This window comes from Notamacropus eugenii, chromosome 2 (genome assembly GCF_028372415.1).
Source record: "Notamacropus eugenii isolate mMacEug1 chromosome 2, mMacEug1.pri_v2, whole genome shotgun sequence".
NCBI classification, from domain to species: domain Eukaryota; kingdom Metazoa; phylum Chordata; class Mammalia; order Diprotodontia; family Macropodidae; genus Notamacropus; species Notamacropus eugenii.
Genome location: NC_092873.1, coordinates 66,302,005 through 66,374,093, shown reverse-complemented (window position 1 = coordinate 66,374,093; position 72,089 = coordinate 66,302,005). Strand labels below are relative to the sequence as shown.

General features: G+C 40.5%; 1 long non-coding RNA gene across 1 annotated transcript; it reads left to right on the top strand.

The window, feature by feature from the left end:
* The first annotated feature begins 29,616 nt into the window (after positions 1-29,616).
* LOC140525362 (uncharacterized) lies at positions 29,617-51,312 on the top strand. The gene is made up of 3 exons (XR_011974017.1): positions 29,617-29,782; positions 46,973-47,042; positions 51,046-51,312. It is a non-coding gene; the product is annotated as an uncharacterized lncRNA (long non-coding RNA).
* Positions 51,313-72,089: the final 20,777 nt, after the last annotated feature.

Here is a 72,089-nt window from a genome sequence, read left to right as displayed (position 1 = left end):
TAGGGTAGACTCCCTACATCTAGAAGGGACCTCAGAGTCTGTGCAGCACAATCTCTTCATTTTATGGATGAGGAAACCCAAGCCTAGAGAAATGAAATGAGTTGCCTAAAGTCACACAGGTAATAAATGACAGACATTGAATTTGAACCCAGGTCCTTTGACTACAAATCTGATCAAATTGCATATATGAGGCAGATTTTAGCCTCAATATTAGAGAAATATTGGCAACAATATGAGATTTCCAATGTGCAATTGACTGATTTAGTAGGCATTAGGGTTCCTCTCATAAGAAGCCCTTTCATGAGGACTTGATGATCCCATCCCAGGAAAGTTGTAGATGGAATTTCTATTCAAATAAAATTCTCATAGGCAAAAAAGATTAAATTTTGGGTCCCCAATGCCATATGCATGTGCTTTATAAGTGTGTGTGGAATGGAATTTAATTGAAGTGAGTTATTCATACTGCTCTGATGTTCCTTCTACCTTTGAGACTCTGAGATTCAGTTGCATTCAGATAAGACGTGGAAAGAATGACAAAGAAGAAATTACCAGTAATTTGAAGGAAGCATTAATGGGAAAGAAGGTTGAAAAGAATAACTGTGGCCTCTGATACCTACATTCAAGTGTTCTGAAAACGGTAAGAAGTCAAAGGGAATTCTAACACAAGATGAACTTGTTTTAACCTAAGGAGAAGAGTACAACCTTTTGGGTAAGATTTCATTGGAAGAGATTCATGACTGAAATGCGGTGATGGAAAGGTAGACTTTATTCAAAGGGACTTTTGATGGAATACCCAAATAACACAAAATGCCAAGGAAATACATGCGTGTGTATATCTATGATTCTGAGAGAAGCATGACAGGGAGCATTTAGATGGTGATAAAAGAAGAGTCATGGATTCTACATTCCAGCCAAAGGAGATAACTCTGCATCCCTTACTTTGGTCCTGAACTTTCTTGTCTCCAGGCCTTTACTCATGACCTTCCCATATCTGGAAGGGACTCATCAGCAACACATCTTATCACCACCTACTGAGGACACTTTCTTCTTTTAGGGCACTAATCAAGTGTCATTTCATTCTGCCATGAACTTCCAGACTAATGTGATCTCTTCTTAAACAAAATGCTAACAGCTCTTGGTCTCGATGCATCCCTTCCTCCTTGAATATACTCCATTTGTACATGTATCACAGTTACTTATACATTGATCTTTTCTCTTTTATTGTATTCTAAGGCCTTTGAAAGCAGAATATGTGTGATATCTATGTTTTTCCTGTACTTAAAACTGTGTCTTGCAAGCACTATACTTTCATGCAAATGAAAGAATTTAGAGAAACCAAAGGGATATCATTACGCAAAGCTATGATAGGCCAGCTGATCAGGTGGAGGAAATACATTGGAAGTTCCAAGCCATTTGATAGACACAGAAGCAAGATGAAATAGTGATGAGGGCTTCATGTACCCTGACATCTGAGGGAAGAGTCATTCTCCTAAAATTACAGCCAGTTCAGACCATGCCCTGCTTTGAAGTCCTTGTGGGCCTTATGTGTCACATGAGAAGCTGAATTGACTGGCCCTGACAAGCTGGAAGAAGAAAAAGAGACTGGCAGAGCAGAAGCCCCTGAGAGTCAGCACATGAAAGTGGGAGTAGGGCTGCAGTGATGAGGCCCCCAGTGCTGGGCCATGAAGGTGGCCTTGGCGAGAGTGGGGAGGGGAGCTGTAGGACAAAATAAAGGCTGGTGACTCCTGACTGCCATTTGCCCTTCCTCCTGCCTTTCCCTTATTTCAAGACATGTGTCTGTTCCTTGGAGAGTTCTCTTGCTTGAGAATTGGCCCAGCATTTTATTTCCTTTTTATCTTTTAAGAGTGATAACTGTGGTTGATCTTTATGTTACTAAGCCATGTGTTTTGTTGCTTAAATGAAGCAGAGGTAAATTTGAGGGGAACACCTCCAAGTGGGATGCGGGAGAGAAACAGATCTAATAACTATGGTATGTATGTCACCAGAGAAGTTCTCTGACTGGGACGTTAAAGTTGTAGAAAGAGGAAATTATTGATTTAAAAAAAATTACTTCCCAGAGCAGTGAGAGAAACTTGGGCTTGGACATTTCTAGGCAAATTGTTCGGGCATTTTAGAGGCAGTTAGTGTAGTGTGGTAGAGATAGTTCTGGTTCTGTAGTCAGTAAGACATGAGTTTGAATCCCAATCTAGACACTCACTGGCTCTCTGACCCTGGGCAAGTCACTTAACATCTATCTGTCTATTTCCTTAGTTTTGTAACAACAATAATAATATCTACCTCACAGAACTGTTGCGAGGATAAAATGACATAATATTTGTAAAGCACATAACACAGCACTTGTTCCCTCGCCCCTCCTTCCATTTTGTGATTATCTAGAATTGGAATCCCCTCCTGGATCACTGCCTTATCATAGCAGAAGGGCTGGTATAGTTCAATGAAACTATGAGTTAGGCTGTGCAGGTTATCCAAGATGAACAGGTCATAGTGGAGAGTTCTGACCAAAGGTGATCCACTAGAGAAGGAAATGGCCAACCACTGCAGTATCTTCACCAAAGAAACCCCATGGAGAGTATTAAAATACATGACATCGGAAGATGAGTCCCTTAGGTTGAGGGTCCGATGTGCTATGGTCCATGGAGTCACAAAGAGTCAGACAAAACCAAACAGCAGTAGCACCAGTAGAAGCAGAATGGGAAATGCAGATTTAGATTTTTTCTCTTCTTTTTGTTTTCCAATGGCCAAATGGAAAGAAAGCTCACGCTTGAGGAAAGGAGCCAAGGGAGTAGCTAGGAAGAAATTAACACCCACAGGGGTGGAGAAAAATGAGAAAGAGTAATAACCCCCTGGCAACCCTGCTCATTATCCCAGGATAACATCACACTGCCAGACTACTGCTAGTCAAGTATTTACTTCAATCAACAATTAGTAAGTACCTACTATGTGCCTGTACTAGGTGCTTTGGAAACAGAAATCTGAAATAAAACCATGGGGACACCACCTCTTAAAGGAAGCCTTCTCTGATTCCCCGGTTGTTGGGGCTCTCTCCTTGCCTTTGGTCTCATAGTTCTCAAGTGTCTGAGGTAAAATTCAAACATGGAATGTCCTAATTCCAAATATAAGACTCTTTCCAGAGAGGTGGTATAATAAATACTTATTGAATTGGATAGAAAAAGACACCATAAACTGACTACATTGGGAGGAAGTCTGCATTTTATTCTTTGTTTTTCTGAGATTTTCTTTCTTCTAGGAGAAGTGAATTGAGCCTAATCTTTCTTGACTAATTGAACCCATATTCCTAGGATTAATGCGTAGGACCCTATCATAGTCCCAGATGCCTCATTGGATCTCACAACCCTGGATGGTCCATTAAATTAGCCAATAGCAACACATACAATGTAGAGGATGATGGACATTCCACCAGGAGCCAGATATGCTCCAGGCAGTGAAGAAGGTGTTGGAATTTGCAGACTTTTAACTCTACATGAGCATGCTCACCTGCGATGGATGAGTCATCAATAACAGCTATGAACATGCACAAGAATTTTACCTTAAATAGAAAACAGATTAGCATACATTAGGTGTCAACAACTATTGAAACTGAGGCCAACGTGTCTGAATCACTTGTGAAGTTTATGCTGAATGACACACTCCTCCTTGCTCTGGGTATTTGTTAGGATTCCTGCCTCCCTTTTCTTACTTCATCATTCCTTTGGGTTATTCTCTTTCCAGGGAAAATGTTAGCTATTAAGCCTAAAAGCTCCCTTTATAGCTGCTCATGTGTGCTGTCTAAATGAAACAGGAGAGCAGAATGAATTGTGCAAGCATCCTCAGCCGATCAAAAGTTATGCGTAGTATGGTCAAACACATGGAAATCTCATTGTTTTTATGGCATTTGTTATATTCTCCTCAGAACTGAATGAATGACTAAATGAATGAATCAACTAATGAATGCTGTGGAGAACATATTGTAAGAGGTATTTTACTCTACAGTGAGCTCCAGCTACGTTTGATCTTCTGGGGCATCCATCCTAACTGACCAGAATAGGTATTTCTCCCACATCAGTCGATAGTCTGCTGTCCCTGTACTTCCTGATTCATGATCATTTGTTTACTGTACCACAAAATATAAATTTTCTGGCCCCTAGAATGTCTCCTAATCCATCCCCCCTCCCCTCAGACCCTGAACTTTACTTTCTTCTGGGCCTCCCTTCCCACTCTTTTTATTAGTTATGGCTCTAATGTTTATTTGTGGGGAATGAATTGATCTGCAGACTAATAAAGTGGTGAAATGTCTCGTTTTTATGGTATTCTTCTATTTTAACTTTGGTATTCCTGAATTATATTGGGTGCTTAATTAATGGTTGCTCTATTTGATTAGTTTGTGCTGATGTTATTTTGAAGTGGAATTAATGTAAAATCTACATGTCCTCCTCTTTTTAAGCTCCTCTAACTCAATTCTCCTTTCCTTACTTGTGTCTACAATAGTTCCCCTAGCTCTTTGTCTTTGCATCTATTCAATCCTCCACAGCTAAGGGTTATTGATCCCCACCTGCAGGCTCAGCTATGCCTCAGGTTCTGGGACTAAGTCAGCCCCTCAGTGGGAAAATTAGAATCCTTGAGTTTTGCTTCTGGTCCAGCTCTGGCCTCGTAATACAGTTCCAGTAACAACTCTTGTCATCAAGCCTTGGATTTGTACCTTTATTCCAGTGTAACAGGTGTGTGTGTGTGTGTGTGTGTGTGTGTGTGTGTATGTGTGCGTGTGTGTGTGCACATGTATGTGTGTGTGATGGGATCTCCCACTATATAGCACTTAATTCCTCTTACATGGACATATAGACACCTTCTCATTATCTGGGCTGGCTTATTCACTACAACCTGCTTTCACATCCATAGGTCTATTTTCCCAATGAAGGGACAACACCACAAATATACGCTTAAATTCTCTTAGTGTCCAAGGGGCCAATGTGTTGTGAAAGGATATACACACTTTAGTTCTTAAGTCTCCATGTATATAAACAACCGTTGGCAACGATGACACTTTTAGTTCTTAAATAAATCCATTTTTTACAAGTCAAAAGAAATAATATTGCAGATACTTATACATTAAAACTAGTGAATGATAAATATATTACAATCCACATGTAAACCTGAGCCACACTTTTATACCAACTGATTATTTTTTCCTTTGCAGAAAAGTGGGCACATACTTATAGAAAGCAGTCAAAACGAGTGACAAAAAGCCATGTCCTTAGTGTAACTCACACTTTTTCAACTTGAAACATTAGTGTTCTCTTTCTGCTCTTTGAAATATTAATAAAATGTCCTTAATAAATATAGCTTCTGTGTTATATAGATGCTTCTACTTCTAAACTAAATTGATAACTGCTGGGCTTCCCTAACATCTCACCGAACATGACATCCCAGTTAAACTAGCTGATCTCCTAAGTGACTTTTCTGCTTCCAATCTGTTCCTCTGCTGAACTGGACTTAGTTGTCAACAGAAACCACGGGCATATCTCATTTCCAGCTTCAAACTTAGCTGATTCTGTTTTAGAATCTGTCATTTCATTTCTACAGCTGCTCTCTTGGCTCTTTGGGTTCAAACTCTATATCTTCTCTGAACAATCTACTTTGGCTTATGATTATTTATCACATCTTAATCTTCTGTCTAAAATCACATAAATTATGTTCATGCCAAAATTGTACAGCAACTCTGGAGTTCAAATCTCTTGAAGTAGAGAGCAACTTTGCATGGTCAAAAGTCAACAGTAATAAGTGTTTGTCTCAGAACTTTCATTCAGACTCATCCCTCAATGACTACCTCTCTGAAAAGCAGTTCTTAGAACTCTCTTCATGCTTAACTCAGGAATATACCTCCATGTGGCAGAGGTAATCAATGAGCTTCACTGCCTTAGGTTGCAGGATAATGATTATCAAATAGACAGGTTTGTAGAAGTCATATCCTCCAAATTCCTTATTTGACAGAAAAGAAAACTAAGAAATAGAGCAAAGGAAGTAATCTGGTCAAGGTCATAAGGTAGTGAGTCAATATCAGAACCTTGAACTCAGGGCCCCTGACTCCAGATACAGCGTTTGTGACTTCCATGACATTACATGGTTTATTTCTGTTTCCCAGGGATTGAGTTTCTACTCTGTTCCTCTGTAACTGGAAGATCCTTAGTTTTGGAGGAGGGGAGGCTTCTGGTGGAATCCATCTCTTAGCCCCTAACCTTCCTGGATGTATGACAATAGGCCAGCCATTTAAGCTCTCTGAGCCTCAGTTGCCTTCATGAGTAAAGTGATGACAGTGATCCTGATAGTGATTGCCTTAAAGGATCATAGTGAGATTCTGACAAGATTTTCATATAAAAGGCTTTGCAAACCTGCAAGCCCTGTAAAAATGTCAGCTGTCTTCATTGCTGGAATTCTCCCAAGGGCTAGAGACCATGCCTTGAGTGTCAGTCCCTGTGAATGGATACCTGCTATCTGCTTGTCAGATCTCCCTCGTGTGAACTGCCTGCCTGGACCACTGCCTGTGCCAGAGTAATAACAATCAATCCAACAACTACAATGTGAAAAATAGATAAAAATGCTTAATTTAAAACAATGGACACGAAAGCTTTGTTTTTGAACATTAGTTTGCATGATCCACTAAAATGGTTTGCCAAAGAAGCACATTAATTCTAGTCTGTATATCAATAGAATCCCAGAATGTTAGGGCCAGATGGGATCTTGGAGGCATCAGTCTAGCCCACACCTGATCAAGCAGTCCTTCCTAAACACCTGTGACCAGTGATCATCCAGGCTTCACTTTAAACTTTCAGTGATGCAGAACCCACGACCTTTGGAGGCAAATACTTCTACTTTTATATACCTCTAGCTGCTAGACAACTTTTCTTTAAAAGAGATAGCTAATTCAAGCCTCCAAACACTTATCATGTATCTCCTATGTGTGCATGTCACTGATATTGGTGCTAGGGGCATAAAAAAAGAATATGATCCAATCTGCCCCTGGGGGCAAATATTTCTCTAGAGGAATTGGGGTCAATTATTAAATTATAGAAAGAAGTAACAGTACAAGATAGTCATAAGAATAGAGGAAAGATTCATGCAAAGTACTTAGAAAAACAGGAAGCAAGGATGAGCTCTTTCATTTGTCATGAGGAGATCAGGAAAGGCTTTATAGAGGAGAGAACCCCTCAACTGGTCCCCAAAGGAAAAGAAGTATTCTGAAAGGTCAGGATGAAGAGAAACGACATTCAGAACATGGGGGATTTCTTCTATGAATGCAAGGTCATGAGAGGTGATATGATGACTGTGGGGGACACTGAAACTCATCCAGACATTCCTTATAACAGGTTTGTGATTATATGACACTTCAGGTTTGTAAAGAAACTTACACTGATTTGATCGTCACAATAACCCTGCCATGGAGGGACTGTTATGATCACATTTACAAGTGAAAGAATACAAAAATTACCCCTGTTTTACAGAAGAGGAAACTGAAGTTTGAAAAGATTAAGTAATTAGCTGCTGGTCATACCAACATATAAAGGATCTTTAATTTCATCCATGGAGCATAAAGGAAGATACCTATCTATATATAACTTAACAAATATATATACGTGTGTGTGTGTGTGTGTGTGTAGTGGGTCAGAGAGGATATTTGACTTTTTGCAAGTACCTGAGGTAGGATTTGAACCCATGTACTCCCCAATAGGATATAAGTTCCTTAAGGATAGGGGCTATCCCGCTTTGTTCTTTCTCTCTCTGACACCTAGCACAGTGCTGAATTGATTGGTTGCTGACCCCAAGTCCATTCCTCTATCCATTAAGCTTCCTAGTGCACTTGTCTACGTGACTGATGCTTGGAGGAGGACAATGCCCTGGTCAAGGAGAGAATTGAGGGGCACTCTGCTGCTCTGATGTGGACTAACCTGAGACATCATTTCACTGGATGTGCCTCCTCAAAGATCCTAGGCTTCTCACTTTGTCCCACTGCTTCTAGGACAACCACACATTCTTTGTCCAGTATGGATTCATACTCCATTTCACCTTTGTTCTCAGGTGGTCCTTAGTGGTGTGATTGGTCTCTCTTTAGATGAGGTAGGACTCATGTTCCTGAGCAGAGTGCTTCTTGCCCATATTTGATGCTGCGCCCCATCCACCTGATGGAATATCTATCAACCTGTTGTCAATGCTTGAACTTCCCTGATGTCTACTGTCAGCTGATGCTTTGACCTTCCCCTATGCAGGTAACCTCATCTTCTATAAAAATCAAAAAACAAAAGACTCTTGGAGCTGGAAGGAGTGTCAGGCCAAGAATTCCCTCGCTAGAATCCTCCCTCCTTCTCCCCTGTCCCCCTCCCCCCATCAAATGTCCATCCAGCCTTGACTGGAAGACTCCCAATTAAGGGGAGACCAGCTATCTCTAGGGGGAGTCCAATCCACTTTGGGACAGCTCTCAGTAGAAGGGAGTTTCCCCCTATATTTGCCTCTCTGGAACTTCTCCCCCATTTGCTCCCAGTTCTACCATCTTGGTCTAAAAGACCAAGATCAAACCTCACCTATTTGCGTGTCAAATATTTGAAGCTATTTATTATCCCTTCCTTGTCTTCTCCTTCTGACCAAAATTCCCAGTTCTTCCAACCCATTCTTGGATGGCATGAACTGGAAGCCCTTCCCCATCACAAGAGTCAGTCTCTAGACCTCTTATCACTTTTCAAAACCTCTCTGCAGTAAACTTGTCCAATTTCAAGCTCTGATCTGGTTAAGCACAGCCTGGCTCTGCTGGAGTTCTTCAATTGGCCAAGAATGCAATAAGTCAATAGATTAGAAAGAATCAATTATTTATCGTATGTTATGACAGGCTCAGACGTAAAGATAAACATGAAGCAGTTCCTGCCCTCACAGAGCTTACATTTTCTAGGGAGAGACACTATGAACATGGAGATTAGTCCATATGGTTAGCAATGATGAGGGCTTTCCCTGTGAGACTTTAGCATAGCTGAGGATCATTCAGACTTTGAGAAAGCACCTTAGGCATGGGAATATGACTTTCTTTATTTGAGTACAACACCATTTTATTAGGCTTATTACCGCATGCCAGTCAGGGGATAGCACAGCTTGGGGATGAACCGCAGACCTGGAACTCAAAGCCTTAGTTTTCATCATTGGTGTGGTGGCAATCCCCTTTTCTTATCTGTGAAAACAAGTATTCTTTGCTTTACTCTCTGATTCCATAAGAATCTTGTAAGTAAAGCATACTGAAATGAGATCAGGAAACTAGCGTTTGTTGGCGAGGTATTTTTCTTTTTTTCAGCCTCAGCTTCCTCATCTGTAAAATGAGACAGTCCAACCTGGTGTTCTCTAAGGTACTTTTTGCTCTGACATTTTATAGTTTTAATGCCATATAGTCCAACAAAACATGAACAAAGCTCCATTTTGCCCTGTAAAATTTCATAGTCAATGCTACGTTTTGGTTTAGAAACATAGCATTGGCTGCTTGAATCCATGTTGATTGGATACTTGTGTGACTGACTGAGCTTTTCTCTTGTCAGCTGGTTACGATTGTAGCAAAGTTCAAACTAATATGTAATTTTAAACAAGGTAGAGAGGCTGGGGACCTTAGTTAACAGAGCAGCAGTATGGTAACGTGTCTGGCCTATAGGAAGTGCTATTTACTAGAGGTGCTTATTGATTAACCAGCTGATCTCTGAATCACTCATTCTATTTTTTTGAAATTGATTCTACCAATGGATATTGGCTGATTCCCTTCAGGGGGTGTTACTTCTTCCTCAAAGGCAGTTTTTTACCTTTCATCCTTTGAGAGGTAGTTCCAGGAACTGTGAAAATTAAAGTGTTAAATTCCCACCTTGCTGTTTAGCCTTTCTGAACACTGCCAGGTAGGTCTGATTAAGGCAGGATGTGGGTTGATGCATGTGGGTCTACCCTCAAAGCCATTCTGGGTTAGTAGGACTTGTCAGAGCTGCTTCTTCATCGACAGAGTCCTGGAGAGCCCAAAGTCCCCATCAGGAGACCCCAATCCATCAATAAGCAGTAAGTACCTACTCTATGCCTAGCAACGTGTATCCCTCCCAGAGATCTCTACAAAAGCTTTGTTTACTTCTCCCTGACTCCTGCCCCCTGCCCCCATTCTTATAAACAGTTGGCCCTCCCTTTGGCATTGACCTGGACCTGTTAAAGAGACCATTCATATTGAAAAGTCCCATGACTTGAGGAAATCCTGACAGAAAGCAATTTTGTGAGGAATGTTTAATTCACTGTGACCTGCCCCAGCACTAAGTCTGGAAGATTCCTTTGAGATTTGAAGCAATAAACATGACACTTTGTTGGGCAGACTTTTCCTGAGGCTAGAAAGTATATATATACTATTGGAATAACCAGTCCAAGGTGTAAGATTTATATTAGACTCACACTTGCAAACACACATACGCATGTACACACGCACACACATCCTAGATTAATTTAGACATGCTTGTGAAGAGCCTCATTGGCCATACCCTTTCTGTACAAGCAGCTATGGGCTTTCCAATCTGTTATTGCTACTGAGTCCCCATCGCCTTCTCTGGGCAGCCACCTCAAAGGGCCTCCCACTGTTCCTGCTTCTCAGTTTGCTCCTAAGCTGGTCCAGCTCTGAGGGCCTCTGACACGGGCCAGGAGGGCAACCAAGCCAAGCTGAGGGCCCAGCAGCAAGAGCAACTATTTCCTTTTCAAGAATGCTCCTGCAGGTGGGAGGAGGGGACTTGGCAAGTGGGCAGGGGGACACCATGGAGCTGCTATGAGTGAAGGCAGAGGGAATAAGGACAGAAGAAGAGAGGACAGCAGGCCAGACACAGGAAGGACTGTTAAGGCCACCAGACCCAGTTCCTTCATTTAACAAGAGGAAACTGAGCTTCCAAAAAGGGAGTGACCTCATGGAATCAGAAGATCGGAGATCTACAGTTGGAAGTAGGATGGAGGCCACCAAGTCCAAGCCTTTAAAAAAGAATCCTGTCTGCAACATGCCCAGTCTGAGTGGCCATGCAGCCTCTACTGGATGGCCACCTGTGCTGGGGAATTCTCTTAATTCCTCTTCAAGGACTCTTTGCAGCTGGGAATACCAATGACTGGAGGTGCTCAAGAAACATTGGTTGGGCTGAATCCATTTACACCAGACTAGGAGGCAGGAGAAAATGAGCTTTAGAATGGTTTTCCCCTAGTGAGAAATTCATTTACCAGCAATAATGTCGACACTTCACTCATCCTCAGCCTGCATGGCCAATATGTCACCAGATCCAGCTTTTTCTACCTTCTCAATCTCTCACCTCTGATCCTTTCTACTCACATAGTCCTTAGCCAGGCTCAGCCTCATCACCCTCACCTGGCTTATTGCAAGAACTTCTTAACTGGTCTCTTTGCCTCAAGTCTCTTCCTGCTGCAATTCATCCTCCAGCCATCTGGTCAAGTAATTTTCCTTAAACTTGTATCAGCTGCTGTTGCTCCTGTCCTCCTCAATCAGCCTCAGTGGCTCAGCATGGCACTTAGGATAAAATACAAGAATCTCTGTTTGGCTTGTAAAGCTTTCACAACCTGGCACCAATGGCTCTTTCCAGCCTTGGGAAATATGTCTACACTTTGCAAACCAACTTAAATGCTAGCCCCACCAAACTATAGAGAGGTTAAGGCACAGAATTAGAGAAATTCTTGGGAAAATTTCATATCAAAAGTAAATGAATAAGAAAGACTTTAGAAAATAGCTGAAGGGCATAAGAGTTCCTAGATACAAAAATATTTTCTAAGACAATAGTTAGAAAAGCTGTATGATGGTGGGAAAATGGAGAGAGATGAACGGAACAGAATGGAGAATGCCAGCAATTAAATGGTTGCACAGTGGCTTGCTGGATCTGGTGATGACCAGTGTGTGTGTGTGTGTGTGTGTGTGTGTGTGTGTGTGTGTGTGTGTGTGTGTGTGTGTGTGTGTGTGTGTGTGTGTGTGTGTGATAAATGGCCTGGGGGAGCAATGGATGGGGAGACAGATGCCATTTATAGTCTGACAACTATGCTGACTACTATGACTCTTAGCTGAGGAGAGAGGGAAACCTAAAGAGACTGAGAGGAAGAGGAATGATGAGAGAAGAATGAGAAAAAGAGAAAGACTATCAGCTAAGAGTTGCAAGACTTCACCTTTGCAGGAGGTATTAGAGGCAGGGCATGAGTGAGGACACAGGGAACTTGGCAGGTCTTGCTTCTGTCACCCAAGACAACATGAGCAGATCCCTCCAGTGCCACAGGCGCTGTTCACCTGACTTGTTTTCCCACTTACGATTCTGTACTTCTATGCATTGGCCCCTTAAAAGCAAGGGCTTTTTCATCTTTGTCTTTGTGCCGTAGCATCTAGCACCCAACACCCCAGTGCCTGGCATAGAGTGGGTACTTGATAAATACTTGATTGTTCAATAGGCTGATTGGATGATTGGAGACCATTTCCTGAAGATTGGCTGACAATTTGTTTGAGAGTGGTAAGGAGTCTTGATCAGATTGGGATTAGGTTTGTTGACCAAAAGCAAGGTGTTGCAGTGAAGAGTACCCTGGACTCAGAGTCAGGAAGGTCTGTATTCAAATCTTGCATTAGACACTTAGTGGTCTTATGACCCTGGGCAAGTCATAGAACTTCTCAGCTCAGTTTCTTTATCTGTAAGGTCAATAATGACAATGATAACAATTACCTCCCTGGATTGTTGTGAATGTCAGGTGAGGTGTTTGAAAAGTGCTTTGCAAACTTTAAAATTGCCATGTAAAGTTTATCTATCATCATTGTCATCATTGTGGTCATTACTGCTACTGCTGTTGCTACTATTTCTCCAACTTAAAAGGTGATTCTGCAGGAGAGAATAAATTTACTTTATATTCCTCCATCAGATACAGCAAGGAAGAAAAGTTAGACATTAAAGGGGGAAGTTTTATGTCCATTAAAGAAAGAACTTCCTAACCAGCAATATTTTTAAATGAAATGGAAAACTTTCGAAAGTATTGAGTTTCCTGTCTCTGGAAGGGTTCAACAAAAGTTGGATGACGACCTCTGGGGGGAAAGGAAATGGATATTATCGAATCATTTCATGAATTCTGTAAGGAATTGAATTAGATGACATCTGAGAGTTCGAACTCATGTCTGCTAAATCCCAAGTGTCTTTGGGATCATTTTAGGAAAGTCAGTGGAAGGGCAGGTAGGTGGTACCATGGAAAGAGCACTGGCCCTGGAGTCAGGAGAACCTGAGTTCAAATTCAGCCTCAGATACTTAGTAACTCTGTGACCCTGGATAAGTCATTTAACCCCAACTGCCTCTAAGAAAAGTCAATAGGAAGGTGGGAAAATTCAGAGAAGAGGAACTAGAATGGGAAAGACCTTGAATTCAGGCTGTGAGGGGATCAAGTAAAGGAACTAAGGGTGTTGAACCTGGAAAAGACAATTTTTAGTAAGGACATGAACATGAAGCCAGATGAAATGTAGATTTGCATTGTTCTGCTTGGCCTCAAGGGGCAGAACTGACAGCCATAAGGGGATCTAACAAAAAAGCAAATTTAGGTTTGAATGTTAAAGAAATACTAACAATGCATACGGACCAAAAGTGGAAGTGCTCACACAGGGGGGTTGGGTTGTCTTCACTACACTGCTCTCTCAAGCAAAACTGTGTGACCACAAGCTAAGTATATGGAGTAGTAATGTCAAACCCAAATAGAAATAGGGGCCACTTAACCCTATATAAGGATCTCTAGGGTATATGGGTGTTCAGAGAAGTTTAGCATTTCTAGTATGAGGGCTGCTCATCCACCTTTGGTGTCCATCTGCCACACCATTCTCATCTGTTCATTTACCTTGGCAGTCTACTTTCCAGGGTTGGCCACATCAATGATGAGGATGACACATGCATAGCCAGACTAGCTCAGTGTTTGGGAGGCTCTGAAGGAAAGTGTGAGAGAGAAGAGGTATTTGACTACCAAACTGAAAGTCTACAGAGCCCTTATGTTGATCTCATGGTTGTATGCCTGTGAAACCTGGACAGTCTACCAGCACCATGCCAGGAAACAGAATTGCTTCCATCTGAATTCTTAGGAAGATTCTGAAAATCACCTGGCAGGATAAGGTGCCAGACACTGAGATCCTTCCTCAAGCTTAATTGCCAAGCTTTCAAACTCTATTCAAAGAGTACAGCTCTGATGTGCTGGCCACATTGTTCTAATGCCAAAAGTATGTTTGCCTAAAAGACTATTTTACAGAGAACTCACACAAGGCAAGTGTTCACATGGAGGTCAGAAGAAGCAATACAAGGACACTCTCAAGAACTCTCTGATCAACTTCGGAATTTATAGTGAGACATGGGAGACAATGACATAGGACCGACCACCTCGCATGGTGTGCCCACAGCAGAGAAGCCTCTATGCTCTATGAGCAAAGCAGAATTGAAGTAGCTGAGAGAGAGAGAGAGAGAGAGAGAGAGAGAGAGAGAGAGAGAGAGAGAGACAGAGACAGAGAGACAGAGAGACAGACAGAGACAGAGACAGAGAGAGAAGAAAGACAGATAGAGACAGACATACAGAAACAGAGACAAAGACAGTGAAGGAAGAAAAAGAGACAGAAAGAGAAAGAGAGAGAGAGAGAGAGAGAGAGAGAGAGAGAGAGAGAGAGAGAGAGAGAGAGAGGCAAACATAGAGACATTTTCACTCTTAATCTTTATATGGACCATTTACATCTGACCTGGGGTAGAGACTTCCAAGCTTGCACTGATCTGATCAGCGATAGTCGGATGCACAGTACCTTGACCTTGCCATAGTGATGGCATTTTGGTCCTCTTTGAGCACAAAGGACAACAGCCAAATTTAACAATCCCTAACATTGGCTTAGAAAACTACATTATTATTATTTGTATCCTGCTATATTTTCATTTATTTTATCAGGCATGGATCAAGCATGGGCTAGGAGTCAGAAGGCCTGAATGCACATCTAGCCTCAGACACTAACTATCTGTGTGACCCTGGGCAAGTCACTCCATCTTTGTTTGCCTTAGTCTTATCATCTGTAAAGTAAGCATACTTATCATAACAATACTGGTTTGCTGGGAGGATCAGATGAGATAATAATTATAAAGTGCTTAGCAGGTGTCAATCATGTAATAAAAACTATAGAATTGTCCACCATTGTTGTTAAATATCTCCAGATTACGTTTGAATCTAGTTTGGTAGCGCTGGGTCAGTGGGAGGGAGGCATATTTGACACCTCTGGTGTAGAAAATTCTTGTTCATATATACAAGTTAGAGTAGCCGGGGTGGATGCTGACCTCTCTGGATTTAGAGTCAGCAGTCCTGGGTTTGAATCTGAATTTGTCTACTTACTGCCTTTGTGTCTTTGGATAATTACTTTCCCTCGCTGATTTTTGGTTTCTTAATTCATGAATGAGTTGGATAAGATAATTACTAAGAAGATCACACGCACAAAGACAGAGACAGATGGAGAGACAGAGACATACACAGAGAGACAGAGAGATAGAGAGACAACGACAGACATAGCCAGACAGACAGAGACATAGACTGAGATGGAGAGATGGGAAATCTGAAACACACAGAGGTGAAATGACGCACCCCAAGTCTGTTCTCGGGATTCCTAGCCCAGTGTTCTAACTTAATTCAATGCAACCATAATTGTTGAGTATATACAACACATATAAGGTACCATACAAGGTATCAAAGGCAAACCAAGTAAATGACTGTGCCCTCTTGAACCCTAAAGTCTAGCCAAGGTGAATAAGGTAAGCCCACAAGTAAATAGAATTCAAGCCAAAAGTACAAATGTATCTGAGAGGGACAAACACTCTGCCAGCCAAGTCTGGGTGATGCCGGGAAAGATGCTTTTCAGCCCCCTGCCCTGCTCAAAAGAATCCTCATGGAAATGGAGGCAAAGAGGCTCAGTCTAGAAGGACATCTAGATTCCAAATGGTCAAAAGCGGGAAGTGGGGAGTGGGGCAGGAATAGGGCATCACCAAGATAAAGAATTGCATGAGTCAATGTGCTGAAAAGCCCAGGACACATTCAGAGACAGGGGAATTAAACCACCAATCTTTATCATACTCATATGATGGAGAATGGCATGCAGTATTACATTAGTATCAGAGTTAGGAAGAACTGAGTTGGAGTTTTGTTTCTGATGCATCCTTCTTGTATGATCCTGATCAAGTCAGTTGATCTCTTGTCTCAGGTAGCTTGCTAGGACTCTAAGAATTGCAAAGCTCGTATTGGGAGGATTTAGTGCCTGGGAGCTCCCAGCATTGATGACATCACAGGTCAGATTAAATTGTGGCCAATGCATCTGCAGTTACAAGGAGCCATTCTCAGATACACCGTGTGTGACGCCAACCAATGCTAAAGATGGGAAATGGCTACTTTAAAAGTTTAGCAAATGTTGCGCAATTTCTAAGTTCTGCCTGACAAAAAGGGGACACACCAAAAGAATCCAGACAGAGCAAGGAAATGATTAAAGACTTATGCAAGACAGCCCAAGAAGAGTCAGTAAAAGGAGCTGAAAGTTCCAACAGATCTGGACGGTGAGGTTGATGTGTGTTGGAAGAGGGAAAGATCAATGCCGTCTGCCTTGGAGTCCCCAGGTCACTGAGGCCCCATCCATGCAGCATCTCTGACAAGATTGCTTTGTGACACAGCTAACACCCATGGGAACTCACTATTCTGACAATCACCTCACTTTCATTGTGCAGGGAAGAGATTTGAGATGCCCAAATGCCTTTGGGACAGTGAGTCACTAAATAATGAGTTCATGCCATATTCCTTCCAAGGCAAGTTCCAGACTTGGGATTATAGCAATGAGGGTCTTCAGAGGTTGTCTAGCCCTACCCTCTCCTTGGACAGTTGAGGAAATTGAGGTTCATATAGACTAAGGGGCCTGTCCAAGATCACATGCTTCTAATATCAAAGATGAGATTTTAATCGATTATATCTTTCTTTGTATGTACTTTGGTCGTTCATATTCAGATGAGTTTTTCTTCCGTTGAAAGGAGAAATAGAGGTGGTTAACTGGGGGAAACCTAGGCAGGTGTGATGCCTGAAAAGTTTACAAATGATGAAGACTCTTTGGATGTTCATATTTCTGGGGTCAATCATCAGTCTGGAATGAGTTTCAAATCACATCATTCTTGGAGGTGAGGAAGTTGAGGTTTTCAGTGAATCATTAAATATATATATATTATACACATATATATGCATGATGATATACACACATGGTAACTTCATTGTATATTTAAAAGGAGTAGCATGTTAGATATAGTAGATTTGCAATTTCATGTGCAATCTTTTTTATTACCCTATGACCTTGAGGAAGACTTTTTTTAATTCTCTCTGGGTTACATTTTCTTCATTTGCAAAATTAAGAAGTTGTTTGAGATGACCCCTGTGGTTCCTTTTATGTCCAAATCCATGAACCTAAGAGGGAAGTGCCAATAAAAGCATTCATTTAGTGGGCAAATGTTTCTTGAGTACCTGCAATGCCCAAGGCTTTATTCCAAGTACTGACAGTTGCCATGATACCTAAGGCATGGCTCTTGTCCTCCAAGGGTTTAAAACCTAGTAGGAGAGAGAAACTATCTCCACAAGAGCCAATCAAGTAAACTAGAAGGTGGTAAACATGCAAGAGGTGACAAACAAGGGACCTGGGAGAGAACTCTGCTAAGTGGTAGCAATTGTGGGATGAGCTTTGGTTTGGACTCATGATGTTATTGGTGCAAAGGGCTCCCCAGTGAGAAAGTTCCTTTCATCGATGCTGACTGGCACCACAAGTTCAGGCATGAACGATCTACCTGGGATGCTAAAAGGCTGAGTAATCTGCCTAAGACCATCCTGGCCAATGGGACAAGGGTAACTCCAAAGTCTGTTCTTTATCCACTCCCCCAAGCTGCCATTCCTGGGTGATGATGATGATGACGACAACGATGTTTATGATGATTATGATGATAATAGGAACTAACCCTCATGGAAATACTAACAATTATTAGTGATATTATATGGCATTTTATGGTTTGTAAAGGATTTTTCACCTCTTACCTCCTTTGATGCTGAGATCTAAAGTGGGAAGGCACCTCAGAAGCCACTGATTCTTGCCTCCTCATTTTGAGGAAAGTAAACTGAGGCCCAGAGAGGTTAAAAGACTCTACAAGATCTGAGATCTAGAACTGGAAAGGACCTCAGAGGCCAGCAAGTCCTATGTCCTCAACTGACAGATGAGGAAACAGTGAAATGGGCAGAACCAGAAGAACAATTCATACTATAATATCAATATTGTAAAAATGAACAATTTGGAGGACTTTTATAGAGTGATAATGAAATGAGCAGAACAATTTATGCAGTTACAACACTGTCAAAAAGAACCAACTGTGAAAGACATAAGAACTTTGGTCAACCCAACAATCATTCATAAATCCAGAGGATCAATGAGGAAAAACTCTTCCCAGGACAGATGGGTGATGGATTTGGGTGTGGAAAGTTACATGGAGGTTTTGGTATCAAACTAATAAAGAAATTTGTTTTGCTTGACTATGAACGTTTGTTACAAAGAATTCGTTTTTTAGTCTTCTTCTTTTCTAATGGGATAGGGGGTGGGAAGGAGAGAAAATAGATTTCTGTAGATTTAAAAAAATGGAAACATGTGGGATGATACATGTGGCTATTTATTCCATGCACTTTCAGATGAGGTCATTGAATTATTATTTTCCTTGTTTTACTGTTACAAGGAGACTCTCACGAAGTGGAAGTAATCTGTAAATGTTTGTAATATAAAAACAAAACATGTCAATAAAACTTAAAAAATAGTCACTGAGGCCCGAAGGGTTCAATGACTTGCTAAAGGTTACACAGCTTATAAATGGCAGAGTCCAGATGAAAACTAGGTCATGTGACTTTACCCTGAGTACTCTTCTTACCATACTGGCTGTGGTGATTTCGTGATGGTGGTGATGATTTCACAACTGCTGTGTTGGAGGAAATGCAAACTTATTCATATCACCACAAGGAGAACACAAGTAGTGAGAAACATCTACTTCTCCTTCCCCCAAGATGTATAAAGAATCCCACATCCCTAAGATGATGCCTTGTGAGTAATTCACTGTCTCGTGGAAAGTGAAGACCTGCTTCTTTTTTTTATAGTAAGTCAGACTCACATTAATGTCAAAGTTTTGAAGTTGTCAGAAGTGTGTGCTAAATAAGACAATCTATGCTTTGGTTTAGACTCACATAAAATGGATTCAAATTGTGGAAATGAGAGTCCTGGTGATCAGTAGATTTGTCTCATTCTGGCTCAGCCTCTAAGTAGCTATGTATTCCTAACTATGATACTTTTCCTCAAGATGCAAAATGAAGAAGTTGGATTAATCTTTCTAGTAGTCTAGGTGAATCAGCCTAGCAGTCTGAGTATATGAGCACACCCAATGCCACAGCAGGATGCCATCTTTTTTTTCTTCTACCCTCACACCCCCCTTTTTTTCTATTTCCTAGCCACCATTTCCCCTGCATCTGGCAGCCATAGCTTACTCTCCCACTTTGAAGGGGCCCCATCTAGCATTTCCACCCTGAAGGAATTAACCGCTTTCCCCATGGGCTCACGCACAACCTTCCTTCAGTAGCGTCACTCCTGCTGAGAGATGCTTTCCACCACATTCTTGGCCAGCACAGCCTGTCTCCATCTTGCATCATTGGGAGGTACTGTATAAATATGTGCTCCATTGGTGGGGGTCCATTTTGGGGAGGTGTAATTCATTTGGAATGATGGCAGGAGCTTGGATTAACTAGTTCAATATGGAAATATTAAAGTACCCCCTTCCCATCCTCTCCCCTGCTCAGTGATGAAAAGGACCAGAGAAGGATAAAAGTTGTGTGGAGAAGGAAGAGAGAGGAGAAATGCTGAGTATCATGAGCAGAAACAAAACATCCCAGACAGAAATACATTATTATTTCTTATACTAAGACCTCCCAAAGTGAATGGAAAGGGGAACTCCAGGTTGCAGTCTTTTGATCTGTTTGAACCCATGTCAGGGGGATCTAAGACAACATTGGTTGACTACCTTCTGGACCCAATGTGGAAGCAACTCTTAGTCAGGAACCAGTGGCCTCTGAAGTCCCTTTTACCTCTGAGAATCTGTGGTTCAATGATGCAAGCCTGGGAGAGAGATGCTCAAGATACAAGGCAATGGGACTGTACATAGAAGTGGGTTCCATAACTACATATGATTTTCAGCCAATGTTGCTGCATTTTCTGTGGGTTTTGTCGTCACTTAAACGATGGAAGTTTGTGATCCTATGAAGACTGATTATTTTCTCCCGGGAATTATGCCACTTCCCTAGTCTATATATGTATTTGGATTCCTAGCAATTGGGGCATGGGTCAACCTGGATAGCTAAGAATGGGAGGATGAAAAGTGCATAATCCTATTACTATTACAATGTAGTTCAACAGAGTCTTGGACTATCCATCTGAAGACTTAGGGTTACTCAATATAATATATATGTGTGTGTATAAAATATTATTCAATATATCATCATACTCAATATAATATATATATGCATATATAATATCAAATTATATATGAGAAGTTATGCAAAATATATTTCTGTATTAGCTCTGTTTCAAAATAATAATAATAAAAAAGCAAGAAAACAAAGAAAGGGGGAAGCATGCTTCGGTTTTCACTTAGAGTTCATTATTTCTCTCTCTCTGTAGGTATAGAGCATTTTTCATCATGAATCTTTTGTCTTTCACAGTCTTTCACAGTTGAACATTTTTAAGTATTGCTATTGGTGCTTGCAATCTTGTGATGATTCTTCTCACCTCATTGGCATCAGTTCATGTAAACCTTCCCAGGTTTTTCTGAAATCTCCCTCATCATTTGTTATAGCACAATACTATTCCATCACAATCATATGCCACAATTTGTTCAGTTGATGCACATTCCCTCAATTTCCAATTCTTGTCTATCACAAAAAGAGCTGCCATAAATATTTTTGTACATATGGATCCTTTCCCCTTTGATCTCTTTGGGCTACAGTTTTAGCAGTGGTGTTGCTGAGTCAAAGAGTATGCTCAGTTCTATGTCTCTTTGGACATAGTTTCAAAGTGTTCTCCAGAATCCACCACCAGTGCATTAGTGTCCCTATTTCATGACATCCCCTCCAGCATTTATGTTTTTCCTTTTCTGTCATGTGAATCAATATGATAAGTGTGATGTGGTACCTTTGCATTTCTCTAATCAATAGTGATTTAGAGCATTTTTCATGTGACTATTGATACCTTTGATGTCTTGCTCTTAAAAACTAGTTGTTCATATCTTTTGACAATTTATCAATTGGGGAATGGCTTTTACTTTTATAAATGTGACTCAGGTATGTATTTGTTTCAGAAAGAAGTGTTTATCAGAGAAACTTGCTGTAAAAATTTTCCCCTTCATTTCCTGTTTTCCTTATAATTTCGACTGCATTGATTTTGTCTGTGCAAACCTTTTATAATTTCATATAATCAAACGTATCCATTTTACTTCCCCACATTCCTCTCTGTCTCTTGTTTGGTCATAAGCTTTTCCTTTATCCATAGATCTCACAGATAAGTTTTCCCATGCTTTCCTACTTTACTTATAATATCAACCTTTATGTCTAAATCACTTACCTATTTGTTAGGTCCCATTCCCCCTGGTCCCCATAGTCTGGATGCAATTCTGTCTGTCAAGATTTTCTGAAAATATGGTACAAAATACTTTGGGTTTTTTTTTTTTTTGTATCCTCCATGCTTGGCACAGGGCCTGGCACATAGCAGGTACTTAATCAATGTTTATTGCCTGATGACATAATATAACATTCCAGTGTGTGGACTGATCAAGGCAGAGTACTCAGGAGCCTCACGTCTCTCAAGGTCCTCTGGGTCTAGATTTGGGGGGAAACCTGACAGGGGGGAGGGCTTAGAGGTCACAATCTTGGCTCATTCTCCATTTGTGGTCCACTAAAATCCCCAAATCTTTTTTTCATTAAAAACTATTACTAAATCACACCCCCCTGAGTCATGAAGTTGATTCTTTTAAATCCAAGTGTAATACTTCACATTGATCTCAATTCAATCTCATTTTGTTATCTTTGTCCCATAGTTCTAGCTTCCTGAGATCTTTCTTTATCATTCATCTGCTTGGCACCTTGTTAGGTCTCCCTCCCAGATTGGAACCATCTGTAGATTTGATAAACAAACCCAGTCTGGCTTCACTGGCACCATGGATAAAAATTATGGGTTGTTTTTAAGTATTCAGTCCATTTCTATATCCCTCACAGTATCTACCACAATGCTGGGAGCATCATACACAGTCAGTGAATACTTAAAGAATCAAGAAAGATGTGGTAGTGGAGTAGAATGAGCAGGGGATTCAGTGAGAGGATCAGGGTTTGAATCCTGGACCTGCTACTCACTGTCTGTATGTCCTGAAGTAAGTCACCTCACCTAGTTGGGACTCAGTTTCCCTTCTCTACAAAATGAAGGGATCAGACTAGTTGACCCCTGAGTTCTCTTCCATCTCTGAATCTAGGACCTTAGGAACTCATTGGATGATCCCCTCTCCCTTTCCCCTTATAGACCCCCAATCCTAGTCGCAATTAGGATTCTAGATTGAGGACACATGGAAGGTCTGACTCTCAGTGTTTCTGGCAGTTAGGACTCTGCACTTTTCAATGAGCCCATAGGTCAAGATGTAGACAGGAAAGAAAAGCTGTGGTTATTAGAAGGTGTTTGCCAAGACTCAGGAAAAAAAAAGAAAGTAAAGAATTCCATGCCCTAATGCATCTTCCTTTGAGCTTTCACAAGGGACCCCTGCATCTTTTCCACAATTCCAACCCACCTGGACAATCCCTGACCTCTGTGCCCCACAGGCTTTCATGTCAAAACAATGAACTTTCCCTGATACCTTTCCAGCCTCTCTAAACTTAAGTAGAAACAGGTGGCCTGGTCTGCTTTTAGGTGATAGACATCCTCTAGAATTCTGCCCCTCCTACCACCCTCTATCCAGACCAGGGAGTCACATCAAATCTGCCAATCACTGAATCCAGCATGAGGGTGGAGAGGAAAGAGTTCAGCCCTTGGGCTTTGAGGTCCAACTCAACTCTAATACTATATTGCTTCGATTTCCTCATCTGTAAAATGAGGGGATTGGCTGATGTCAGTAGGACCTGGGTCGACATAGCAATACCAATACCAGTCATAAAACCCTGGACTAGGGATTTTCTAAAACTGAGCCTCAGTTTCCTCCTCTGTGCAATGGTGGGGAGCTGAACTCTATGTTCTTTAAGGTCTGATCTGTGGTGCTTAGGAGAACATTCTGCTCATTTTCGGGTTCTTCTGCTGACATCCTCAAGGACGGGAGGCAGCCCAGGCTGGGGCAGAAGTAGCAGGGCAGCTTAGAAGGGCCAGGAAGTCTTCCAGCCAGTGCCTTCTAGGTTAGGAGACCCCTCCTACCCCTGATATTGAAGGGCCCTGCTGGACAGGGTACTCAGCAACCTTCTGAATTAGTTGGGGGAGGGAATTCTATGGATGGATGGGATTCTCAGGGCTTCATTTCTTCAGTATTTCTAAAATATATTCTTAAATGTGGCAACTTTGTATGTATGTGGTGGGATAGGGTGGGAGGTAGGACCCAGGACCTAACGGACAGAAAATCTCTCAGAAGCAGACACAAAATATTCTCCAAGCACAGCAATCTGAGATATTGAGTGTGAAAATAAATAGCCCAGACTTGTAGCCCCTAGACTGCTTAGCCCCAAAAGGCGACCAGGACTCAGCTGAGTCACTGACTCCAGACACCACATCAGGATAAGGGAGGACCAGCTGGCCAGTCCTGGAAAAGCACCCGACCTTCCGTGGGTTGCAAGCTCTGTCTGAGCTGTCCTTCTGCTATGGCAAGCAGAAAAACTGTTTTCAGCCCATGGTGCATTGAGAGGGAGAGCAGTGTCCTGAGGAAGGCTCTAGGGTTTGGGGACAGACAGCAGCCTGGCTGGAGTGAACATAGGTATGTGGACAGCCAGGCAGAGGGCATGGGGAGAAAGCAGTGAGGGGCAAGAAGCACTTGGAAATCTGACCCAGGATATCTGGGAGAAGTCTACACAGTCATGCAGAGTGACGCATTTGGGTGTGGCCTTAAAAGAGAGACAGAAACAAGGTGATTTTAGGGACACAGCGCCCCCAGGGCCAAGGGGTACCTCCCTATACAGTCTTTGGTTCTGATATTCTAGATCTACTTTTGTTTCCCCTACTAGAAGCCCCATGTGAGTAGGGATCATTTCATTTATTGCCTTTATACTCTCTGTGCCTAGTACTGTGCCTGGTACAGAGTAAATGGTTTCTAAATGCTTGTGGATCAATTGTGATATGCGCCTGGGTGGGGGGGGGTAGTGATGCCCAGGAGCAAGATTCGTAGGCTGGCCAATAGTAGTAATAACACTAATTATTGTGTTATCACCATCATCATTGCGATTATTACACTTTAAGGTGTATAAGCATTTAACGTGCATGATCTAATTTTGTCTCCACAACTCTGTGAGTCAGGAACTGCAAGCATTATTTTTTACAATTGGTATTTGGAGCCATTGAATGTCAGAGAGGTTTAGGGACCTCCCCTTGGTCACACAACTAGCAAGAATAAGAGACCTTCTTACTCAAGTATTCCTGACTCCCAGTTCAGAACACTACCTGCTTTACCACCCTGCCCCTCTTGTACCTACCACACAGCATATACCAGGGTGGAAAGAACCCTGCAGAAAGCCATAACAACAATGTGTTGTGAAGTACAACTCCCTGAATCATGAGTCTCAAGGGTTTTCTGTTTATAAAGAAGAATGCTTGGGGATAATGGGCAAATGAACCCCCATACCTCTTTGTGGTGACCCATTTCACCTCTCCAGCAAAGTTGGGATCTCTTGTAATGTATTTGGGTTTCTTCAACTCTTGACTGAAGACTCAGTGTGGAAGGAGGCCACCAAGTGGGCCCCATTCCAGGAAAACCTCCATGAGCCCCAAGGCAGTTTGAGGACATTTTGGGAAAGGTGAGGGGGGCTCTGACCTGGCTTGGACTTGTCCGTATAAGGGCTAAGGGGGAAGCCAATGCCATCCCTGATGTCTGCCTAGACTACGTGGTATGGTATCCCCTATTCCAATGATCACAAGGCAATGTAGGTGCAAGTGAGCTGGCTCTGGTCTGAGAGAGGGGGGGGGTGCGGAGAGAAGGAGAGAGAGAGAGAGAGAGAGAGAGAGAGAGAGAGAGAGAGACAGAGACAGAGACAGAGACAGAGACAGAGACAGAGACAGAGACACAGAGAGAGACAGAGACAGAGAGAGACAGAGACAAAGACAGAGAGAGAGACAGAGACAGAGAGAGAGACAGAGACAGAAAGAGACAGAGAGAGACAGAGACAGAGAGAGACGGGCAGACAGACAGACAGACACAGACACAGAGACACAGAGAGACACTCACACACACGGAGGGCTCTAGGATAACCTGTGCTCCCAGCCTACCTACTTTCTTGTGTGGTTTTGTACAAGTTGCTCCCCCTCTCAGTGCCTCCATTTCGTCCTCTGCAAATGGAAAGGATAGTACCATATAGTCCTTAAGGTTGTTTACTGCTGCAGCTCTGACGATCCAGACTAGGATCTGTTAGACCAGGAGCTCCTGATGGCCAGGGATTGTCTTTTGCCTTTCTTTGCATTCTTAAGGCTTCACACAGTACTTGCCATACAGCAAGTGCTTAATAAATACTTTCTTGGCTAACCAAGTGTTATTGTCTCCTACTCCTAGTATTCAACCAGCTGCAGGTTCTGGGAAGGGATGGTTTTCATTTACAGTGAATTAAGTCTCCAGGCATGGGGAAGGGGCCACCATCTGGTCGGGGAGCATTAGTGGAAGACAATGTTGCATATTCTTCCTGGCATCATTGGTGCAGTGATGCCATTGGGACTTTGCAGTGTTCCTCTGGTCTTCTAGGGATGTAAGAAATCATGTCTTTAGGGATCTGATGGCTCAGTGGATGATACTCTCTGGAGATAAGACAGGAATAGCCTCCACAGCTCTGGTCCAGAATACTGCTCTGGGTTGGGCTGGGCTTCTGGCAGGCTGCCAACATGCACCATCTGCACACTAAGCTGGGAGAGAGTTCTTTGATCTGAAGGAGGTTGAGGTTTCTGGGTCACATCCTTTGCCTGAAGGGAAGCCAGATGGACCCCCATGTGAATGAAACAGTCCTGAGTTGGAAATTCTCGAGGTCTCACAGGCCCACATTTAGAATCAGAAGACCCTGGTGAATTCGGGCTCTGCTACTTAATGCCTGTGTGATGTTGGGTAAGTTAACCCCTGCCTCAGTCTCCTCATCTGTAAGATGAGGGGATTCGCTGATGTCAGTTGGACCTGGGCCTGACATAGCAAGCTTGGTTCAACTTCAGGTCAATGTCTTAATACAAATTCAACAATTAATCAAGCATCTAAGACCCTCTTACACAGCAGGCTCTGGGGACCCTAAGGCCAAACAATCCTTACCCACTAGAAGTTTTATTTCTACTGGGAGAAACAAAGTGAAGACAGAAGCCCAAATCTGTACAGAGGTCCTTTGGGAGGGAAGGGTTCAGAGGTAACAAGTTGGGGTGGTTAGGGGACGATTTGTGAACGGGTAATAGGAGTGGAAAACTCCTTGAATTTGCCTCTCCATTCAATGCCCCCTAGGCTTCCTTGGGAACATCTGTCTTTGCTCTTCAGCACCAAGTCCCAGGGCCAAGTGAATGTTTTACACAGATTTGGTAAAGGGTAGCTCTTACTAAACAGCTCAAAAGTACCGAACAGACTCATCTGGAATGATAAGAACAAGTAATAGTAATAACAAACATCTATATAATAATATTAGAATTGCAAAGTCCTTTTCAAACATTATCGGATCCTTACAACAACCCTAGGATGTGGGTGGTATGATTACCTCCATTTTACAGATGAGGAGACTAAAGCAGGGGGAGGTTAAGTGACTTGACCAGGGTCACACAGCTAGTAAGTCTCTTCAGGAAGACTTGAGGCTGCATCCTACACTCTAACCACTGCAGCATTCAGCCAATGCTCTGAGGCATCAAGCAGCCACATCCTATGGTAGAAGGGCTCCTGCTGCTGGAGGATTTCTTCTGGAGTTAGGGTTGGGCATGACTACTATAGAAGGGACGGTGCTTCTAGTCCAATATTATGATGGTTTAATTGGATCCTTCTTGCTTTGGCTTCAAACCCACCCCACTGGTGCCCTCTCCAGAGTCCTGAGGAGGACCTGCCTTTGCTTCTCTTTGTGCCCCCAGCCCTTAGCATAGGGCCTGGCCCACAGTAGGTACTTAATAAATGCTGACTGACCACTGGCCATGCAGGGCCCCCCAGGACTTGGCATCATCAAGCAATGTTTCACTTTGGCCTATCCTGGCATATGTCTGGCCCTTGGATGACCTTCCCAGTAGAGGGGCAGGATCTCACCATTGCTGTAGAGGTGGGGGGGGGGGAGCAATTTCTCCTCTCTTCCTGCTTCTTTCTCACCAGGTCCAGGCTGATTCCTTGTTTTCCCAAAAGCCCACGCCAGCTCAGTGAGATATCATTATGGGGACCATAATGGGGACCATTACTTCAGGTCACCAGGGCTAGTGAGATGACCAAATGGGACCCGGCCCCCAGGTATACCCTGTCAGAGCCTCTCTGGACAGTTCATCAAGTCAGCCCGAGTTGTCTCCAGGGTCTTGTTTCTCTTTATCCTTTTCTGCCTCCATTTCAAAATCAATTATCTGTTCTAGTGGACAGAGTGGCTGGGCTGACACTGTTTTCTTCTTTGGATCTGAGTCCATGGCTTTACTTGAGGCAGATGATCAACCAGATTCTCACTCTGTAAGGGATCAGCCTCCATCCCACCCAGGCTGAACCCCAGGACTTTTCTGGAAGCAGTGATACTAAGGCCCCTGATCCACCTCATGGGCCAGTGCTTGGCCAGACCACTATGGTGACATGGGAAGAGTGCTGAATTTGTCATCAGGAGACTGGAGTTTGAATTCTATTTCTTCACCATTCTGGACCTTAGTCTCCTTATCTGTAAAATGAAGCAGCTTCACCAGCCAGTCTAGGAGGTCAGTAGAATGTAACCTGTCAGGTAGGAACCCACCTCCTTTTGTGTTTGCATCTCCATTGCCCTCTTCTCTAGACAGCTGCAATACATACACAGGACAGCTAAGTGTAAAATATGATCCAAGCAAAGATGAAGAGCCTCCGGGTGGAAGACAGGCCAGAGCGGATATTGGGGGTGGAGGAGGACTGAAGAGAAACCTCTTTCAGGATGTACTACCCGAACTAGGCTGTGATCCAGAGAAAGGCTGGAAGAGACAGAGATGGGGAAAAGAGTCTAGGTGTGAGAGATAGCCTAGACAAGTATGAGCCGGAATGTTTGCGTGGGGAGCAGCAAAGTGACCCTTTGGGCTGAAAAAGAAAGAAGGTGAAGAAAAGCAATGAACATCAGACAAGGTTGGGATCAGACCATGAAGGTATTCTGTGCCAAATTGAGGACGTTGTCATTAACTAGAAGTGACTGGGAGCCCCTAGACCTTCTTGAACAGGTAGTGACATGATAGTCCTGAGAGTCAGAAATATTGTCTAATAAGTTGTGTGAAAGTAAGGTCGGAGCTGGAGAGGTTTGAGGCAAGGAGGCTTTTGCAACATTTAGGAGGTGATGAGGCCCTCAAGCAGGTTGGTGACTGTGTAATGGGAAAGAAGGACACAGATAGGAGACATTTAAGAGATATACTTTTTAAAAAGTCCCATGCTGATCAGGTCATCAGATGGTTCATTTGACACAGACTGAGAGAAAAGTACAACAAATAATAGATTAATGAAAAATAGAACCTTAATTCTGCTTTAATTGTCTTACTTCTGCTTTCCTTTGCGCTTTGCTTGAGTGAGAGGTGGATACTCAATTTTCATTGGAATTGCTTGACCCCAATCAGGCAGGTCTGCCAGGCTCAAACTGAGTGGCAAAGGGGAGGAAAGGAAACATGAAAGAATGTTCTTTATGGGGACTTTAAAGATGTGGAAGGAGAAAGGAATCAGTTTCAATTCCAGTAAGTGATTTTCCCTTTTAAAAAAGGAATCAAATAGAAGAAATCTTACAACAGGAGAAAAATGCGCCCTTACCCCCCAGGCAACAAGCCTAGGAAAGGGGAAGAGAACAGGAGGTGGAGGAGGGAGCACAATTTATGGCCCCTAATGCAGCGCCCATGTGAGAAGGCACTGGGGTGTTTGGCAAACTCTCCTTTCTGATGTGAGCGCCGAGAAACAACTTCCTGTCGATAAATGCGAACAAAAGTTTGGACCCGTCTTCAAAGTGATGAGTTATGTTGGAAATATGTTTCAGAGCACTTTGAATGTTCCTGCAAACTGGAGGGAATGGATTGTTCATGGTGCTTTGGCATTCAGGGTGAGTTTATAAATAACCAGTGCGGGTCTGCTTGGATGACTAGGGCCACAAGAGAAACTAGAGTACTCCAAAACATTAGCAAACTCCAGAGGGAAAGCTGGTCAGCAGCAGCCATCTGTGATGGAGCCCAAGGTTCAGATGGACCTGCAGGCACTTGGAGAGCTGACTTCCCTGCTTGGACTCTCTTGCTCTGGAGAGACTCGACTCATACACAGCCTGGCAGGTAGGACAGGTGGGGAGGAGCATTTGCACAGGGAATCAGGATGCTGAGGCTGGGCTCTGCCCCTAGCCTTTGAGAGAGGAAAGGCAAAGCGTCCAGCCATTCATCCATAAGGTTTCCATCAACTCAGAGAAATAGAAACATATGCCGGAGTTGGACCAGACATGCTCCTTATTTTAATGAGAAATTCCGTAATTAGTGACAAGAATAAAAAAGAAGCAACTCAACATTCCATGTGGAAATGCTCTCATTCTCTTGGTCCTCTGGTTATCATCTATAGTATGGGTCACACATCAATTCCAACCCAAGTAGAGCTTTTGGGCATCCTCAGTTATTTCTATGGCTCTTTACCTGTTCAGTCAAAAGCAAAAGTGGGGGATGAAGGCTAGTGGACCCAGAAAGAGGACAGACTTTTTCACTTGAACAAATCCTTCTCTTAATATAGAAAGTGACCCACCTGCAGTTCATTTGTCAGCAGTTAAACATCATTACAACATTAACAGCCAATCTCAGCACAGAAGAGACAGGCTTTGCATGCCTATAAATCATAGTACATCAAACCCTGGTTTATGGAGTCCTGGCCAATCAGAAGTCAAGCTTCCATAACCTTTTTACAATTTTCTGCATTCTTCCAATTACATTTAAAGATTTATTTGCGTACTGTATGATATATAAAAAGCATTTTTTTTATTAAGCCCATTTGAATCTGATTCTTTATAGAAATCAGAAGAATTACTGCCCACAGGAGGAAGTCCGACAATGTGGATTTTATTCCAGGGATCTCACTGAGTGCAGCCTGGGATCCTATTTGCTAGGGGATTATAATCAGGAATAAACAGTTTAGCACATCGCCAGGCTATTCATTTATGGCTCTGTTTACCTTGGTCATGCTCAGCACATGTACATGTTTGGCCCAGTGCTAATGAGGGCCAGGTCCAGGGTTCCTTCTTCAGGGACCAGTTAACTTTGCTCAGCACTTCATGGTAACAGGGTGCAGCCCTGACCCCAGTCAACCACCTTGAAAATGTGTGCCCTTGATCACCAGAGCCCCAAGGTGAGAAAGCACTGGGGGACCAGGGCGACCCCATTATGGTGATTGTGGTGAAAGTGGCTCACAGCCCTTCCTCTATTCCTTCCCCAGGGTTTAGGGGGTGGGTCAAAGGCATTCCTGGTTCTATTAAAATAACAACTTATTTAAATTGTAACATAAATGGGAAAGTTCCGCCAAGTAAGGACTCGCCCTGAGATGGAAGTTTGAGAGAACTTCCAGATAAATACATTTCTTCTACCAGTGTTGACCTGTAAGTTATCTGAGGCTCTTAGCCTGGGACCCTGAGGAGTTAAATGATTTACCTAGTGTTATACAGCCAGAATGTGCGTCGGGGTCATCCTAACTCCAAATCCAGTTCTCTCAACTCAACAAATCCTTATGAAATATGTAAAATCAAGAGGCATTCCCAAATAGCTAAGTGATCAAAGGAGATGAACAAACAACTCTGGAAAAGAGAATCACAAATTAGAAAAAAAAAAACATAAGAATGTTCCAAATTCCTAAAAATATGAGAAATGCCTTATATTGTCCAGAACCAAGCCTCCAGTCACTTCCAAACAATGTCCCAATTCTAGCTCACATTTATATATCATTTTCCCCTCAGAATATAAGCTCCTTGAAGATGGGACTCAACTTGCTTTCTTGTGCTTGTGTCCTCTTGGCTTCTTCCAGTGCCTGGCACTTAGTAAGTGCTTAATAAATGATTAAGCACCATCCATTCAAATGGAAATCAAACCAACCCTTCACTTTCATCTCCTATCTAGAAAACTGGTAATATTGCTAAAGATGGAAATACTTAATGTTGGTTGTTTTGTCCTTGATCCTAAAAGAGAACCAAGATGACAACACTATGCTAGAGTCAAGTCACAGTGTGTTTGATTGTGTCTGATCAGACCAATACAAGCTTGGAATGTTCTACCACAGGATGAGCACAAATCATCCATGGGAATTCAGGCAATGGGAATCTAGGCACATTAATACATTGTTGGTACAGTTTGTGGATGGTGTAGCAATTCAGAAAGCAATTTGGAACTATGCTAAAAATCTAACTAAAGTACTCATACTTTGACCCAGAAATCCTACATGGCAGTGCATACTCCCTAAAAGGGTGAAGACAGAATGAAAGTTCTCATAGATATCAAAATATTCATAGCAAGATCTTTCATTATAGTGAAGAGTGGGAAATGAAGTGGGTGTCCGTCAACTGCGAAATAGCAAACAAATTGTAGCCCATTAATGTAATGGGATATTTTTATACTGTAAGAAATGAAAAATGTGAATCATTCAGAAAATCATGAGAAAACTTACAACACTAATATAATAAAGAGTGAAATATGAAGAACTAACTCGCCCTCCCCCAAAATACAACTATGACTGTAACAGTGTACACAGAACAACGCAATGAAACCAAAGCCAGAATTTAGCACAGTGCCTGAGTTACAGTAAGTGTTTAATAAATGTGAGTGAACCAAGTGTCATATAATTACAATGGTTCAGTTGGATTCTATTGAAGAGGAGAAAATTCACTCCCCTCTTTTTATTGGCATTATTGTGGAATACTGTCTATGTTGTTAGACACATTTTGCTGAACTTTTTTTCCCCTTCAATCTATGTTACAAGAGAAGATTCTCTGACTGGGGAGGAGTAAACTTGGAAATGAAGGTAATAAAAGCAAAAGGCATTAATCCAACTAAAACATGTAATGTATCTCTGGAGTTACACTCCCAACTTGCATATGTCTTAGGAGTTTAGGTTCTCAGAATACAGTTGGCTATATCTCCTCCTCAGAGTTGTAGGTCCTCCCTGAGGGGCTTCGATGCTATTCACTATGCTCTTGCCTCAAGCCTCCATTCTGATATGGATCCCTTAATAATGGTTATCTAGTTCCAGTTAATATCTCTTTTACGTTATCTAAGGGGTGGACCTCTTATCACGTGGTATAGAATTTGCCAGAGTTTTGGCTTTATTGGCAGAGATTTCAAGAACTCAGAATCACTTTCATGCCACTAGGAATCATCAGATCAAATTTTATTTTATTTTTATTTTTTGTCTGTTTCTAGATAATACTGATTTTTTTCTAAATTGCATATAAAAATAATTTTTAACATTCTTTTAAAAAAATTTTGAGTTCCAGTTTTCTCCCTCTTTCATGCCTCCATAAGATGGTAAGTAATTTGACATAGGTTATACACATACAATCATGCAAAGCATATTTTTATATTATTCATTTTGTGAAAAAAAGAGGCAAACCCCCACAAAAATAAAGAAAAATGAAAAATAGTATAGCTTGATCTGTACTTAGACTCTTTCAGTTCTTTCTCCGGAAATGGATAGAAGTTTTCGTCATGAGTCCTTGGGAATTGTCTTATATCGTTGTATTCCTGAGAATACTGAAGTCATTCACATTTGCTCACTATACAATATTGGTATTACTCTTTACGGTGTTCTCCTGGTTCTGCTTACTTCACTTTGTGTGAATATCTATACATACATACACACATAAAAACATACACACACATACACACACACGTGTGTGTGTGCATAAGCCTTTCCAGGTTTTTCTAAAAGAATCCTTCTCTTCATTTCTTTTTTAGTTTATTTTTAATTTAAGAAATAAAACAAGCATTTCCATAACATAGCACAATAAAAAAAGATGAAACTTACATGAAACTACAAATCTGCTATGGACAACTTGCTATCCCTTTCAAATATACAACAAAAATTATCATGTAAATTTCTTCTTTTCCTTCTCATCCACCATACAAGAGGTGGCTATCATTAGACACAAATAGGTATATACATAGATGTAAAATAATTCTATATATACTTTCACTTTTCAGTTCTTTCTCTGGATGCAGATAGTATCTTTCTTCATAGGTTCTTTATCATTAATTTGCATATTGATAATAGTCAAAATAATTTATTCACTCAAAGTCATTCTTAAAACAATATTTCTGTTACCATATAGAATATTCTCTTAGTTCTGCCCATTTTGCTATTCATTATTTCATGCAAGTCTTTCCATGTTTTTCTAAAATCATTGAGTTTATCATTTCTTATAACACAATAATATTCCATCACAATCATATACCACAACTTGTTCAGTCGTTCCCCAACTGATGGGCATACCTTCAATTTCTAATTCTTAGCTACCACAAAAATACTGCTATAAATATTTTTGTACAAATAGGTCCTTTCCCTTTGTTTTAATCTCTTTGGAATACAGACCTAGTAGTGGTATTGCTGGTCAACACTGCTTTGGGGGTAGTTTTAAATTGCTCTCCAGAATGGCTGGATTAGTTCACAACTCCACCAAAAATAGTACATGAATGTCCTAATTTGGCCACATCCCCTCCAACATATAACATTTTTCTTCTGTCATATTAGCCACTCTGATAGGTGTAAAGTGAGTATCATGGAATTATTTTAATTTGCCTTTGTCTAATCAATAGTGCTTTAGAGTATAAAGATTTTGTTCCAGCTCTTTACCTTTACTCTGTGTGGGTCTCTCTGCTTCACATGTATTTCTTGTAAACAACATATTGTAGGAGTCTGATTTTTAAAACATTGTGCTATCCATTTCCATTTTATGGGTGAATTCATCCAATTCACACTCACTGTGTACTTCCATATAATTTTTCCCCTGTTTCTTTCTTTCCCTCTCTTTCTCCTCTCTTCTCCTTCCTTCCTTCCTTCCTTCCTTCCTTCCTTCCTTCCTTCCTTCCTTCCTTCCTTCCTTCCTTCCTTCCTTCCTTCCTTCCTTCCTTCCTTCTCTCTCTCTGTCTCTCTGTCTCTCTCTCTCTGTCTGTCTCTCTTCCTCTCTTTCTCTCTCTCTCTCTCTTTGTGCCTTTCTGTCTCTCTCCTTTAACCCCATCCCTCCTCATCAGTTGTTTCCTTATGACTATCACCTCCCCCAATCTGTTCTCCCTTCTATTAGTTCCCCTCTTCTCTTATCCCTCCCCCTTGCTACTTGTCTATAGGACATGATAGATTTTTATACCCAACTGAGTATATATGTTATTACTTCTTTGGACCAGTTCTGATGAGAGTAAGATTCAAGTGTTGTCCACCATCTCTCCCCATTTTTCTCTCTTAATTTTGGTGTTTTTTTTTTTTAATATCATCCTGTCACAGTCAACTCACATCTGTTCCTTCTCTGTATGCTCTCTCTCTATGCCTTCTCTTTTAACTGTCCAAATAATGATAAAGTTCTTAAGAGTTACAAGTATCATCCTCCTGTGTAAGAATATAAACAATTTAACCTTATTGAATCTCTTAATGTTTTCCCTTTCCAGTTTACCTTTTTATACTTCTCTTAAGTCTTCTTTTTGAAAATCAAATTTTTTGGTTCAGCTGTGGTCTTTCATCAGTAAGTCTTGAAAGTCCTCTATTTCTTTAAATTTCCATTTCTTCTCAGAAGGATTATATTCAGTTTCATTAGTTAAGTGATTCTTAGTTGTAATTCTAGCTCCTTTGCCCTTCAAACTATCCTATTCCAAGCCCTCTGATCCTTCAGTGTAGAAGTTGTTAAATCTTGTATTATCCTGAGTGTGGCTCCATGATGTTGAATTATTTCTTTCTGGCTGCTTGGAACATTTTCTTCTTGGCTTGTGGGCTCTGGAATTTGGATATAAAATTCTTGGGAATTTTCATTTTGAGATGTCTTTCAGGAGGTGATCTGTGGATGCTTTCCATTTCAATTTTTGACTCTGGTTCTAGGATATCAGGGTAATTTCCCTTGATAATTTTTTGAAATCTGATGTCTAAGGCAAGGCTTTTTTTTTTTTTTTATCATTGCTTTAAGATAGTTCAATAATTGTTAAATTTTCTCTCCTCAATCTATTTTTAGATCAGTTGTTTTTGCAATGATATATTTCACATTTTCTTCTATTTTTTCATTCTTTTGATTTTGTTTCTTGATGTCTCAGAGATTCATTCAATTAAAGATTTTCCCCTCTTCATTTAAAAAAATATTGCTGCATCTCTTATCTTTATCAGTATCATTATAGGAAGTCTCTGACTTCCTTCAAAACATAGCTAACATAGGTTCTTCTGCAAGAGGTCTTTTTTACCCAAATGCTTCTCATTGTTAGTGACTTTCCTCAGGGATTGTCTTCCATCTACACTGTCTAAATCTTGTAAATACCTAGTTAAGTGCATGTTGTCTCCTTCTTTAGATTGTGAGTTCTTTGAGGTCTGTGTCCATGTTTTTTTGCCTTTTTTATATCTCTAGCACTTAGCATAATACCTTGTACATAGTAAGGGCTTAATACATGCTTGCTGGTTGACTAATTAGCACCCCACTTCTCAATGTGACCAATTAACATCTATTAATTTTTGTAATGCTATATTTACATATACACACATATATGTGTATGTATACATAAGTATGTAGTATGTGTGAGTGTGTGTGTGTGTATGTGTGTGTATCCCCAAAGTGTAAAAATATCTTTACCATCCTGGGATATACTCTTTTCTCTTATCCTTGGTCCCTGGGGAGAATGGGTGTGGGCTCAAACCTCTATTTGATCAATTACTGTACATCCAGTTCTAGCCTATTTGTTATTTAGTCATTTTCCATCATTTCTGCCTCTTTGTGACCCCACTTGGAGTTTGTTTGGCAAAGATACTGGAGTAGTTTGTCATTTACTTTTCCAGATAATTTTACAGGAAATTGAGGAAACTGAAGCAAGCAGAGTTAAGTGACTTGTACAGGGTCACACAACTAGTAAATATCTGAGACTAGATTTAAACTCAAGATGATGAGTCCTCCTGATTTCGGGCCTGATACTCTATCCACTGCACCATCTAGCTATAGTTCATTAGCCAATTAAAGTATTTTCTTCGACCATACAGTAAATAAATAGGGAATAGACATAGCCTATCTGAGTATACTCTGAAGTGGAGGGTTCTCCATTCCATATTCTTCAAAGCAGTCTACCCAAGGATCCAGGTTGATTAGCAGAAGGCAGAGCACAATACGCAAACTTGAAAGATTGGGTTCTTATCATCCAGTCTTCCATTACATAAAAGTAAACACTACACATACCTGATCAGGGGCTCTTTTCCCCAGGATAAGAACTCACCCAGACTGAATACTATTTGCACTGTAACAGAAGCAGGTCTCCTAATTGGGTGAGGTCCTGACCAAGATTGAAAAGCATGTTCATTAAGGACTAGAAGAATTTCCTCCATCAGTTGTGTGCTTCATGGATTGACTTTTTACAGGGACTGGGTGTTAAAAATGGAAATAAAGGAGAAAAGTCTGAATCCAAAATTAATAATTGGCTATTCATATATTAATGAATTAATTTCTTTCACAGTTAAGTGGTTCCTCGGTGGATAGACGGCTGGATCTGGAGAGGGAAAATCCTGAGTTCAAATCTGACCTCAGACACTTACAAGTTGTATGACCCTGAGTAGGTGACAAGCTCTGTCTGCCTCAGTTTACTGAGGCAGTTTCTATAACAGGGGGTAAGGATAGCATCTATCTCCCAGTTTATATTTATAAAGAATCTTGCAAACATCAAAGTGCTGCATAAAGTTAGCTATTTTTATTTCTTTCACATCATCCTCACATGCCTTGGATTGAATATCATTGACTTTCTTGGTTATCTTTCTTTGGATAGGTTAAAAACATCCTTCCAAAAACATGCCCCCAGCCCCCCAAAGTAGACAAGTGTCTGCTAGTCTTTGTACAGCAAAGGACAGATTTGAGTGGCACTATCTTTCCTCTCCTCTGTTGGCCTAGGTCATCTTAAGCAAATATTTAAACCTCTCAGAATCACTACAGAATTGGAGAGTTGGAACCCTAGCAATCACCTCATCTGACCCATTCACAAAAGGTATAACAACCTATTATAACATCCAAGTTGTACTTGAAAACTTCTGTGTGGCATTAGTTCACTCCTCTGGGCATGACTTTTTCATCTGTAGAAGTAGATAACGTGGCTCTTGAGATCCCTTCTGGCTCTAGAACTATTGTGCGAGCTCACAGGAAGCTTGATTTATAAAAGACTTTTGTGACCATGAAGTCCAACTTCCTCATTTTGCAGATGGGGAAACTAAGGCACAAGGAGGTTAAAGGACTTGTGTAGGATCACATGACTAGTTTGTGTGGAATGACTTGAACCCAGGTCTTCCTGACTCCCAGTCTTAGTGCACTGTCACCACCATCATATTTTAGGCTCCATGCCTGTTTGTGACTGAAGCTTAGGAAATTACCAGCATCTACCATATTTTTTTTTTTTTTGTGGAAGGAGGCAATAGTATCACACTAGCCATTTTCTCATTCCCTCCTGCTCCATTTTGATCTTCCTGTTTGAGAAGATGACTCTCATGTGTGCACTGTAATTCACTCTGGAGTGATTTACTTTCAAACTCATCAGCCACTTTACATTTTCTGTTAATAATCAAGATACCAAATCTGTAAGAAATCTCTCCTCCTTTCCAAAGCAGTCATTCAGAACATATTCTCCATGGGTCAGTTAGGAACTGAGACTTGAAGATGCAAGATGAAGGCCTTTTCAGCTTCTTTTCCTGCTTGGAAGGATCTGTGTGGACAGCTTATACTATCTCTCAGTGATTTGTAGAGGAAGCTATGCCCAGGAAAGGGATGGATTTCTTGTGCTGTTGCAGTGCTGAGAGCTCACAGCAACCAGCCAAGGGAAGGTCTCTCTGCAGATAGATCTTTCTGTTGCAAAATATGGGATCAAAAAGGCCAAAATCTGCTGGGAAGCAGCCAGCGAGGGGGCAACGGGCCATGCCAGGCCATTCCTGACCCTGCAGGACCACTTTTCTTCCTTCTTCCTGCTGGGATGACTGCATTTCCCTGAATGGCAACAATCCTTTGCATGTCTCCCAGAACATGTCTTGGAGGTGGGGAAGCCCCAAGCCCAGAATCAGTGGAGGACTCCAAGGCTGTGATGTTGATTATTCTGCTTATTTTGGAAGTGCCAGGCAGGTGTTCTATCACTGAGTAAACTAGCCAGTAAATGAGTCCGGCAGACCCTGAGGAGAATGGACCTCTCTCTGGTGGGCCAATGTAGTTTGGAGATGAGAGCCTGGTCTCAGGTCCTCAGGGAGTGCTATGTACTAACTTGGGGAATCAAGACCTTGGCTTTCTGGCAAGGGTCAGATTCTAGCTTCAGAATGAAATTCAGAAGTGATAAAATTGGCCACGCGGAAGAAGGGAGCCTCCAAACAATACAACACTCCATTCCCCAGTTTCTATTCTCATGCAGAGCCCTTCTCCCTGAACTCCTTGTCTCTGCTGTGCCTCAAACTGCCCTTCACTAAGCTCTCATCTCTGTTTGATGCTCACATCTTCTCACGATGCTCAGCTAAGTGAGTTTTAAGATGCTTGGACTTGAGCCTCATTGACGTATCCAAAAGAATACCAGACCTACAACCTTGCTTCAAAATCAGGGAAGTTAACTGTTCCTTAACGGGACAGTAAGGCTCCAATTTCTAGTTCCACATTCCAGATCAGATATTCTAGGTGGTTATGGTACATTAGCTGATGGGGTTATGGTGATGTGTGGAGTGTTCTCTTCTTTTTTCCACTTGCCATGACAGACCAAGTGCTGAAGCTTGGCTGCTACACTCCCTGAAGGCCTTAGGGTTAAGCCTAGGGTGTCTTTCCTATTGTAGAGCTTATGAGCACCTACTGATATACTTCTATGCACGGTTATCAGAGATATCACTTAGTCAGCAAGAATCAGTTAGATTTTAAAGGGGGTATTTACTACAGTAGAATAATTAGTACAAAATATTCCTCCTACTTGCAAGTGGACACATATTCTCTCACTAGGGCATAGAAAGTCCAGGATAAAATGAACTCAAGCTTAGACAATACATGTAGCAAAGGGGGTAATTCATAACTCCTGGAAGTCATTTTGCTGGAGTTCTCAAGATGTTCCCCTCAGGTAGAGTGTATTTTTTGTCCTGGACTTTTTATAGAATATTGAGTCTATGTCCTGTCTGACCTTGGTTCTTGATACAAACCCTAATCGGCTACTCCAAGGATACAGCTAGGACAGCAACACGGAGACTCCTGGAAGTCCAAAGCCCTCTGGACCCTTTGAAATTCATAAGGTTCTCTTCAAAACAATCAGAAGGGGATGAGTTGGAGATAGTCTCCTCCAGCTGAATTCCAAGTGGTTTCTTCTCAGCATCTAGGCTCGAGCATTGTCTCCTCAGTACTTTGTACCCTACTCTTAAATATGTTCTTGAATCACAGGAATAACTGGGACCTTTGAGGGAAAGTCTGAGTGAGTTGGGTAACTGCCAAATGTAATCCCTGCTGACTCTGAAGGGAAGAAGTAAGATTGATCTCAAAGAGCCCAGATTCTAAACATCAGCCTTTAAGATGACAGGCATTTCCCTGAAATAGATCCCCAAAGGAAAAACCAGAATCAAATACCATGTTGCCAATACAAAGTCTCATTCTGGCCATGGTAGCCCTTTCCAGTCTGACTCCAGTCAATGCATCCATGTGGATCACATATGTCTCCTCTCCATGCCTCCTCTTCATTCCAGTTCGACTAGCCTATTTGCTGTTCCCTGGACTCAACATTCCATCTCTGGCCACCATGTTTTTGTACACTTTGTCATCTGAGCTTGGAATTCTCTCTTCCTTCAATTCTGCCTCTTGGAAGCTCTGGCTCACTTTGAAGTTGAGCCCAAGTACCACCCTTCAAGTAAACTAGCTAGATTTCCCCTGAGTTATTGCCCACTGTATTTGAGATTGTGTAGCTCCTGAATTGATTTACTTGAACAGACATCATATCCCCACCACAAAATGTAAGCTCCCTAAGAAAAGAGACTGGTTTGTTTGGTTTTTATTTTCACTTTGCATCCCCTGTACCCAGCACTCTGCCTGCCCTTGGTATTCGGTACTTAAGGAAGGCTTATTGAATTAAATGGGATTTTAAGCTCGCAAGTGTCTCCCTTTGCTGCTCTTCAAAACATTTAGCTGGTTTCTGGCTTCAGATGTTCAGATGTTTGTTGCTTAGCAAAAAAAGACTATTGGTAAAAGAGATAAAAAACCTTTAGAACTTTAATCATCTAAAATGTATGGCTTACCAGCCAACAAGATCTGTTATCCAAGTACGTTCTTTGCTTAGACATTGATAATCATTTAATTTGGTATTTGTGCCAAGCAATCCAAGGAATTCATTTTCTTTTTTTTTAATTTTTTCTTTTCTTTTTATTATTATTATTTTTTAATGTTTAACAATCACTGCCATACAATTGAGATTTTATCCCCCCCCACCTACCCCCCACTACCCCCCTCCCTCCCCATGACTGCATACAATTCTGTATAGATTCTACATATACTTTCCTATTGAGTATATTTTCACTATAGTCATGCTATGTAGTCAGACTAAAATAAATGGAAGAAATCATATAACAAATGAAAACATGATACACAAACACATACACATACACAAACATGATCTGCTACATTTTGTGAATGACTTCCATATTTCTTTCTCTGCGTGTGGAAGGCATTTTGCCTTGAGAACCACCTTTGGGATTTTTTTTTTATAAGAAGTTTTTGCATTATTACAAAATTCCAAGTCTACCAGAAAAAACTCTCGCACACTGTGGTCGTTGCTGTGCATAAAGTTCTCCTGGTTCTGCTCCTTTCACTCAGCATCAGGTCGTATAAGTCCTTCCAGGCCTCTCTGAAGTCTTCTTGTTCATCATTTCTTATGGCACAATAGTACTCCATTACATTCATATACCATAATTTATTCAGCCATTCCCCAATTGATGGACATCCCCTTGACTTCCAGTTTTTGGCAACTACATAGAGTGCTGCTATAAATATTTTTGTACATGTGGGACCCTTTCCCATTTTTATGATCTCTTGGGGATATAGTCCTAGTAGCGATATTGCTGGGTCAAAGGGAGGAATTCATTTTCTAGGTGAGGAAACTAAAGTTTAATTTGGAGAGCTTAAGTAACTATAGAGACATTCAGTGCACATTGATGGGATTCATGCCAATATAATAAGAAGAAGGAAACTTTCTTAATAAATATTTTGCACTATTCTTATTAAATTATATTTTTATAGAACTAACCCATTCAAATTATTATTTGGATGAACAAAAAACCTAGAATCTAAAGAGGAATAATTAAAAAAGGTATTACACATCTTCTAATTATACAATAAAGCAATAACCATCATAAAGAATTACTTCTAGTTACAAATCAGAATAGTAAATGTGTAGAAGAAATTAGATGAGCAAGAACCAGATGCAATCAAGACCAGTCATACCGTAGTTTATAAACCCAAGAACAAAAATTACTTGGGGAAGGACTCCTGTTTGATCAGAGCTGCTGGGAAAAGTGGAAAGAAATTTGTCAGAAATTAGCTTTAGATTAATAATGTATTCTTTGTGCTATGTGCTGTGTACCATGGGCCAGGTGACTCCATAATGCATATGTCATCTGAGGATCAAAGGTCACATCTGAAACATCAGGGGCAAGTACAAACAGATAGCAGTAGCTCAGGAGAAAATTCATTGGATAAACAGCAGCAGAGGTAATGATACAAGGTAAAATAGACATGTTACATAAAATTTAAAAACTTATGTGAGAACCAGATAAATGCAGAGGAGACACCATCAAGTAGGGGGGAAATGTATCACATATTCTTGATAAAAATCCAATTTCATATTTAGGGATATATCAATACAGGTACATCTGCACATATAAATATATACATATATTGTATGCATGAATATGTATACACACACACACACACATACACACACACCTATATAAATGCAGGTGTCCTAAAAGTCTTAGAGTAGTTTTTAACTATTAAAGCCTAAAACTGCATTAAGAATTTTGGAACATGCTATATAGAAGACCAAGAGTCATTCCGCAATACGTAGGGTCAATGGGTCTTTCAAAAGAAGAATTTTAACACCCATAAAAAATATTCTCCTGGTTCTTCTTCTGGTGTGATTGAGGCTGAGTCCATAAAGAGTCTATATTGAATCCATGTCTGTTACTGTCACATGATCTAGGATTCCAGTCATGCTGCTAACTTCCCTCCTGGCTCAGCTGCTGGTCTCCTTCCCCTCCATAGAAGCTGCTTTGCCTGCCATGGATCCCTCCCCCCTACTCTCCTCCCCATCTTCTTTTTCATCCCCTCTTTATTCTTTGTCTTCCTCCAGGAGAAGAGAAGCTCTTTGAAAGTAAGGCCATCACTTTTTAAAATTATTTTTGTATCATCAATTTTAATACAATGATTAACACTATTGAATAATATTAAGAAAAAAATAATAAAACTTCTCTTTTATGTTTTTTGTTTCTTCTATTTTTCTCTTTATCTCCAAGTCACTAATGATAAGATAAGTGCAAATTAAAATGAATTTTAGGTTTCATCTCATCCCAGTATGGTGGCAATGATGATAGAAAATCACAGGAATCCATGTTTGGAAGAGCTTGAGAAGGACAAGTACAGCTCTGCATTGTCATAGCTCTGAATTAGTCTAAGCAAGCTGGGTAAAAGTTTGGGATGATGCCAGAAAGATGATTAAAGAATACACCTCATGGAGGCTAAAGACAGAAGCGAAATTCCAACACACACACTAAAGTAATGGTAGTAATATTTTTTCGTGTGTTTGTGTGTATGTAGAGGGTAGTGACTGGGAAACTACTAAACACACTGTGGTAGCAGAATATTGTGAAATATTTTGGTGCAGTAAGAAATAGTGAATGAGAAGAAGATCTGAATGAACCGAGGCAGCGAAAAGGTAGCAGAACCAGGACAACAGTTATTACAGTAACTCCAAGAATCAAGAGGAAAAATGAGGACTCCTGCTTCCCTGCTGTGCAGGACATCTGGGCAAGGCACCATGGGAGAAGCAAGTGCATTGCACGTGTCCTCAGATGCAGTCACTCTTTTGGGGGTTTGATGGTTTTCCTTTGTTACGAGGGAGAGTTTGGTTCTGGTGTGGGTGTTGGGTGTTGGGCAGGGAAGGAGGGAGAGGAACATCCAAAAATGACAGATGTAAAAACAAAAGACATCCATCTATATTTTCAAAAACATGAGCGAAACCTTCCTGCTCTTGAAAACCCCAAGTAACAAATTGAACTCATTTCCCCAGATGCTTGCTGCTTAAGAATAGACTTACAGAAATTCAAACTCCCCCCCTCCTTATTCAGTCAGTGAATTTTTTTATTAAGTACCCACCATGTGCCAAGTTCCTTTCTAGGCATTGGGCTACAGAAACAAAAATGAAACAGTCTGCCTTCATGTAAGTTTTAATAAAAGACAAACCCCAGAGGTAAAGTCACCTAATAAAAATCCATTTAACTTACAATGAAAAAGACTGATGTTTCACACTGGATTTGTATTATCGTAATCAAAACGTTTCACTTCAGCCTGGGTTCCATGGGCGATTTGAGGAGGGATGAAAAGACTTGGAGCAGCCTAACATGATTCTTAGTATGCACAAATAATAGGCACTCAATAAATGTTTGCTGAAGAAATGAATGGATGTCTTTATGAAAAGCAATATGGGAAATCAATCAGTCCATCTTGTGCCTTTCCTTCCCCCCATGTCATGTCCTGGTCAGGGGAATCTTGCCTGTCCCTGGTCTTATCTCTGTTAAGGACAGTGCAGAAGAAAGCAAGATGTTGGATGGGAGGATATATGGGATGAAAAGAGAGAAGAGGAGGAGGGAGAGAAGGAGGAAACATTAGAAAGTGCATTTTAGTCTGTAAATCATCATGTCAACATAAAGGATGCTGGTTAGTCAGCAACAGGGGTCCTGGAAGTGGTGCTTTCTAGCAACATAATTCACATTTCTCCAACATTTTAAGATCTATCTAGAACTTCATTCATCATCTTTCCTCTGAAGGTGAAGAAGGTGTTGTTGGTAGCATTGTGTCTAATTCATGCCCAGAGAGACAAAGAGACTTGTCCCTGACTTACGACTAAAAGTTACTTCACAGGGCATCAAGATCAACAGTCAAGGAAACTGAAGCCCACAGAGGTCACACAGGTATTAGGAGACACAAGCAGGTTTGGGACCTGGATTGCCTGACTCAATGTCCAGCATGCCTTCCATGGTGCCCCACTGTTTCTAATTTCAGGGAGGCCGTCTTCATGAGATATATTCATCAGATTATCTCCATTGAATTTATCTTTCCGTCCCTAGTCCCCCTATGGTCTTTGTTCCTTTCTGTATCCTCAGATCAGAAATTCAAGTATCAGAAGCAACCACTTCGAAACAGCTGGTCCTGATCCATGTATGTGTGTGTGGAAGATGGAGAGGCTCTCGAGAAATAAAGCTGGATGTAGACAAAAGCTGAGCTGAACTTCTAATTAGACCCTTTGGGAACTCTGTTAGCAAAGAAAAGGATCCAAGTGGGCAGTCCCTGGCTGGACATGTCTACTTTTGCAAATGTCTATTAGTGAAATGAATGGTGTCCTTTTGTGACCTGGGCTGAAATGTTAATGCCTCAGTAAGATTCTTCCTGGGACTACTTGAGCCCAGATATGAGAAGATGTTTCACTCATAGACATGTTCCTACAAGCCTGTATATAAAATGAACTGCAGAAATTCCCAGCATCTGCGTAGGATCCTATGAGTCTCTGTAGGCTGACAGGGTCTTTCCGATTTCAGGGACCTTTTTCTTTCTGGACTCCTCATAGGAAGACAGTGAATTTTTACTCCAAGCTTTTTTGCCTCTTAAAGATACAGAAACAGCAGCTCTGGTTTCTGTGGGAGTGGCTATTACAGTTGGTAACATATCTATGGGAATCATTATTAATTTTGCTGCTGTTATGGAAATAAGAGATCATAAATGTCGAACTTACAGGGACCTTGAAGGCTCTCTGATACAAACTCCTTATTTTACAGATGAGAAAACTGAGGCCCAGGAAGTTTCAGTGACTTGCCCAAGTCACACAGGCAATAAGCATCAGCATTGAGATTTGCTCAGATGTTCATCTGACTCCAAACTCAGTGCTCTTTATACCATACTGCTTTTAAGAGCTAAAGGGCACGTGCGGGCAAGAGGTTCAGAGGAGAGAATTTCATGAAATTCCTGAAATTAGGAAAAGTTTGAGGAAGCTGGTGACATGAATGAATAAATGAAGTGATGAATGCAAGGTATATTTGAAGCACTTCCTCGTCAAGCCCTTGTATAATGAAGGACTTGGACTGTCCCCAGTCAGAACCCTGTCTGTGGCTCTGGGTACAGGGCTGGGGATACAAATACAAAATCCAAGACAGTCCCTGCCATCAAAGACCTTACATTTTGGTTTGGGAGGCTGCCAACATAGGGCACTGCCAGCCAGGGAGGGGTTGGGTGTCATAGCCTATGCCATTGGTTCCTAGTGGAAGTGGTCCCCCTTCCCCTCCACAAGTGGTGCTGATACCAGGCCCACACTCTGAGCAAGTCTATGGTTCAATTGCATGTTTCTCAATCTCAAACAGATCTGTGACCGCTTGGATTTGGAAATTTACTCCAGTGATGCAGGTAGCAGCCCATCCGTGTCTGCTGATTCTTTGAGAATCTCATTCATGTCTTCCTACCTACTATTGATTTGGTTTTGGTTTTGTAGATAGTTAGGGCAAACCTTCTTCATTGTTTCTGTGTGTTTTCTCCAAGACCCTGAAATCTTCTGACGTTAGAACAGTGACATCCACAAATAAAAGCACTTGGGGAAACTTGCCTTAAATAAAGGATACTTTCCTGAGGTCTCTGCCCTGGGTCTCCCATAAGCCAGTGAGACACATCTGAAAGAAATGGATATTTCCCTGTTTTTTGCTTTACTTGATGGAGAGTCAAAGTCTTGTCCAAAAGGTGACCTCTGTTCTTATATCTTAAGGAATCATATATAATTCTGATGTTGGCATGGGAGGTACCACAAAGGAAAAGCTTTTTAAAAAGTGTTCTGTTGAACCAAATCAAATGCTTTTTAAATGATAAACACGTCACCAACTATGGACTATCACTTTGAAAGCCTAACTATTCCCTAAATACATAACATGTGGTTGTTATATGAATCCTAACTACAAAATATTTTTAAATATATCAATTTTTATCTTTTGATATTTTTTTTACATTCCCAGAATTTCCAATATTTCTCCTTCCTCTTTTCCAGAAAGCCATCCCATAAAGCCAGCAATGTTGTTAAATAAAGAAGGAAAAAAAAGGAAAATTCAGCAAAGCCAGTAAGTACATTGGAAAAGTATAAAATTATGTGTGATGTGCCACCCCCAAAGACTACCTACCTCTGCTAAAAGGGGAAGGGGGATGTCTTCTCCTGTGTCTCCTTTGGGCCCATGCCTTCTCTTTGCAGAGTTGACTTATGATTTGGGGGTAAGTGGCTATTCTTTCCATTTACATTGCTGTAGTCATGGTGTGCTTTGTTTCCTTGGCGCGTGCTATTTTGATTTGAATCAGTTTGTGTAGACCTGCCCATGATTCTCTGTATTTATTTCTTACAGCACAGTAATTTTCCACTGCATTTATGTGCCACAATTTACTTAGCCCTTCCCCAGTAGATAACTCTCTGCTTTGTTTCCAATTCTTTGCTACCAGAAAAATACTGCTATAAATATGTTATTGTATATAGAGATTCTATTTTAAACAATAGCCTCCTTAGAGTATAAACTTTGTAGTAGAATCTCAAGGTCCATCCTGGACATTTTAGTTACTTTATCTGAATAATTCCAAATCACTTTCCAAAATGGTTGTACTGATTCACATCTTCCCCAATAATGTTCTAGTTTTCCTATTTGCCAACAGCCCTTCCAGTATTGACTATTGCCTTCTTTTTTTAAAATCACCTTTGCCAGTTTGGAGGATATAAGATAAAACCTTGGGATTTCTTTACTTTTCATTTATCTTATTATTAATGATTTGGAGCATTCTTTCTTGGGGTTGTCAATAGTTTGCCTATGTTCTTTGGAGAACTGTTTGTTCATAACCTTTGACCACTTTTCTACGAAGGAAGGGTTTTCTCTTATGTATAGATGGGTGTATGGATGGATAGATAGAAAAAGAGAAAGATAAGTAGTTTGATAGGAAGAGTAAATAGAAAAAGAAAGAATGAAATAGAAAGAATGAAAGAGAAACTTTCTATTTAGAAAGTTAAAGAAATATAATATAATAACATCTTATGTGCAATAGAAATATAAATAATAATAGAAATATAAGATGGTAATATCATTGATTAGAAAGATAATTCATATACATAGATGAATAGGCAGATGAACAGGAAGTCAGACAGACAAACACATGAAAAATAGATGAGAGAGATGGAGATATAGTCATAGATATTTACATCTATACAGCTATATGACTCATACAAAAATCTGTGTGTGCGTTGATTATATAGTTTGAATATTAGAAATTAGACACAAAGATTATTTTCCATTCTTATCCCAGATAGCAATAATTTTGTTTTTTGAAAATCTTCTTTAGTTTCATATAATCAAAGTTATATTTTTGATTTTTTATAATTTCCTCTACCACCTTTTTGGGTAAGAAGAATGCTCCTCAAAAAGCTGGGAAAGGTACGTAATCTGCTTCTCTTTTAAATTTTTAATAATATGATTTTAATATTAAGGTATGGGTTTTGAATTTATTGTGCAATGTGGTGAAATATATTGGTCTAAAAATAATTTCTGTCTGTCTGCTTTCCAGTTTTCCCAGCAGTTTTTCCTGATAGGGCATTTGTCATATGTAGTTCATGTTTTCCAGGTTATCAAACATCAGAGTTGTCAAGGATCCATTGTTTCTGACTCCTTCTTATTTAGCCTGTTACACTGATCTACTTCTATGTTTTTTAAAACAAATACCAAATGGTTTTGATGACTGATATATAATATAGTTTGAGATCGGGAAGTACTTCACCTCCATTTATCTATCTAACATGCCTTCATATTCTAGATCATTTGTTTTTCCAAATGATTTTTTAACTTATTTTTATCAAGTCCAGTAAGTTATCCTTCTGAGAATTTAGATGGTATGGCATTAAAATGGTAAATTAACTTTTGTACTACTATCATTTTTGTTATATTGGCATGATCCACTCGTGAGCATTGACTATATCTCTAGTGGTATCAGTTCTTTATTTAAGGAATAATTTGTAACTTAATCCATAAAAATATTTGTGTGCTTTGATAGATTGATCCATAAATATTTTATGCATTCATAATTATTCAAAATGGTATTTCCCTTTCTATAACTGCTTCTTGAATTTTGTTTTTATTACATAGAAATGTAGTTGGTATTTGATGATTTACTTTGTATCTGTCACTTTGCTGAAACTCTCAATTGTCTCAATTAGCATCGTTGCTAATTAGGTAGGATTTTCTAACTATTGTGTTATTAGCAAATAGGGATAATTTCATCTCCTTTTTATCTATCTTTAGACCTTGCATTTCTTTTTTTGGTTTTATTTTGATTGCTAACATTTTTTTCCCTTTGGAAGTTTGAATTTCAATTTTTTTTTATTATTTTATTTGCTTTCAGTGTTCTACAATCACTTCCATATATTTAAGATTTTTTCCCTCCCTTCTCCCCTTCCCCACTACCTCCCCACTCCCTCCTTGAGATGGCATGCAGTTTCATGTAGGTTCTACATTTACATTCCTATTAAATATATTTTCACTTTAATCATGGTGCATAGAAGAATTAAAATGAATGGGAGAAATCATAAAACAAAGCAGAACATAATAGAAAAGAAAATGATCTGCTTCATTCTGTGATCAAATTCCACAGTTCTTTCCCTGGATGTGGAAGGTATTTTGCCTTAAGAGACCATTGGGAATTATTTAAGTCCTTGCATTGCAATGAAGTACTAAGTCTACCAGAGAAATTTTTTGCGCACTGTGGTTGTTGCTGTGTACAAAGTTCTCCTGGTACTAGTCCTTTCACTCAACATTAGTTCATATAAATCTTTCCAGGCCTTTCTGAATTTTTCTTGTTCATCATTTCTTATAGTACAATAGTATTTCTTTACATTCATATACCACAATTTATTCAGCCATTCCCCAATTGATGGGTATCCCTTTGATTTCCAGTTTTTGGCCACGAAAAAGAGAGCGATTGCTAACATTTCTAGGACCATATTAAGTAATAGTGGTGGCAGTGGATGTTCTTACCTTATTCCAGTATTTATTGGAATATATGCCTATTACACATGAGGTTTCCTTTTGATTTTATATAGATCTTTTATGATATTTAAATATGTCCCTCTATTCCTATGTTTTGTGCTGTTTAAATACTTCATACAAATTTTCTTTAAGCATAAATAGCTGCTGTATTTTATTAAAGGTTTTTGTTTTCTCCTTTATATGGAGAAAATCATGTGATTTGAATATTTTTATCTCTGACGTAATTAATTATGTAATTTTGTTGGCTATTTTCATAATGTTAAGCCATTCCTGCTTCCATAGTATATATCCAATTTGAACTCATGATGAAGGATTTCTTGGATGAATTGTTATTGTCTGTTTGACAGGATTTTTTTTTTTTAAATTGATGCTCATTAATGGCACTGATTTTGCCTTACCCTTCCCTGGTTTAGGTATTGGTGCTATGTTTGACTTAGAAAAGGATTCTGGTAGAGTACAATTTTATCAGTTCTTGAAAATAATTTGTGCAGTATTGGTCCTAATTTGTATTAAAGGTTTGATAGAATTGTCCTGCAAATCCATCAAGTGTAGGGGTTCCCTTTTTTTCTCTGGTGGTTCCCTTATACCTTGGGTTACTAATGATCTCTATTTGGTCTTCTGTTAGGAAATTTTATATTCCAAAGGTATCCTTGACCTCTTTTGTGTTGTCACTTTTGTCAGTATATAACTGTTCATAGTAGGTTCCGATCATTCTTTTTATTTTTTTCTGATTTTGTTGACATTTTCATTGATTGATATGTTGTTGATTTTCCTGCTTCCTCCTCCTGTTTCTTCCTCTTCTTCTTAAACAAGTTGGTTAAAGGCTCAAGGTTTGTGAAGGTGCTTATTCCATTTTTCAAAGAAGCTGCTTTGATTAGAATTAAGCATTTCCATACCTCCTGGGTTTTCACCCTACCTATTGCTTTTCTAATTTTCAATTTCCTTTTGTGTGTGCTTATTTTGGGTTGTTTTATTTGTTGGATTTATAATTTTAAAAATCCATATTCAGTTCCATAATCTTTTTTTCTGTTTTGTCCATGTCTATTTTTAGGGATTAAATTCTCCCCTGATTGCTGCTTTAGTTGCATCCCAGACATTTGGGTAAGTGGTGTCATCATTATTATTTTCTCTCATATAAAGATGAATTGTTTCTATGATTCATTCTCTGATCCCCTCATAATTTAGAATTTCATTGTTAAATCTTCTTTAGAGTCTGTGACTTTTGTTTGTGTTGCCTGAACTGAATTCTGATTTTGATGTGTCATAGTCTGCAAATGATGTAATTACTCTGCCTGTCTTTTTGCATTTAGCTTCAATATCTCTGTGCCCCAATACATGGTCATTTTTGTAAAGTTTTATGTAGTTTTGAGAATGCCTATTCTCATCTAATGATGTCCTTCTTGGTAACGATGTCCTTGATGTGGGTGTAGATTATGTTCATAGAAAGTTGATATAGATGGGAACTGGAACATTCTAAGAGCTTAATAAATGTTTTATGAACAAACAAATGAAAGTGGGCATAAGGTTTAGTAATTAATAATCTTTTCATGGTCACTTTTTCTTGGGAAAGTGATCTGAGATGCTTGCCATACTATTGGCATCTTTCTTTCTTTTGTTGTTATTCTTTCTTTATTTCTGACCAATGATGTCATGTCATGATGTCTTGACTTGTGCATAAATTGGATTGAAGTGAAGCTGAGCTGCACAAAGTCATCAGTCTCACTGTCTTTTCTAGAGTCACTGAAGTCCTGTGGCAGGACAGAAGTCAAAAAGACTAGCGATGATGACCTGGGATGCAGTGGACAACCTTAGTGAAGATTTGCAAATTTCCTCCTGTTTGTCTCACTTTTGTCCTTAAATGCTTTCAGAATTACTTTGAATAATTGGAATAGTTGGATCTCTCACTAAACTTCTTCTTTTGTTAAAAGTGCTCTACTTCACTATTTTTAGTTGTTTATGCTGAATTTATGCTCCTCTCTAGCATCATCCTTCCTTATGACATTTAGAAACAAGTTTCTATTTTGTTGCTCATAACTCTCCACTTGGAAAGAGGATCAAAGTCTCCTAACAGGGCTATCATGTCCTTTGGCTCCCTTCTGTATGGAAATTGATATAAATAGGTTATCCTTCTCCTCCTAATAGTAATAGCTAATATGTATATAGGGCTTATTGTGGACCAGGAATTGCACTAAATGCTTTGCAGTTGTCATCTCATTGGATCTTCACAACAGTCTTGTGAGATAGGTACTATTATTAGCCTCATTTTATACTTGAGGAAACTGAGAAACAGGTTAAGTGACTTGCCTAGGGTCACATAGCTAGTAAGTATCTGAGGCCACATTTGAACTCAGGTCTTCTTAACTCCAAGCTCAGTGCCGTTTTCTACTGCATCCCTACATGTCACCTCTGTACATTCTGCAAACAACATTGGTGCATAATCTACAGTTATTTCCATGGTGGTTTGTTTGTTTGTTTGTTTGTTTGTTTTTACAAATACTTGCCATGAGCACTATAATGCGAGATAATGGAGTGGCCTGTGAAATCATGCTTCTTGTCTTTGGATGCACAAGAAAATCAATTCTGCTGACTACTTTCTTTGCTCTTGTGAGGAGACTTGTGAGTCTCCAAGGAGGACTTGTGAGTCATCCTTCCATGTGACCATCACATCCTTCTATTTTCAGCTTTTCTTTATGGTGAGAATGTTAAGATGGATACAATTCAGTCTCTCCAGAAGGCTGTCCTCTCAACAGTCATCAAGAAAGACCTCACACTTAGGGGACCAGTGACTAAGCTAATGTTCATAGTTGACTGAAAAAAAATGATGAGATTTCTTAGCATCCTTTACCCTTCTTTCCTCCACTCAGTAAAGACCACTGTAGAAGCAGAAAGGGGACTGGACCACACAGAATTCAAAACCATGTGATGCTCTTCTGTGCTCCATGGGTTGTGACTGCCAAAAAATTCCCAAGTGGCCTCTTGGTTACTTATGAGGACTTTCTCCATACTTAGTTTATCTGATCATGAGATTACAGATACAATCTGTTTCTATGACCCATACAAAAAAGTTTTTTTCCAGTATGGTGAAAGCTAATGGCACAGCCATCTCGAACCCAGAGATGACTCCTTGAAAGGTGAAGTCTTAGAGTAAGGGCTTATGGAAGCATTTGAAGTAGAGAATTTGTTTTTAATAAAAATTAGAAATTTGAAAGAGGGTGATTTCAGGCATCTTCAGTGGCTCCAGGATATTTGTGAGTCTTTTCCCCCCCACATTTTATTATTTTTTAATTTATTTTTAGATTACAACATTCATTTCCAAAAAATTTTGAGTTCCAATTTTTCTCCTTATCTCTCCTCTTCCCCCACTCCATAACACCTTGCATTCTGATCACCCCTTCCCTCCATGTTCCCTCCCTTCTATCACACCCCACCCTTCCCTTATCCTCATCTTCTCACTTTTCCGTAGGGAAAGATGGATTTTTGTACCCCATTACCTGTATTTCTTATTTCCCAGTTACATGCAATAACAATTCTCAACATTCATTTCTAATACTTAGAATTTCAGCTTCTCTCCCTCCCTTCCTCCCTCCTCACTCATCTCCACTGAGAAAGCAAGCAATTCAATACAGGCTATATATGTGTTGTTTTGCAAAAGACTGTCATAATAGTCATGTTGTGTAAGACTAACTATATTTCCCTCCATCCTACCCTGTCCCCCCTTTATTCTATTCTCTCATTTGACCTTGTCCTTCTCCAAAAGTGTTTACTTCTAGTTACTCCCTTCCCCCATTTGCCCTCCCTTCTGTCATCCCCCTCATCCCACTTGTCCCCTTCTCCCCTACTTTCTTGTAGTGTAAGATAGATTTTCATACCAAATTTAGTGAGCATGTTATTCCCTCCTTAAGCCATATATGAAGAGAGTAAGCTGCACTTTTCCCCTCTCACCTCCTCTCTTTTCTCCTCCATTGAAAAAAAGATTTTTCGGAGCCAAGATGGCAGAGTAGAAAGACGCACATACACATAGCTCCGAACCCACAACCCATAGAACGGCTACATGGAAGTAACTCACGACGAATTCTGCACCCAGAGGCCACAGAATATTGGAGCGAGGGAGATTTCTGTTCCAGAGAGACCTGCAAACCTCTCGCAGGGGGTCCTTCACGCTGCGGACTGGGCGCCAGGACTGGGAGCTGCGTGTAGCCCTGCCGCGGCCACGGCACCAAGAGGAAAAGATCCGAGTGGGCTTCAGGGACAGGATCTCCAGTGGCCACGCGGGTCCCTCCACCCACAGAGGGACCTGCAAACCTCTCGCAAAAGGTCCGTTGCGCTGCAGACATGGAGCCCAGCCCAGACCTGCCACGACCATGGCACCGAGAGATACAGATCCGAGCAGGCTTCAGGGACGGAATCTCCAGCGGCCGCACAAGTCCCTCCACCCACAGGTGATGGGGGTTGGTGAGAGAGTCTCTTTGGTGGGTTGAGAGGGGAGTGGGGTGCCCCCATAACTCAGGCCCCCCCCCCCCAGGAAGTAGCAGCTGAGAGGCGGCTGCAGACAGAGGCTCCACAAGGGGGCAGGAGCCTGGATCCATTGTGGAAGGTCTGTGCATAAACCCCCTGAGGGAACTGAGCCTGAGAGGCGGCCCTGCCCCAACCTGACCACCTGAACTTCATCTCACACTGAATAGCAGCCCTGCCCCCGCCAAAAGCTCTAAGGTTGGAAGCAGCATTTGAATCTCAGACCCCAAACACTGGCTGGGAGGATCAGGAGGCGAGGTGGGTGTGAGGAGAATATTCAGAGGTCAAGTCACTGGCTGGGAAAATGCCCAGAAAAGGGAAAAGAAATAAGACTATAGAAGGCTACTTTCTTGGAGAACAGGCATTTCCTCCCTTCCTTTCTAATGAGGAAGAACAATGCTTACCATCAGGCAAAGACACAGAAATCAAGGCTTCTGTGTCCCAGCCCACCCAATGGGCTCAGGCCATGGAAGAGCTCAAAAAGAATTTTGAAAATCAAGTTAGAGAGGTAGAGGAAAATCTGGGAAGAGAAATGAGAAACATGAAGTCAAAGCATGAACAGCAGATCAGCTCCCTGCTAAAGGAGACCCAAAAAAATGTTGAAGAAATTAACACCTTGAAAACCAGCCTAACTCAATTGGCAAAAGAGGTTCAAAAAGCCAAGGAGGAGAAGAATGCTTTCAAAAGCAGAATTAGCCAAATGGAAAAGGAGATTCAAAAGCTCACTGAAGAAAATAGTTCTTTCAAAATTAAAATGGCACAGATGGAGGCTAATGACTTTATGCAAAACCAAGAAATCACAGAACAAAGAGAGAAGAATGGAAAAATGGAAGATAATGTGAAATATCTCATTGGAAAAACAACAGACCTGGAAAATAGATCCAGGAGAGACAATTTAAAAATTATGGGACTACCTGAAAGCCATGATCAAAAGAAGAGCCTAGACATCATCTTTCATGAAATTATCAAGGAAAACTGCCCTGAGATTCTAGAACCAGAGGGCAAAATAAATATTCAAGGAATCCACAGAACACCGCCTGAAAGAGATCCAAAAAGAGAAACTCCTAGGAGCATTGTGGCCAAATTCCAGAGTTCCCAGGTCAAGGAGAAAATATTGCAAGCAGCTAGAAAGAAACAATTCAAGTATTGTGGAAATACAACCAGGATAACACAAGATCTAGCAGCCTCTACATTAAGGGATCGAAGGGCATGGAATAGGATATTCCAGAAGTCAAAGGAACTAGGACTAAAACCAAGAATCACCTACCCAGCAAAACTGAGTATGATACTTCAGGGGAAAAATTGGTCTTTCAATGAAATAGAGGATTTTCAAGTATTCTTGATGAAAAGACCAGAGCTGAAAAGAAAATTTGACTTTCAAACACAAGAATGAAGAGAACCATGAAAAGGTGAACAGCAAAGAGAAGTCATAAGGGACTTACTAAAGCTGAACTGTTTACATTCCTACATGGAAAGACAATATTTGTAACTCTTGAAACATTTCAGTATCTGGGTACTGGGTGGGATTACACACACATACATGCACACACGCACACATACATAGAGACAGAGTGCACAGAGTGAATTGAAGAGGATGGGATCATATCTTAAAAAAAAATGAAATCAAGCAGTGAGAGAGAAATATATTGGGAGAATAAAGGGAGAAATTGAATGGGGCAAATTATCTCTCATAAAAGAGGCAAGCAAAAGACTCATTAGTGGAGGGATAAAGAGGAGAGGTGAGAGAAAAACATGAAGTCTACTCTCATCACATTCCACTAAAGGAAAGAATATAATGCACACTCATTTTGGTAGGAAAACCTATCTCACAATACAGGAAAGTGGAGGATAAGGGGACAAGCATGGTGGGGGGGATGATAGAAGGGAGGGCATGGGGAGTAGAGTGCAATTCAAGGTCGACACTCATGGGGAGGGATAGGATCAAAAGAGAATAGAAGTAATGGGGGACAGGATAGGATGGAGAGAAATATAGTTAGTCTTATACAACACACCTATTATGGCAGTCATTTGCAAAACTACACAGATTTGGCCTATATTGGATTGCTTGACTTCCAAAGGGAAGGGGTGGAGAGGGAGGGAGGTAAAGAAGTTGGAACTCAAAGTGTTAGGATCAACTGTTGAGTAATGTTCTTGCCACTAGGAAATAAGAAACACAGGTAAAGGGATATAGAAAGCTATCTGGCCCTACAGGACAAAAGAGAAGACGGAGACAAGGGCAGAGAGGGATGATAGAAGAGAGAGCAGATTGGTCATAGGGGCAATTAGAATGCTTGGTGTTTGGGGGGGAGGGGATAAAAGGGGAGAAAATTTGTAACTCAAAATTTTGTGAAAATGACTGTTAAAAGTTAAATAAATAAATTTAATAAAAAAAGAAAAAGAAAAAAAGATTTTTCTTATCTCTTTTATGAGGGATAATTTACCTCATTCCATTTCTCTCTTTCTCCTCCCAATATATTCCTCTTCCACCCCTTAATTTTTATTTTTTTTATAGATATTCCTTCTGAATCAATTCATCCTGCACTCTCTGTCTATGTGTGTGTGTGTGTGTGTGTGTGTGTGTGTGTGTGTGTGTGTGTGTGTGTGTGTAATCCCTCCACCTACTCAAATACTGAGAAAAGTCTCAAGAGCTACAAATATTATCTTTCCATGTAGGAATGTAAACAGTTCAGCTTTAGAAAGTCCTTTATGATTTCTCTTTCCTGTTTACCTTTTCATGCTTCTCTTGATTCTTGTGTTTCAAAGTCAAATTTTCTCTTCAGTTCTGGTCTTTTCATCAAGAATGCTTGAAAATGCTCTATATCATTGAATGACCATTATTTCCCTTGAAGCATTATACTTGGTTTTGCTGGGTAGGTGATTCTTGGTTTTCATCCCAGTTCCTTTGCCTTCTGGAATATTCTATTCCAAGCCCTTTGATCCCTTAATGTAGAAACTGCCAGATCATGTATTATCCTGATTATATTTCCACAATACTCGAATTGTTTCTTTCTCCTTGAAATATTTTCTCCTTGACCCGGGAACTCTGAAATTTGGCCACAATATTCCTAGTAGTTTCTCTTTTTGGATCTCTTTCAGCAGGTGGTCAATGGATTCTTTCAATATTTATTTTGCCCTCTGGTTCTAGAATAATAGGCAAGTTTTCCTTGTTAATTTCATGAAAGATGATGTCTATGCTCTTTTTTGATAATGACTTTCAGGTAGTCCCATAATTTTTTAATTGTCTCTGCTGGATCTATTTTCCAGGGCAGTTGTTTTTCCAATGAAATATTTCACATCATCTTCTATCTTTTCATTCTTTTGGCTTTGTTTTGTAATTTCTTGGTTTATCATATAGTCATTAGCTTCCCTCAGCTCCACTCTCATTTTTAAAGAACTATTTTCTTCAGTGAGCTTTTGAACCTCCTTTCTCATTTGGCCGATTCTGCTTTTTAAAGTCTCCTTCTCCTCATTGGCTTTTTGGACCTCTTTTTGAAATTGAGTTAGCCTATTTTTAAAGGTGTTATTTTCTTCAGCTTTTTTGGGGTTTCCTTTAGCAAGCTGTTCCGTGGCCTGAGTCCATTGCATATTCATTTTGGAGGTACCGGATGCAGAAGCCTTGACTTCTTCTGACAGTATACATTGTTCTTCCTTATCCAAAAGGATGGAAAGAAATACCTGTTCACCAAGAAGTAACTTTCTATGGTCTTATTTTTTTTTCCCTTTTTTGGGCATTTTCCCGGCCAGTTACTTGATTTCTGAATCCTTTGTCAAGAGAAAGGTCCTAGTGCTCCTCCTCACCCCAGGATCATGTTCAGGGCTGAGATTCAGATCAGCTGCTCAATTCCCCCAGGAGCTTTAGATGGGGGCAGGGTCACCACTCAGGACTGAGGTTCAGGTCAGCAGCTCAATTCCCCCAGGGACTTTAAGCTGAACCGCTCCCACAATGGAAGCTGCTGTCCCACTCCAGCATTGCCACTGCCAAGCGACACTGCCACTCTGCTGCTGCTGCTGCCACCACCACTGCCTGGGGACCCTGCTCCTCTCTCGCCTGACTGGGAGAGCCCTCTCACTGACCTTTGAAGCTTTCTTTGGCGCTTGTGGATTGAGGAATCTGAGATCTTCCCTGCTGGGGATTCTGCCCCAGAGGCCTGTTCCAGTCCTATTCCTCCTGGTGCCACATGGCCAGGACTGCACTCAGCTCTGCTCAGCGTCCTGTGGGATAGACCTTTTTTGGCTGGAAATCTCTTTTGCTCCATCGTTCTGTGGCTTCTGCTACTCTAGAATGTGTTGAGAGTCATTTTTTACAGGTATTTTATGGGCTGTGGGGGAAGCACTATAGTATATGCATCTTTCTACTCCACCATCTTGGCTCTGCTGATATTTGTGAATCTTTAGAAAATATCAGTTAAACAGATTCATGGAGAACAAGTCAGGCAAACCAAGGCAGTTTCCTTTTTGGGTCATTGATATTTATTTTATTTGTAGATACTATGTATATCATATTATATACTATACTATAATTATAATATCCTATATTATATACTATGTATATATTAGATATATAGGTGTGTAAGTATATGTGTGTGTACTCTGATTTGAGTAAAACACTCAACAAAGTTTTCTATCTCTCTGGATAGGTTGTTCAACATCTACTGCGTAATAATATAAGGAATTGATCAAGTAAGGCCCTGAGTAATTTGATGCCTTCTTCATAACTCCTCTAGAGTTAATCTTAAACCCTAACCTGAGACAATCACAGAGCAGGAGCTTTTGGAGGTGTAAGAGAAGCTATCCCCCCTTGATGATTTGAGGAGCACTTCTGACTCATTCATGGTGACTGGATCTGCTTTTAAAATTACTCACTTTTATTGGGACCCAAGAGGGATGAACTGTTGTAAGAGCTGCCCTGATCTTTTGCTCTGTCTGTCTCTGTCTTTGTGATTGTGGCAACCAGCAGGAATACTTCTAGTAAGGAGTCATAGGAAGCAGACTTTGGCTATCCCCTCTTAACATGATTTCTGAATTGTATTCAGAAATCTTCTTATTGTAAGATTCCATGATTTTATCACTTGCATAAAGACCTAGATATTTGTCAGATTTGGGGTTGGCAGAAATCTTGAGGGGTCTGGCCTCATTTTGGACAAAAGTGAATATTTTGGACAAAGCAAATCAGTTTTAGAAGAGGGTAACCAGAAGGAGGAGGGAATCTGTAAACTTGCTGTAGTTGGATAGCTGAGGAAAGTAAAGATGCTAAGATGCTAAGACCAGTAAAAGAAAGATTAGGACAGGAGTGTGTATGTGTGTGTGTGTGTGTGTGTGTGTGTGTGTATGAATTAATATTTGCTAACTTCACATATTTGGAGGGCTATTGGACAGAAAAAGAAGCCAACTTACTTGGCAAACTTAAGAGCAAAGAATTGGGATGAGTTGGTGGAAGTTTCAGGTAGGCAGATACCTACTATAAAGAAGAATGTATCTCTTAAGTCTGGATGGCCACCTGTCAGGCAGAATGGACAGGGTATTACAGGCTCAGGGATGGGCTAGAAGGGATGGCTTTTAAAGTTCTCCCTAGTGCTAAGATTCTAGGGTTACAATATTACCAATGGCAGAATCAAGATACAGAATTCCTTTGCAGGTTAGAACTATTGAGTTTGGAACTGGACTGGTAGTTTTTGCAAGAGACAGGAAGATCATGTGCTTCATTTCTACTTGGGTCTCCTTTCGTGCCCATGGAAAGTCACAAGCTCAAAGTGAGCCTTGGACCAAGTAATGAAGCATTCCAATTTTAAGGATTTCCTTCCTCTTTTCTTTCTCTTTCCTTATTCCCTTCTCAGGGACCCAAGGTTTTCCTGAGTATTTCTTTCATTATGTCTTTGATCCCAATTTGCCAGGCTATCATTTTCACTAAGAAACCTGCTTACTGATAAGCTATTGACACATATACTTCTGGATGTTAATTCAATTTCCAGAGTAAACATATTTGTATTTTACTTTGAATCTTGGGGTAGTACATATTGAATTCAATCTAATAACCATTTTTAAAGCAACTGTGGGAGATACAAAGCTTAGATCAGACCCGATTCCTGCCCGGCTGGGGCTTGTGGGCAGGCTAGTCAGAGGTGCACAGAAGAAACCCTAAACATGACTATTTCAGGCACCATAGCCTGGAGACTGGGCCAGGTGAATTTCTTGGTTGATAATTATTGAAAGGGTCAACTTTGTGGTGGCCCCCCAACTTTGTTGGAGCCCCCCTGACTTTCATTTCCATCTTTTCACTTTTGCCTATTTTCAACAAAGATGAGTAACGCTGATAAGACTATGGCACTAAAGTGTTCCACATTCTGGATATAAAGTTTTTAGTTTATTTTGTTTAATAGATTCCTGTTACTTCTCAAAATTTTATCTTGAATAGGGACTCAATTTCTCTCTTCCTTTTGCAGTGTGGCAACCCACTGATGTTCTCTCCTCATTTACCCTCATTTAAATTTAAAAAAAAAACAACAACAACTAAGTCTTGTACTTGTGAAAGGAGCTCCTAGGCTCCTTGCTAGAATACCTCCTTCCACACCTTTCTTCTTCTAGACCTTCCACCTTCCAAGGCCTCATAAATCTCTCATTGGATCTTTGAGCTCCTAAGCATCCCAGCCAGCTGTCTATTCATAGTTAAGACTCCATCCCCTTTCAGTTCACACCATTACCACTGAGGAATTCCAAGTCTATTGACCCAAACCATGATGCCCAAGTAAACATGGTCTTCAGTGAAGTCTTGCCCACATTTCTTTGGTGCCCCGACTGGCATTTCCTGAGCTGCCATTTCATCACAGTCCAAGCTCCTGTTGGGCTGACTTCCCAGTAAAGTCTGTTTCTACCTCTTGAAGACAGCATCCTCAGGGCTGGGGTTGGAGAGGAGAACACCCCTCTACGTCAATCCAATAGGTCTTGGAGGTGGTGATGCACTTAACCCAGAAGGTGGAGGGGGGGCACTCCCCTTGTACAGTTCCAGCACACATTTTTGGGCACAAGCCCACCATAATTAAGTGCTGTTCCTATGTATACAGTCATATTATTTCAACTGCCTTAAAATAAAGTTTTTAAAAACTCCCTGTTGTAACCTTTTGGACTGGCATCTTTCCTTCCCAGATTTGAGTTTCAATAATGCTGATACATTTCTCAGCCGAATTAATTAAAGTGCATTTAAAGACCAGGCTGTTTCCATCACTGGGGGCAGCCTTCCCTCAAGAGTGCATTTTGGCAGGTGAATCAGTCCCTAAAAGCCTTTTCATTAAGGCCATTTCTTCATCATTTTTTAAAAGAAAACTTTTTGCAGTTGCAGGCCTCCCCCTACTCCCACTGGCCTCCCTGCCTCTTTCTGTCTATTTGTGTGTGTTCAGGGCACCAGGGAATCTGCTGGGAGTCAGCACATCAGGGGCAGCATGACTAGAGCTGATGTCACATCGAAGGCCAATCCAGCTGCTCAATCCCACAGACACTTGGCTCTTGTTGGGTGGTTTTATTTTCTTAAATAACGTTTTTTCTTGTTTTCAATGAAAAGATTCTGGAAAGGGGAGTCTGTCCCATTTGCTGGATTTTGCACGTTGGCTCAGTTTCAGGAAGCAGCTGCTCACATGGCACAAAATGTCTCCAGGACTTTGACATGCATTGAAGGGGCACTAAGTCAGTAATTGCATTTTCTCCCTCTGGTTTTAGTTAAGTCCTTATGAAATATATTAATGGTGAGTTCATTTAAGAAGGAATTTCCTCCCCCCCCATCCTTTTTTTACTTAAAAAAGAAAGACTATTTGAGCAAGTTGTCATTTGGGGATCAGGTTCTCCTTATATCTTTATGGTTGTGCCTCAGAAGCCTAATCCGTTTTGAGGCGATGTACTGCATTGGATGGAGTTTGAGGTGAATGTCCCTCAGAGCATTAGAGTATCCTAGAATCTCAGAGCTGGAAGGGGATGAAAAGGTCACCTAATTGGAACGGTACCTGGAAAATAAAAATTAAAAATTCAACTATTCCTGAGTTGGAATCTCTTCTACAATAGTTCTAGCAAGCTTTAAGAACACCAGTGATGGGGAGCTCATCACCTCCTCGGGCAGTCTAATCTGTTTCTGCTGTGTTGATTGTTAGCAATCTTCCTTAAGCATGGCTTTTCTTTGTCTGTGAATCTCCAACACCTAGCCAGGTATCTGGAACATATGAATGATTGACAAATGATTGTCAAATGATCAATCAACTCATCGATGTTAAATTTCATTTGGACAATCCTTAAACCCTTCCAGAAACATAACAAATGCCTAATACATGTTCTATCTATCCATCCATATATCTATTATTTCTCTCCCCTCCCTGCCTCCCTGTCTCTGTCACTCTATCTCTCTGTGTCTCTCTATCTCTCTACCTCTGTCTCTCTCTCTCCCCATGCCGCTCTCTTTCTCCTCTGTCTAGGGAAATATGATTTCTATGTCTTCATCCTTGTCATTGAAACAAGCATTATACTACACAGTCAAGCACAGATATTTCCAGGTTTACATCCATCCATTCATCCTTCACTCTTCTGTAGAACCACTGATCCAACCAGTTGTGAGACCCCCTCACTGTCCTAGTCCATCACCCTCATCTTTGTATCTTCAATGGAAGATTGACATGAGATTTTTATTAGATGATTTACTGAAATTCAGGTGTACTTGTTCATTGGTACTTGTGTTATCTTTCACACTAGTACTTGAAAGTCAATTTGTGAGACCATTGACATAGGTAATCACGCCAAATATACAGGTAGCAACACATCTATACCTGCCAATTTTATATGACTTGCTCATATCCTCCCGAAAAATTGCCACTGAGGATCAGCTTGATAGTCTGGGGGCCGTGTGTGTGTGTGTGTGTGTGTCAACACAATGGAGCTACCAGTGAAAGAAGCAGGCTCTCTGTTATCCCTCATCCTTGCCCCTGCAGTCCATCATCTTTTAAATCATACATTCCTTTGATAACATTACTTTTTACTGCTTCTCATATGTCATTTCTTGCTTCTAATGCATTGCAGTCTGCTCAGGTCACCATGCTACTCTCCATTACCATCTTGAAGATTTTCATCTTTGGTTCTTTGGAGACTTTATTCCTCCATGTCTGACATACATATAACAGCACCAGAGTAATGATTTTGGTATTAAATTATATATACACACATACGTGTGTATAATATACATATATGTAATTTATTTTTCAGTTTTCAACATTCACTTTCACAAGAATTTGAATTCCAAATTTTCTCCCCATCTCTCCCCACCCCAGTACAGCATCCACCATCCACCCCTTCCTCTAGTTTGTCCTCCCTTCTATCACCTCCCTTCTTCCATCCCCCTTTTCTCTATTTTTCAGTAGGACAAAATAAATTTCTATATCCCATTACCTGTACATCTTATTTCTCAGTTGCATGCAAAAACAACTTTTAACATTCATTTTTAAAACTTTGAGTTCCATATTCTTTCCCTTCTTCCTTCTCCACCCACCCTTGAGAAAGCAAGCAATTCAATATAGGTCATACATGTGTAGCCACTCAAAACACTTCCATAATAGTTATGTTAAGAAAGACTAACCACATTGCTCTGTCTTGTCCAGTCCTCCATTTATTGTATTTTCTCCCTTGACCTGTCCTCCCACAAGAGTGTTTGCTTCTGATTATCTCTTTCCCCAATTTGCTGTCCCTTCTATTATCTTTCCTCTCTTCTCCCCTTCCCTCCCTTGCCTTTCTGCAGGGTAAAATAGATTTCCATACCCAATTGAGTGTGTATTATTCCCTTCTTAAGCCAAATCCCATGAGAGTAAAGCTCACTTATTCCTTTTCATTTTCCCCTTCTTCCCTTTCATTGTAAATGCTCTTTCTTGCCTCTTTTATGTGAGATGATTTGCTACATTTTACCTCTCCCTTTCTCTTACTTCTAGTACATTTCACTGAACAGTAAATTTTATTTTTTTAGGTATTCTCCTTTCATATTCAGCTCACCCTGTGCCCTCTGTCTGTGTATGGATGTGTGTATGTGTATATGTATATACATATATATGTGTGTATGTGTATGTATGCATATATATACACCCATATACATACCTACAAATATATATGCACATATATAATATACACATACATTCATATCCCTCCATATATATATATGCATACATACATACACACACATATATATATGTGTTTTCAATAAGGTATATATATATATATCTATATGTATACATATATATATACACACACACATATTCCTTCTAACTACCCTAATACTGAAAAAAGTCGCATGAGTTACAAATATCATCTTTCCATGTAGTAATGTAAACAGTTCAACTTTAATGAGTTCCTTATGGCTTTTCTTTCCCTTTTACCTTTTCATTTTTCTCCTCGTTCTTGTATTTAAAAGTCAAATTTTCTATTTACTCTTTCATTTTTCTCTAGATTCTTGTATTGAAAAGTCAAATTTTCCATTCATCTTTGGTCTTTTCAACAAGAATGCATGGAAGTCCTCTATTGCATTGCAATTAAATTTTTTTCCCTGAAGTATTATACTCAGTTTTGCTGGGTAGGTAATTCTTAGTTTTAATCCTACTTCCTTTGACCTCTAGAATATTGTATTCCAAGCCCTTCTACCCCTTAGTGTAGAAGCTGTTAAATACTGTGTTATCCTGATTGTATTTCCACAATACTTGAATAATTTCTTCCTGGCTGCTTATAATAGTTTCTCCTTGACTGGGAACTCTGGAATTTGGCCATAATATTCCTAGGAGTTTTCCTTTTGGAGTCTCTTTCAGGAGGGGATTGGTGAATTCGTTCCATTTCTCTTTTACCCTCTGGTTCTAGAGTATCAGGGCAGTTTTCCTTGACAATTTCTTGGAAATTATGTCTAGGTTATTTTTTTGATCATGGATTTTTGATAATCCAATAAATTTTAAAATTATCTCTCCTGGATCTCTTTTCCAGGTCAGTTGTGTTTCCAATGAGCTATTTCACATTGTCTCCTTTTTTTCATTCTTTTGGTTTTGTTTTATAATTTCCTGATTTCTCCTAAAGTCATTAGCTTTGATCTACTCAATTCCAATTTTTAAAGAACTATTTTCTTCAGTGAGTTTTTGGACCTCTTTTTCCATTTGATCAATTCTGCTTTTTTAAAGCATCTTTCTCCCCATCAGCTTTTTTTTTGCCATTTGGGTTAGTCTATTTTTTAAAGGTATTATTTTTAAAGGTATTATTTTCCTCAGCATTTTGTGGGTCTCCTTTAGCAAGCTGTTGACTCACTTTGCATGAATTTCTTGCATCGCTTTCATTTCTCTTCCCAATTTTTCCTCCACCTCTCTTACTTGATTTTCAAAATCCTTTTTGAGCTCTTCCATGGCCTGAGACCATTTCATATTGTTTTGAAGGCTTTGGATGTAAGAATCTTGACCTTGCTGTTATCCTTGTTGTATGCTTTGGTCTTTCTCTGATTGTATGCTTTGCTGTTCCTCATCTGAAAGGATCGAAGAAAATATCTATTCTCCAAGAAAGTAACTTTATTGTCTTATTTTTTCCCATTTTGAAGCATTTTCCCACCCAATTACTTGACTTTTAAGTCCTTTGTCAAGTGGAGAGAATACTACCCCAGGCATCAGAGGTTTTGTGCTGCTGTTCTCTAAGACATCTCTAGGGACCTGTAAGTTCTCCCTGAGGCTGGAGCTCTCAATCAGGTGAAGGAGCTTTCTCAACTGACTTTTGAAGCTGTCTTTGGTGTTTGTTGGTTGAGAAATTTGGAAACCACATCAGCTGTCCATAATTCAGTTCCCTGAAGCCTGCTCCAGTCCTGTCCATGCCATGCAGCCCACGTTGGGCTGCACTGTGCTCTGAGCCTGGTACATTAGACCCTGTCAGTCTTAAAGGCTATATAGGGCTGGAAATCTGTTTCACTCTGTCATTTTGTGACTTCTACTGCTCTAGAATTTATTTAGTCATTTTTTTACAGGTATTTTAAGGGCTTTGTAGGGAGAGTTTAAGCAGGTTCGTGCTTCTACTAGGGATCATTTTCTTAATGAGAATCTTAGGGTCCATCAAGAGGTCTGCACAGTTTGGCAATGTGTATCCAACCCTTTTCCTTTCCTCAGTTCTGGGCCCTACCCATTGGTTGACATGTTCCCCACATGTACGAGAGAGTGGAGAAATACAGCATCCCAGAGCCATAGAACTTGAGAGGCAGAAAGAACCTTTGGATTCATCAAAACCAAAGGTTCTTTACTGGGCAATCTAGGAACTTGGATGGGAAAATGACCATATCATTATTTCAACATGATTGGTTTCCTTTGTAATTCTCTGTATGTTGTTCAATTACAAACCACTCTGAGATGATCCCTAGGCTTCCTCAGATCACCTGGAAGCTCCATTGGACCACCTATAGGCTTTCTTGGACTTCCCAGAGGTTCTATTGGACCACCTGGAATCTTCCTGCCCTGAGGCTTCATCAGACCACCCAAAGGCTCCATGCCATCCAAAAGTATTAAGAATTCTTGTTATGTTCTAATCACTCATTTTTCAAATGAAGAAACTAATGACCAGAAAGAGCCAGTGCCAGTCAAGGGTTACCCAGCACATTGGAAGTAGAGCCCGATACTGAGTCCCCAGTGCCTCACTCTGAGTCTGTTTGTCTTCCTGCTGGCCCACAATCCCTATGCGAGCTCCCACCAACTCTTCATAACCCCTTTACCTCATTTTAATAACTCAAGAATGAGGTCAAATGCATTTATAGAACTATGCAAATGGTATTTAGAATCATAAGCCTTTCAATATTTCTTCACACATTCTCTGTGCTCCCAATATTCCATCTAGCTATGATGTCAGGTACCATTCCCCCACTTCCACTCCTACCATCATTCACTAACCTACTAAGTGCTGCAATGATTTGTTTTTTTAATGAGCAAGACCTTCTTATTCCAAGTATGAGTATAGTCCTAACTCAGGTCTCACCATCTCAGGTTCTTGCTACCTCATAAACCTTTATTGAAGTTGCAATCCTGGTGGCAAATGGGGAGCTGTAGGAATTAATAGGAAGGTGTAAAGGAGGGTAGGCAGGGAAACCCCAGGGATGCCATGTGCAGACTCATCCACCACACACAGAGAAAAGGGAGGAGGGAAGAGGGTAGTGAAGTGGGCCACCTCTAGTCCACATTCTCAAGGAAGTAAAAGAGAGGAGAGGGGCTCAGCTATCCCAAGGGAAGGAATAACGGTCCTGGGGAGAGTCACACTGTGTGAGCCACCCTCCCCCTTCTCCAATATTCATACAGATGAAATGTGCTAAAAAACTAAGCACAAGGAAGCCCTTCCCCACAGACTGACAAATGCTAGCCACAGCTGTATTGTTACACTAAAATTAGACTTTTTGCCTTATAAATGACAATAGTAATGACGTTTATGGATGATTTCATTGACTTGACTATTTTTTCCAGTAACCCAGCTCACAGCATCTTCTACAGCTTAGAAGTTGAGCTTGGTGAGTTTTTATAGCCAAAAAAGTCATCTGCTCATGGATAACTCAGACATGAGTTTCTCTTCTGTTTACTAATTTGGGCCATGAAAGGTAGACACAGAGTTTGGGCCCAGTCAAAAAGTCTGGATGGAGCCTGCCAAAGCATGAGGCTTCAGTCTTGGGCCTTGAGAGTCCCAGGTCACTGCCTGATATTGAACTGAACATTAACCAGTCACTGGAGGAGCACATCAGAAAAAAATGAAAGTCATGTAAGTTTTTTTTAAGCACATAGATCATGGTCAGTGTCTATTATTTATTTTTTCTTTCCTTTTCAAAGCAAAAGTTCTCTGGGCATATGATTAATAATCAATAAACAGCAAACATGTAAGTACCTACTATGTGCCAGGAACTCCAAGGGTACAAAAAGAAGCAAAAGGCAGTCCCTATCTTCAAGGAGCTCAAAGTCTAATGGGATTTATTACTGTTGAATATTATTATTATTGGGTCTGAGATAGTGGGTCATCTAGACCTAGGGCCCATATGTATTAATGAATCCTCTAAAACACTTCCTGTCTTTTTAACATCATTGATTCTTGTTGCAAATAGTTTCCTAGCCAAGTCCTTAATGATACTTTTGAGCATTTTCCCAGGAACTAAAGTCTAGTTCACTGAACCAAGAGCTTTTTGGCTATGTCCCTATTTGTTGTCACCATCAACTCCCTATTAGACATTTTTGTTTTTTCCTTTTAGCTTCAAAGATCCTTCTGACTGGTCAAGAAAATAAAAGAAAAAGAAGAATTAAAAATGGCTCCCATTTATGCTATGTTTTTCAATGTGTAGAGCACTTTATATGTTCTATCTCATAAAACCTTGTTAAATAGATGTTATTTACTCCATTTAAGAGATAAGGAAACTCAGGTTATAAAAAGGTTAAGTGACACAGCCAGAGTCACACAGCTAGTACAGGTCTGAGGCAAGATTCAAACTCAGGTCTCCCTGACTCCAAGTACAACATTCTAACCACTATACCACCCATTCTGCCCACTGACCAGCTCTACCAGTTACACAGTCAGTCAACAAGCATTTATTAAGTGCTTACTATGTGATAACTACTAGGGATATAAAGAAAGGCAAACAATATTCCTCCTTGGGGAGACACCACCTAAATAAGTAGATAAGAGCAAGATGCAAGATATTTGAGAAGCAGCTCCCAGCTAGAGTAGCCAGGAAACCCAAGGTGAAAATTGAGCTGAATCTTGAAGGAAGTCAGTGAGCTCTGAGGGCATTCCAGGACTGAGGGATGATCAATGAAAAAGAATAGTTTGAAAATAGAGTGTCATGTTCAAGAATCATCAAGTTTCCAATGGAAGAGGAAATAAAAATGCATAAACAAGCTACAGACTGAATAAAAAAGAAATAATTAAAAGAGAGGAGACAGTGGACATAAGAAGGCTTCAGAAAGGCTCCCTATAGAAGAACAAGATTTCAGCTGGGATTTAAAGGGAGCCAGGGAGGTCAGTAGACAGAAATGAGTGGGGAGACCATCCCAGGGCTGGGGAATGGAAAGAGAAAATGTCCAGAGCAGAGAAATGGTGAGTCTTGTCTATGGAACAGCCACGAGACTGGGGTCATTAGATTGAAGAGTATCTCATGTAAGTCAGGTGAAAAGCTGGAAACTTGGAAAGAGCTGAGTTCTGGAGGGCTTTGAATGCCAATCAGAGGATTTTATATTTAATCCTAGATGCTATAGATAACCACTGGAGTTTATTGAGGTATGTGTGTATTGGAGGGGCAGAACATGACATGATCGGACCTTTAAGTGCTTTAAAAAAATTATTTCAGGGGCTCAATGGAGGATAAACTGCAGTGGGGAGAGGCTTGAGGCAGGCAGACCCCCAGCAGCTAATGCCATGGTCTTGGGGTGAGGTGATAAAAACCTTCACCAAAGGAGTGGCAGTATCAGAGGAGAAAAGAGGTAATATTCAAGAAGGATTATAAAGGTGAAGTTGATAGCCTTTGGCAATATATTGGATATGGATGGGTGAAAGCTAATGAGGAGTTCAGAATGATTCCTGGTAAATCTAGTAATGGGAAAAGTAAGAAGAGGGAAGGATTTAGGGGAAAGACAAGTTCCACCTTGGACATATTGAGTTTAAGACATCTACTGGACATCTAGTTCAAGAGGTCTGAAAGACAGTTGGAGATATAAGATTGGAGGTCAGCAGAGGGCTTGCGGGAGGATAGTTCATCAGAATAGAAACTGTCACTAAATCAACAGGAGCTGTTGAAATCATTAAGTAATGTGGTATGGAAGGAAAAGAGAAGAGGGCACAGGAAAGAGTCTTGAGAGATGCTTACAGTTAGAGGGTGTGCTCTGGATGAACATCCAGGAACAGAGACCAAGAAATATAGGAGAACCAGGAGAGTGGGGTTTCCCCAAAACAGAGAAAGGAGTATCCAGGAGGAGTGGGTGATCAACAGCGTCCAAGGCTGCAGAGAGGCCAAGCAGAATGAGGACAGAGAAAAGCCAATGAACTGGGCAATGAAGAGTCACTTTGGAGAGGAGTCTTGATGGAATGATGAGGTTTGAAGCCAGATTGTAAGGGGTTAAGAAAGATACGGGAGAGAATGTAGAGACACCGAGAGGATGACTTTTTAAAGAGTTTAGCCACAAAGGGCAGAAGTGATATAGGATAATAGTGTCTTTCTCCCCTCCCCTGAAACAACAACATGCATCCAGCTTTATTAAAGATACGGTTAGGGAACAATCTTGGTATCAGACAGGACAGGAGTCATGATCAGTAGCTGTACACAATCTTCAGACTCACCTCCTCCATGGGATGCCCAAATACACAGAGTTACTATAAAACCCGATCTTTGTTTTATAGTTTAAACAGGAAAAATTTAGAGTGAAGTTGGGCATTTTCTCACTGAATGTATTTGTTTAACAGCTTTTCATGAGCCTTCCCTGACTTTGAGGAAAATAAATGAAAACTACAGAATTCTCAATTAGAAAAGATCCTCATTATGGAAAGAACATGGTTCTTTTGGGGAGGTCATCTTAGGGCCTTAATTCAAGTCCAGATTGCCTGAGAGACTGGTATCCAACACAATTGATTTGGAGATGGGAGAAGGGAGGGAAATGGGGACAGCTCCTGGAAGGTCCCTGTGTTTAAAAGAGTAAAATAAATGCTTATGGCAGACAGGGGAGAAATATACATTTTCAAAGTTATCCACTCCTACCCTCAGACAGGCTAGGGGTATCAGAGTTCATACTGATGCATCTGAAGTGGTGTGTGTGTGTGTGTGTGTGTGTGTGTGTGTGTGTGTGTGTGTGTGACAGAGAGAGAGGGAGAGGGAGAGAAAGAGAGACAGACAGACAGACAGACAGACACAGAGATGGAGAAAGAGAGAATGAGTATATCAAGGAAACTCCTCTTTCAAGAGGAGTCCTCTCAAAACTAGGAGGGAAAGAAATCTCTATGCATTTCAACTCATCTTCTGAGACACACTGTCAGTAACATCTTCCACATACCCCCAAAACCCTAACAAATCATTCTCTATGCTAATGAAATTGCTTAAAACAAAAGGCAAACAACTTCTGCATTTATATAAAAATTGATTTTAAAATAGCATTTTAAGCTGTTCAGTCACCAGAAGTACAGTTATCCAAAAGTCCTACAATTCCCTTGGCATCTCCAGTACCTTCAGTTTTGGGGACCTGGTCTGTTTGGCCTCTCTCTCTTCTGCAGGGTCACTGCCATCCTTACTGGGATCATCCTTTCCCCTTTGGGTCATTTCTCTCCCTTCTTTGCTGGTGCCTCTTTGGATTTGGGCTCTGGCTTTGGAGGGGGAGGGTGAGCAGATACTTATGTTTCCTTTACCTTGATTTCATCTTCTTTAGCTTCTCCCTCGGCCTCTGTCTTGGGCATTATAGTGTTAGTGGCAGTTAAGAGTGACCGTCCTCAATCTGGGGATCATTCTAGACTCCTCCTTCAAGATGATAATAACTTAAAAATACACAAAAGGGAACAGAAGGGCATTCAAAAAGAAACACAGACAAGCAGGAAAGCTTTGAAAAGTAAGTTGTATAT